Source organism: Ornithodoros turicata, chromosome 3, assembly GCF_037126465.1.
Source record: "Ornithodoros turicata isolate Travis chromosome 3, ASM3712646v1, whole genome shotgun sequence".
Lineage (NCBI taxonomy): Eukaryota > Metazoa > Arthropoda > Arachnida > Ixodida > Argasidae > Ornithodoros > Ornithodoros turicata.
The window spans coordinates 90,730,276-90,791,742 of record NC_088203.1 but is presented as its reverse complement, the minus strand read 5'-3'; the positions used below and the strand labels follow the sequence as shown (position 1 = coordinate 90,791,742).

Below are 61,467 nucleotides of genomic sequence, written 5' to 3'. Positions count from 1 at the left end.
CCCATTCAGCTCTGTGGCTCACACGCTGCTCTACGACACCCAATGTGTATACACACGACACACGCAATTTGACTTACGGGATGTTGTATAGCTTGCGACATACTTGTCTGGAATCGACAGCTTGCGGTTTATCCGTCCTGGAACCTCCTGGCTTTGCAAGATTGTCTGTTTGGACTAATAAACACGTACCGCCGGACGTGTCTATCAGTCGGAAGAAACATTCTTGCGACACCTATAGATCTGAGACAGGATAAACCGCAAGCTGCCGATTCAGGGCAAGTATGTCGCAAGCTGTACATTTCCCGAGATTTAAAAGAAAATCTGCGGAAATGCGTCTGCGTTTTGCATAGTGTCCTGCTGCAATTCTGAATTCATTGACCCCGCATGGACGCAACGACACCTCCATCCGGGGCAGCAAAGGCGGACACTATGAAAGCGGTACTGCATTGCAGTTCGAATGAGTCGAATGAAGGGGCTGTTCGCATTCGTAATCGTCCATGTTCTGTACTGAATGGCGTCGACAGAGACGAGCTAGCGATGGATAAATCAAACACAAAGATCCCCTGTTGCGCTTCCCATTCTGTCGTTTCTGGTATTTATAGGATATACATTACAAGAAACAGTCCTGAGAGAGAGAGAGAGAGAACAAGAGACCACCCATATCGTTGGAGAGCAGTCATATAGTCAACTTGATACAGGCAACAATGCTTGTTTCCGTTATGGGTAATGGAGGAAGGTAGTCGGCGTTTCCGTTTCCGCCGGTACAGTTTCGTGATGGAAGCAGCTCATTCTCCTCAACGACTCCTCTTTGCTGCCCCCCCCCCCCCCCCGATGTGACATGACACAGTCCAAACACACATTTTTTTTCTTTCTTTCTTGATTTGTTGTGTTCGCGTTCAACTTCCAGGACGATTTTTGGCACCCCATGTCTCAAGCCCTAAATATCACGTTCCGGTGGACAGATGGTTGATTTATCAATTCTTTAACAATTATTTAATCCTCATAAATCGCCTGAGCCGCGCTGAAACTGAAGAATGAACATACTTGTCGGGGGCCTTGATGTCGAACGACGGCTCTTGTTGCCACTCGTCATTTCTGCATGTGTGAACCACAACGCAAAACATCAGTATCTATAGAGTTCGGAAGCAATAAATCAAATGTACGTCGATGGGGGATTTCACTAGGATATACAACTGTGATCATGACCGACAATTCAATATGATATGAATCTCTTTCATGGCCGTGACGTCACTACCCCCCCCCCCCCTAGCTTTTAGTCATTGCTCCCCGAATAACAGAAGGGGCCGATGCAGACAGAGACAGTTCTCGACCGTCTCTATCTTGGTAGCACAACTCTGTGACATCCGCATGCGTGCGTGACTCCAAGACCGATACCTGTTGTGCAAATGGAACGGGTTTTTCTCGTTGTCTTAAAAACTGGCACTGTTGAGTGCATTTTTCTGTATGGCATCTCTACACAACTCGGAGTAGATTTAACGACCATTCCACCGATCTCCCTTTGAACAAACCACTTCTGAACATGAGCACATCCATAAGCGTTATCCAAACGGCGGTTTGGTATTGCCGTTTTCAGACTTCGCTTCCTTCCGCTGCACACGCAGCATTTGAATTCCGAGGTCGCCTTTTTAGGCTGGAATCTTCTTCATTGTGTACCACAGCATGCTCCTAATTGTCAGATTTTGTTGCTTTTGTTTACGTACGTTTACATACGTACGTGCGTCTGTGCTTGAAGTTAGCAACTCTCTTTCTTCATGTTTTTTCAACTCACCCCAACATCTCCGCTTTGGCATACCTCATAAACACCCCTTTATGTCCCTGTGGTTCAAAGAACAGCGCATAACGCTCTAGAACATTATGATGGCGGAATGAAAATTACAAGAAAAATATGTACCATTCATAGCGACGCAGTGTTCTTCGAATTCTTGACCGCCCCATTAACTTTCTCTTTGGGATTTTTCCCCTCCCCCCGTTTTTCTTTTCAACTTTGTGTTTCTTCCTCTTTCCTTTTCTTTCAGGTTTTGATTCGCTCTTCGTACTTACTTTTCAGGGCACTGCGTGTACCGAATGAGCCGGCAACGAATGCAAAGGAGACCAACGTCTCAATCTCCGTTCTTATCTAACCATATCTAACAAGATTTCGGCCCGAAATATTGCGGGATCGGGATGCCCGATATATTTCCCGAAATATATTGGGGGTATATGTTTATTAAGATAAAAAAAAGAAAGGAAAAGTTAGCCAGGCAAAGAGCCAGCTTGCTATTCCAAAAAAAAAAAGGAAAAAGGAAGAAAAACATACATAACGTTTGTCCCCTGTTCCGCTATCTCGCTTTTGCCCAAGATTCCCTAATTAAATCCCTAATTAAATTTCCTAACTAATTAGTAGCCATCTTGTAGTCACACACTTTCTTCCAGAAGGTGTCCGAGAGACCGCATAACTCAATTGCAAAAACGACATCTGTGCTGCTCTCATACGTTATTAATAAAAATTCTGTAAAGGTTAAAAACAATTACACCCTGTATATATGAAAATATATAGAGAGTATAGTTTAGGCCAAGCGCTGACAAGAATAGAAAGAACCACAAGTTCCGAAATAAACTGAGGTAACTGAGTGAGCAGAGAAGAGCAGTCAAAAGTGTTTTTCTTTTTCTTTTGTTCTTGCTGTCACCTTTGTAGGGAGGGGTACGGATTCTCTCAAGCTGCATTGTGTAGCTTTATCTTCCGTACTTCCTTTTTCTTCGGGGAAAAAATACAAAATAAAAATGAAATAAACTGCTCGCAGAATGGAAGGCAAGAATTTGTCTACGAAATAAATTTTGTACTATGTTCGGACAAAAACGTAGAACGTGAACATTTCGGATATTCTCGTATTGTTCGAAGAGAAATGTCGACAACAGATCGGTGAAATATATACACGAAGCACGGTTATTACCATTTTAGGGGGTTGGTTTGGAGGGGTTCCGTTGGACTCCGAGGTCTACCAGGTTTTGGGCGTATAGAACAAGCGAAGCGCGGGAAACCAGCCTTGAGAAGTTGAATACTACATGAGATAATTTTTTTTGGGGGGGGGGGGGGCGTTCGCGGGTATGCTGTTGATGGCGACGCTGCTACAAACGAGACCCATCCCAGCTACGAGGAGACCCATCCAGAATCAGTAGCAAACGCGGTATTCACCAGTACCTCCAGGAAATGCTTCGTTTTTTTTTAGAATGTAATACTATTAGCATGTTACTCAACATTACACTGAACACTGCATTTTTTTTATTTCGCGTTAGAGCCGCGAAACAACTGTGGCTATGATCGGCGTACAGACGCGTGGACAGACGGAGGGAGGACAGCAGAAACATTTGTCAAATCTTAGAATATTTATAAGATGACTCTAGTGAGAAATCTAAATGGAAACGCGCATTTTCGAATTAATATTGATGAGGCCTGGAGCAGCTTATTTCGCGGAAGGCTGAACGAAATCGATGGTTCATGTATCTTTATGCCTGTGACACTTGAAGGCTAAACGGAGACTGATGTCATCTAATCCCGTTTCTATAAGGACACTGTTGCGAAAACTTCCGTTACGCTCTGGTGTCCCGCATCACAGAGAGGATTTATCTTTCGCACGCGTTTCTGAATTTCGCCTACTGTGCCAAAACCCAACACCCATTTAGGAGCCAACAACCCATTTTATGCGTAATATACTACGCTACATTCCCGCGCTCCTTCCTTCTAAGCGGCATTACAGCGAAGCTCCTCGAGCAGAAGCCGGCTGAAAATGCACGGGAGCCATTAGGGATCATTTTGAAGGGAGGATTAGGAGGCGTCCCTGAGACGCTGCCGAGGAAATTATTTTGAGCAACGCGAGCGCTTAATCGCGAGCGCTGGTTGTCGCATTCTCACGGTGGATTATACTCGCCTCGAGAGTCGGGGAGAACAAAGGGAAAAGCAACCTGCTCGTATTTTTCGTTTTCGCGTTTCGACGAAAGCAAAAAAAAAACGAGAACCTTACAAGCGTTAGATCTTAATTAACGAAAAGTGCTGAAGGAAAGGGTGCCATGCGGGAGTCCAAAGTGTTTTTGTCATGGTTATGACGAGTTCATCTCGCAATGACTTTTTGCATGGTGTCGTCAACGTCGACTCGTGGAGAATACCCGGCAAAACCCACTCATGCTCAGTGCGGCGAATAAGAATGAGTGAGCAAAAGGGGAGGTGGGGGAGTGAGTGATACTTTTGTGTGTGCATGGGCGAGCAACTTTTGCTGCATGTTCACTATTCTCCTGATTGAGCACATAAAGTATTATAGTAACTCGAGGTATATACGCGGACAAAGGCTTCTGCATCAACCGTGAACTGGAAGGCAATTGTGGGGTGATGTCTGATGTTCAGCTGCGCCAGCGCTGGTGCAGACAGAAAATGTTCTACGTCACGTGCTCTCTCAAACTAGCGTTCATCAGCTGTGCATTCCGGGTATTGGGGATTGCTAAAAAAGAGGTGCCGTAGGAGGTATGTCTGTTGTAAGGAATAACGAATCAAAAAGGATGTTTATATACACGAGCGGGTTTGCTATTCCCTTAAAAAAACATTAAAGTAGCCTATGCGTAATCATAATTGTCACTGTTCTTTCACTGGTCGCTGTTGATGGAACCGTCATAGCTTGCTAAGAAATTCAGTTTGTCTTAGAAACCCGAGTACGGAACCCTGTGCTTTACAGCCTTCCAGTCTTGCAAATGGTTTCTACAACACACTCTAAATCGTTTCACACCTTTAAAGGTGTAAAATAGGTGTATTAACAAAGATCACACCCCTTTCACACCCTACAACTTTGTTTTGGAAGTTCCTGAGGATGTAACAATGGTGTACTACGCCCTCAGGTGAACTATGGTGATAAGTGTGTCGCCTGGGTGTAGAAAGGGAGCATGTTTATTTTCGTTCACATGAACAAAAGTAAATACATATATACAACAACAGGGAACTGGAAGTTACATTACAAAAGTGCATGGCCCGGATTTACAACACGTCTACCATCTGGTAATGCATGCAGATTTAGAATATCTGTTGAGATAGTCCTTAAATTTCTAAAACACCTTGCTCCTCATTGCAAGACAGAACAAATACATGATAGTGCTCATCATACTCAACAGTAGGTAATGTTTGTATGAGAACAATGGTATCAGAGTTAATAACGTGTATGCCTGCAATCTCAACGAACACGGGTAGGTCCTCCTCGGAAGATTCTTTGGCAACAACACAGCCAACAGCACATGTGTTATCATGATCAACTGCACTTTTCACATAGACTATAGATTCTGCGTGAATATCACGGTCATGAATGTAACTCTGAATTGTTTCTGGGGCATGTTGAAGTATTATCTCCTTGGAACCATCAGTAGATGTGGCATTTCTGATGAAGGGCTGCAACCACACATACATTTGATAAAATTTATGTCTTCTTGCTAATGAAAGGTTTATGTTCTTAAAATGTCGAGTTTTTCTAGCAACATCTTTAAAATGCTAGTGTTTCCCTTCGAAACGCGTACTACCATACAGATAGGAGAGGACCAAACATCCTGATGAGTCGCGGATAATGAACAACGTAATGCATTTTACAGGGGTTAGATATTTGTGGGTACAACACTGCAAAGCCTTTAAGAAAAGAATAAATGCAACGTTCTAAGTAATGAACATGCATGTGGGGGAGGTGCCTGCTCATGAGAAGGTCTACAATTTCACGAAAAGCTATATACAGCTGCCATGCTTCATTGCCATGCACAGCTGCCATGCTATACATGATTGTCTGTATGTCAGCTGTGCATGTTTACACACATAATTAATCACCTTGATGTGCATACATATACGGACCTCAATGTGATTATACGCAATATGCTGGTAATTGTGAATACACTGTTACCAGCATATTGCCACAAACCCAGCAGTATTATTCGGCGTTACACCCTTTACACCCCAATTGCCATGAGGGTGTTAAAATACAACTTAAAAGGTGTGCGCCATGAACATTTTTATTTACACCCTTTAAGGTGTAAAACGATTTAGAGTGCATCGTTAAATACCCTTCAGACCCTGCTCGCCCGAAGACTTCGTCGCTGCATTGGAGTTCCAAGAATGGCTGAAACACGGCAAGTCCTAGCTGAAGCTGGTGAACTATACCGGTGGAGGTCCTCCGTGAGCGGGAAACGGCTCGACACTTCCTCCGCACGTTCCCCGTCACCCACTCCTCAGGAAAATTCGATACCGCCCTGAAAGTGATTTCCATCGCCGCATCGTTGTTGTTGTTCGAGTAACGCTGCAGCATAGGTGGGGAAATTACTTTTATTTTGTAGTGCACTACCGTTACTCCATACTTTTCCATAAAGTAACGCGTTACGTTATCCGTTACTATTGCGGTAGTAGGTAACGCGCTACTAACGCTGTTACTTCTGACAGTAAGTAATGCCGTTATTTTTGCATTACTTCACCAGTTGTCCTTCTAATATGCACAATTTTTGGTTGAGTCACATAAGTGGATTCCGCAAATCAATACAAGCAATGTTGGGGACAAAGAAGGGGCACGCATGAACACAGCTTACATGTACGATTTATTGCAACGCAGAAGTAGTTGATGTTCAAAATTTTCATCTGTGAGCTTCGCCCGTTGGGCTGAGATAACGCCTAATTACCAGTGTGCTACTTGTCAAGGTTGATAGAGACGGTGACCTTTTATCTCACACAGTACAAATCCAAACAGCCAATCCCTTGGTACTTTGTTACTAGTTCAGAGGGTAGAGGCTATTTTTTGTTCGCATTTGCCCCATTCGTCCGAAAAATACCAGAGGGAGTAAAAAACAGAGGTGGTAAACACAGGTGACATCTCAACCAGGGTAGGTCAATAACCCTTCTTTTGCGTTCTTCGTGGGTGTCGATGTGACCTTCTTGTCATTGTTGAAGACGAATAGAAAAAATCGGGGATTTTCCCGTATCCTGTAGGTACGGTCCCTGCTCAATCTTTCAAGTTTCAGTCCACACGCAGTAACGCATAACGCCGTTACGCCTTAGTTATTAAAAATGTAATGACGTTACGTAACCCATTACTTTTCTCCCAAATGTAATGCGTTACCATATTTCACTACTCGAATGCATAGGTGAGGAAGTTACTTTTATTTTGTAGTGCACTACCGTTACTCACTACTTTTTCAAAAAGTAACGCATTACGTTATTCGTTACTGTTGCGGTAGTAGGGAACGCGTTACTAACGTCGTTACTTCTCATAAGTAATGCGCGTTACTTTTGCATTATTTCACCAGTTGTCCTTATAGTATGTACCATTTTTCGTTGAGTCACATAAGTGCATTCCGAAGATCAATACACGCAATATTGTGCCCAAACAAGGGTCACGCATGAACACGATTTACATGTATGATTTATTGCAACGCAGAGGTTTAGTTGACGTTCAACATGTTCATCTGTGTAGCTGAGAGGACGCCTAATGACAAGTGTGTGCTGCTTGGCAAGGTTGATAGAGACAGTGACCATTTATCTCACACAGTACAAATCCAAACAGCGAATCCCTTGGTACTTTGTTACTTCTTCAGAGGGTAGAGGTAATTTTTCTCTCGCGTTTACCCCATTTGTCCGAAAAATACCAGAGGGAGTGAAAAATAGAGGTGGTAAACAACGGTGATATCTCAACTAGGGTAGGTCAATAGTCTTTCTTTTGCGTTCTTCGCGGGTGCCGATGTGGCCTTCTTGTCATTGTTGAAGATGAATAGAAAAAATCGGCGTTTTTCCCGGATTCTACAGGCACGGTCATCGCACAAGCTTTCAAGTTTAGACGATGAAGCAATGTTCCTGAACACGCAGTAACGCATAACGTCGTTACGAGTTAGTAGGCAAAAATGTAATGACGTTACGTTACTCATTACTTTTCCCTCAAATGTAATGCGCTACCATATTTCTCACTCGAATGTAACGCTTTACCGGTAGCGCACTACTTTGTGAGCGCTACTTCCCACCTATGCTCGAATGTAACGCGTTACCGGTAACGCACAACTTTGTAACGCGTTACTCCCCACCTATGCTCGAATGTAACGCCCAGTCAACATCGAACGTTGGTGGAGTGTTGAATCTACGTTATTGAAGGTTGAACAACGTTGAGCGTAGAAAGCTAACGTTGAATTTGCGTTGTTTCAACTATGCGTTGCCAACCGTTGTTGGGCAACGTTGAAACAGTGTTAAATGAACGTAAGTGCTTCAACTGTAGAAACACTGACAACATACTAGTGTTTATTCTACATTCTTCCGTCAGCACACTTTCTACGTTGAACAATATGTTTAAATTACCACGGAGAAATCAAGCAGAATTTAACGCAAACATAAGGGGACATTCGCGTATATTTAAGCATGCATTTCAAGGCTCGTGGTTGCAGAAGTAAGGCGGCGAAAGAAATACATTCATGCTAGGTCATGATTTCCAGGAAAATCCACTATAGAGTATCGTTCTTTCTCCAAAATTTTATTTGTACATGCTGTTCTCAAAAACAAGTGGAAGGTACTGATACAATGCAATAGACACTCGTACAAACATTTATAGCCCGGCCTCTATTTGTAACAACAAGCTGGGTTGCCACATGTACAGCAAAGGAAGAAAGATTGTAGATTGATTATAATGCTCTGTGTGATACAAGTGTATGGTAAGCTGCTAAAAAAAGGTATATAGCTGCTAATTACACAACCTACAATGTTATACACGAGACAAGAGTATATAAGTATGTTTAAAATCTTACTGAAAGCAGAAACCCGGGCTTCATAAATATTGCAAGCGACCCTTTGGGAAAGCCTGAGCACACAGACGGACTCAATCTTTGAAGGCGTGCAAAGCTTAATTTGAAGTGAAAGACACACTTCTCTAATATTATACATCTCCCTATTGCACATCATGCATACGTCATCCATATGATGTACACACATGTACATCATACATCTTCCTATTGTAGATAATATTGTACATTTTCCTCTTATCCTGGATACCTGTACTTTTCTCAGCAACTTCCACCTCTAATGATACAACAACAGTGAAATATTCGGCACATGACAGTTTGTGGTGCTTGTTCTTTCATGTATGTTCCAGCTTCAGAACACCGATTTTAACAATGAACTCGTCATCCAATAAGTACAGTATGTTGCGAACAAATTCGATCCAATGCCAACACACTCACGCTCGCAGTACGTTTGTTCACTGATCACTGAGTCTCTATAGCTCTACATACTAATTAACTTCAAAAGACTCTCTGATACGACAAATACGACAAAACATGTTGGATTCCAGAGGTCTTATACTCGAAGTACTGCGATATAAACCTAACCCTTCTGCGAGACACACTACACTTTCATGCAGGTGTAGCCGATCTGGCAGTATATGCTCTTTTCGATGCTCATTAGAACATTTAGCAAAATGTGTTTAGTTAAAAATCCGTACTGTTATAAGAAGTACCATCATTATTGTGCAAAAGAGGGATTGCTAAGAAATTACTTCCGACAGGAAAGCGAACCATTTTACACTTCAATTCTTCAATACCCCAGCACAAATAGCTAGACTGCAACTCACTAACAAGGTATACGCCTAGCCTCGATGACGGCACCGGAACAGTGTAAAAATTTTCGAGACGACGGAATGATTGAACTATGACTGAAACTTTTCCTCTTGACCTCACTATGTTTTTGACAACCGCAATACTTCCATTAGTGAGCTGTACTGTAGAATCGGAGTCGGAACCAGCAATCAGACAGAATCCCCGAAATTGAATTCTCTTGTATTGTTCCGCATCAGATTCCCCACTTTGTACAGGTCCACTGTGATGTCTGTACTTTAAACTGAAAGGTGGCAAGTTAGGCTTGTTCATTAAGAGTGCATGTGCTTCGAACAATCTGTTGGACAGCTGGGACAGCGGCTTGTGAGGGGACCGAAGTAGCTGCTTCAGCTTTTGTAAGCAATTTTCAAACGGGAAGCAGGAGAAACTATCAAGCATGCCAAATTGGCGTACATCATCCGTTATATGTATTAGAGAGTGGAAGTTGAGAACATAGATTCCTTTGCCATAGACTTTGGTACCATGGGAAACAAAGCGATATAACAATGATTCAGCAAGGTCTAGCATTTCGGTGGTTGCATCTGGCCTATTCAGCAATGAAACTGCAATGTTCAAGGTGAGAAAATGTTCATATATGTTTTTTTCAACTATTTTTTTAAGCACTACAGGACCTGTATACAAAAGAAACTGCCTCCATTCCGTGGCCTTCCACATGCAGCACTCCACTAGTGCCCTCGGCTTTCTGTTAAATTCACGGGGAATATGTGTTTTCATGTTTAGAAGCCTTTCAGAGATCATGCGCCTCGCGCTGTGGGATAACTTTGTTTTCGTTACACTTGTTGCAAGCCAAAAGCTAGTAACGATTTTCTTAACAACACCGAGGTACACTAAATGCATGCTATCTAGTGGTACCTGAGAAACCAAGTCAATTCCCAGGTTCAAAAGTGGCGATTTTCCATTATGGTGTGCAGAATCTGTTTGAAGATTAAAGCTGTGTCTGGTTCGTTTAATAGCAGTTTGATCTCTGTAAATAACCTTCTTGCCTTCTGGATAATATTCCCCTTTAACTGCACATCTTTCACAGGCGCTGTAGCCTGTGTGACCCTTGATGCATTTCACAAAAGCGCGTGCAGGTGTGTCGCACACAAGTGAGTGAAAAGCTACCGTATACGACTTCCCACGGTACGTGAAACCCTCACTGGTAAGGGTCTTCATTTCCAAAACAAATCTGGCAAGGAATGTACCAACACACTCAGGCTTTGCAAGTCCACAATAGACTGCGGCTGGGAAGGGCCTCAGAGGAAGACATTCCCTTACAGCGATAAGTATGGGCCAAAGGCTTACGTTTCTGCTTCGATATAACGGCAGTCCATCAATGTTTACCTGGAGGCTAAGCAAGTTGGATCTGACAAGCCCGGCTTCTAATAGCTTTTGGATTCCACGCAAAATTCCGAAGTAGACGAACTCCCCACCGCACATCTGCTCCAAGGGTACAGATTTTGGTGTTGACAGCAGGGTTCGTCCATCAAGTGGCAGATCAGGGTGGTAGTTGTGAAGGATTTTTAACAAGCTTGACAGGTGTTGCAATGGAATTCCAACTTGGATAGCCCACACTGCAAGCTGCACAGAAAGTGTTGCCTGCATGGTCGCTGACTCAGCACCCCTATTCTCCGTGTTCCTATAAAACAAGCATAATTTTCTGTCAAAACATAACCATCTTCATGGAACTGTCTACTAATCCCGTTGCATGTGAATGAGCATGTTGCATCTCTCCCGTTAACTATACAGCTAATCTCAGCATAAATAAATGGTAGAATGTGGTACAACAAATACCGCGTGCACGTATAGCATGTGTATGAAAATGAGAATACAAGTTATACCAAAGAGACCTTATTTAATGGTAGCAAAAGGATAAAATAAAATAAAGAAAGAAAGCGAACTGAGGACACAGCTTGTTATGACGAAGTCCCATTCTTTTCCGGTATGATGAAGTACAATTGACGTCAGATAGTTAGAAAACCCATACATATAGAAACATCCTGTTTTCAACCTCCATGTATACTACATCTTATCTGTCCTCAAAGGTATGAAAAATGCTGCCATGAGGAACATAAAGCAAGTGATACTTACAACTCATCTGGGTATGTTGGAGAATCCACATCAGACCCACTCAATGCTGCGTCCAAGTCCCTGTAGGCATATTAACTGCATGTCAGATTCGAAACAAGGGCAATGACATGAAATAGAGAATAAACACTGGTAAAAGGTATAGGCAGCTTCTACTTACGATGCTTCTGACCACTCCGTTGGTGTGGGACTGCTATAACTGCAAGGCAATAATAATGTAAACCTTTAGAATAGGGTGGGGGTTACAAATGTAGTTGTGCAATATGTATTATTATTTAGCTGGAAAAGAAGCCATTCTATGTACATGACGCGGTTGTGAATACTGTTTTTGTGGAAAAAACGTGTCCTTACTCTCAGAGAAATATGCTATAGAACAAGAGATGGACATGAGAACTGCAACATAATCCATATGCAGGCAATGAAAATGGCTCACTCACATTTAAGTGTGTACTTACAGATCATTAGCAGAATCCTCCCATGGACGTGCAATAGCCTCATTGACACTGAAAATAAAATGTAGGAGAAGACTGACACATGCAACACAGCTGCTGTTAAACATGGTACAATATGGAACTGAATTTGTTGACCAGGTGCATGCACGTATCTGGTCAGGAGCAGACAGAGATTGCAGTAGAATGCACAGAAGTGACAAGTTTCTTGTCAACACGTATACTCACACATCCTCACCAGAAACCTCAGAAGAATGGTCGTTATCAGGCTCGACAACACTGAAGACAAAAAGAAAAACAGAATGCGCCTATTAGGAACCGACTTTACTGTTACTTATCATGAGCATATGATGCGCACTGCATTTTCGATTCGTGAGTACTCACCCACTTGCATAACATTCCTGCACAGACGGTGTCGCTAGTTGTGCTGCGAAGCGAACTTGAACGCTCCTGTAACAGTATAAGCTTCAGGTGAGACGCATGATAGGTCTTTTTTTTTCCTATTATGGCATGAACAGCGAGTCCTCGTCAATGTGACCGACTGCACCTCATTGTAACGAACATGTCGCTGTGTCCATATGTGTCATAATACCTTTTATAATTATTGGGCATATGAATTGTTTGGGTTATACCCCGTTACGCGCGGTAAATACCTGATAACCGCGGCATAACCTAAGTGAGCAACAGGTACAAATCGGATTTAATCCGATTATCCGACGCAAACCATTTTACCGCGTGGCTGTGGTTGGATTGATGCCTTAACGACTGCTTCACTTCAGGCTTAGAAGCATGAGGTGAAGCCCACTTGCAATTTGCCGGCACCAACATTTTAAGCGCCTAAATGGAGGAGACATATCCTAAAATTCATAACTTATCAGCTTACTACGCAGGCTTAACACGCAATACGATGTTGCATGCAATTGAAATTAAAGGACTGGTAAAATTTGGAAAGGTTAGTTTCGAAACGGATTTCGGAAGACGAGGCTAGCTGTCACATCCGTACAAACCTAACCTAACCTATCACTAAACTACCCCAACATATCATAAACTGGTTGGTATAGTTTTAGGTTAGTTTAGTGCGGCTGTGGCAGCTAGCCTTGCCTTCGGAAATAGTTTAGATAATGAGGTGAAGCCAACTTTCGAATGGTGACGCCTGCTAAAGGAATGCCTCGGTATTATATACTGGATACGGCTTTCACGGTCATGGACCAATATCCGTAGAAAAGACTCCGCTGATCTGTCAAGTTCTCCAACAAGCATTTCTGAAGCAAGCGCAGAAGCGTATACTGTGACAACCGAATTTGAGTGGGAGCGCTGGGACAAACGCATTTTTACCCGATTACGCCCCGGATTTTCACAGAAGTATCACCGGACTTGTCCCCCACGAATTTTCTACAACAAATAAATAAAAGCCAAAATACTCAGGTCTTTATAACAGGAGACACCACATTGCTATGACAAACTTTATTTACAGAGACATACTACCCAAAACTGATTTGCTCATTACGTACAATGCACTTCAGTAAGCCTATGAGAGATTTTCAGTTCACTTTTCACAAAAAGCGCGCGATATGTATTTATAAAATCGCTGCGGGCACGTTCGTCTCGAGTTCTTCTCTGGAATGACACTATTTTTAACACACAAGAACGCTCTGGTGACTGCATATGATTTGTTGATGTGTTAAACTTTGATCACGTGACGGCGGGGCTCTGACTGCGCGACATTCAAATATCAGATTAACAAAATTGTCTTGTAGGAGTACAAAGAAAGGGGGTCATAGAAGACCTGTCAGTTTCAAGAACGGGTGTATACTCACCGGCCTCCCAATACGTCGTCTTCATCAGATGTGGCGGTGCCGTACACTTCCCGAATGTGACCATCAACACGTTTCTTCCGTTTTCGTTGGAGCTGGCGAGATGAGGTTCCCTTTTCCTGAGCGTCGCACATGCTGTCTCAGCAAGTACGTTCCAAGAACGTATGTCAATAAGAACGGCCGAACGTTTTCCGCCGATAGGAAAGCTCACACGTACAATGATTCTGTGACGACGGGTAAGACGTTTTTGACGCCGCTCATGGGACATCATCGTGATGCCACGTGACAGCGTGAAGTGCGATAAAGTCCTCCCCACTACCCAAACACTCTGGGCGCCCCGGCTGTGATCGTTTGTTGTTCTGTTGTCACTCTCACTCAGGGGGCGGGAGTGCCGTAGGGTGTTCGAACCCCTGCCGAAGTCGTGCCTCCAAGTGCATTCGGGAAAGAAAAACTAGAAAAACAATCTCTCTTCCATGTAAGGTTCGGCAGCCCCTCCAAATTATTTTTCTCGACCGGATACCGCATTCATAGTTATAGTATTGCCGGCTTTTTGGCTATCGCCTGCAACCGAGACATGCTGTGTGCCAGTTTGTGAAGTATGCCACGCGGCTGTTTTTTTCCCCCCTTTATATATGCTATCTATCTGGTGTTCAACTTTTTGTAGTCTATATATCTCAGACAACAACTAGCCAGACCTGGGAACAGAAAAAGTGTCCGCTGCGCAAAAATACCGCGCTATTTTCTATTCACACAATTTAACATGAAACTTGAAAGCATTGCCCTCGTTCCTTCCCATTTTTCATAGTTACTCATTCAGCAAGCCTTCCTACAATGTATGGAAGCTTACATGCCTCGCCCTCCGATGCTCGTATTGTTTACCAAACGTATGACACATCTGGTCAGCTAAAGAGGTACACTATGTTTTGCTGTTTTTATTACTTTTCAGCTTTCCTATTTCGACGCATCATATGCGTAACATAATACGCGATTACACATTGCATTGACATATATAATTATCACCTCATGCACACGCAAATAACAAGCGCCGATTAGTAACTTTAATGTTCATGTATTCGAATGCTCTGCTCAGGGTCATGAGGTGATTATTTTCTAGTGTTTAGGCTACACCTTCAATAAGCACCAAAAAGCGCAAGTGTGTCGGCACATTCTAACTTCCCGCCGTACAAAATGATTCAATGTCTCATTTTAGCGTGATCAAAATCAAGATCCGCTTTTTTATGACGAATGATACCGTATGGTATCTCCAATTGTGAGTTATTGCGTGCCAATAGTCAGTACCTGCATTAAATTGACCCACAGGTTTTGCGTGCCACTAATGCACTCGTTTTAGTTTTGATGTCTATTGCATTTAAAGCAGCACTGCGGTCACTGATCAGTGGAATGGACGTGTCAATTCCCCTTCATGTAATCTAGGTGAATTCTATTTCAAGCAGTTAACTGTATCTCACATTTGTATCAGGGGAGGGGGGAGTATACTTTTCTTTATTTATATCAGAATCGAAGTATCAATAATTTTGTGTATTTCGAGTGACCAAGATTCGGTTTTATTGACCTCGTAAGCAGTACTGGTACTTTTGAAGCGGCCAGCACACTCGCGCCATACGTACTGCAGGCATGTGTGCGGATCCAAAAACGTATCGTGGTGGAGACGCTCCCAAAAGAGAATCCCGCCGCAGGGTCCCGCGTCTTGGCGGCAACAGGTTGGGGATCAGCAGTGGGCGACCCGGCCGATGAAAGAATAACCCACTCAGAAAGCCTTCCGGCAAGGACGACGGATATAGATGTGGAGATGTATGGATTTGCGGACTTAACGCGAAAGAAAGTTGAACGAGTGACTCATTAACCAACTCTAAGAAGACACACAGCATTTATCAACAAGTCAATGTGGCCATACGTGGGAAACCACACATCGGATGGTCGCAATGTTGGTGGATTTTGAAGAGAATGCGGGAAATATCGTGTCTTGGAGGAGAACTTCTCTGTTTTCAATACAGAGTGAACATGTTTGTGTAGCCAGCTAAATGTTTCACCAGTGCGGAGTGGGCTGAAGAATTCGATTTGTTTAATTCACGTTCTCACAGTCGTAGAATAATCCGCCCACCAATTTGTCCAAAGTCGGTGGCACCAAACAGACAAGAGAATTAAGTAAAAAAGGAAGAAAGAAAACAACAAACAAACGAACAAATAACAACTCCAACGTGAACCTTGTCAGCAAACAACGCGATCGGTGATATCGGTGACAATATTTACGAATGAGCACCACTATTTCTTCTTAGTCGTATATTTTACACGCACAGCTTGATACCATGTTGTCGGAGTTTATTTTAGATTTTGCCCTATCTTGAACGGCTATTATTTCATTGTCTCTGTTTCATTCTTTTTTATTATTATTATTATTTCTGTGCGACACGCCGTGATAACACAAGTGTTTCAGCTGCTTCATAACAGCGGGAACGACGCGCGCAGCATAAGCATTTGTTGCCGGTCAAAAAATGATTTCTCACTTCGCTCCGCAGCTGATGGCTCAGGCTCCGTATTTACGGGATTTGCGGAATATGCCGAAAAACACCCACCGAATGAAATGCTAAATCAGGTGCTACGTGTCGAAAATGCCGGTTCCCAAACGGACTCCTGTTTTCCTACGGAGTGCCAATTTGCTTTTATCCATAGCTTGCTTCTCACGTGGATTGTACTGCGCTGTATCCACTAACCTCTACGTCAGGGTAAAATCTTCACCTGAAACACTTCAATCGGTGTGTGATATAGAAAGATTAAGTAAGCGTGAACGCTCAAACAACGGAGAAGAACTCGATTGCGTTGTGATTCGCCTCCGTGAGCTTCGACTCTTCCACAAGTGGTCCACCTTATGCGTATCATTGGCACCAGCGGCCTTGGCCGAGTGGGCTAAGGCGCTCGCACGTTCCACAGACTGGGAGGTAGTGAGATCGAATCCTACGGTCGGCTGTGCTGCATGGGGTTTTTCCTGGGTCTTCCCCATCTGATTAAAGGCGTTCGTCGGCACAGTTCCATGTGAAGTCTGCACAGGACGCAAATTTCCCCCTCCCACCTTAGTGAGGCCGACTACGGCAAGCGGTATTGCAACACCTCCCCGTGTCATTGGGGAAATATGAGAGAGAAACGTACACTGCCTTGCCGTACACCTGCCGTACACTGCCAATTGATAAACCACAACCCTAAACAAGGCAGATTCTGCTGCAGCGCCTGTGAAAATGTACATTGGAAATCGTGGCAGTCCCAGCGCCAAGCATAACTTAGTGTATAACATAGCGCGCGTTCTACAAGATCTATACTGTCAACCAAAAGAAGGAGCAGCTACTCATGTTTGTAGCGTTAAACGAAGTGCGCGAATGTGCTGTAAATTGTAGTTTGTAATAAACAGTCCTTTCTTTCAAAATTAACTTAGTGTGAGTAGCTGCCGACTTTCGGCGTCTCTCAAATAATGAAAAGATTTCACACACATACACACACACACACACACACAAAACAAAAACAAAAAGATTAGTGCGGAAAACTGCAGAATGTGTGCAAAAGTGCCAGACGACCTGAACAGAATTGCTTCGGTTTTTCACCAGCAGCATGGCCATGTGTTGTAAATATCATAGCCCATATTAAAATGCCTGAAAAGAAAAGAACGAAAAAGAAGATTGGGGGGGGGGGGGGGGGAGAGGTAGTGGCATTGACTACTGGGCTAAGCGCTTGTTACTCGCGCCAGGGACGATGGGTGAGACGGGTTTGGATCTTACATCCAGCAGTTCTGAGTGCCTGGTTTTCCCCAGACGATAAGAAGCGTGCCGGCACAATTCCCTACGAAATCTGCTCGCGTCACACGTCCAACTCAGAGCAACGTGCCGCGTGGCACATCGTGAGGCAGGGCGCTCGTAAGGAACGTACGATATACCAGCATCACGATTCAATTTGTACTGTTCCAGTCCGCTGGATTTGCGTTCATAGTTCTTCATTCCTCCACAATAGAAAGGTAGCATCCTACTCCTGTAGAATAAAGAACGTCCCTATCACGTGATCAGGTATAATTGCTGTTGCTGTTCTTCCTTCCCTTTGGTTTCTTGCACATAATCGCAACGAAGTATCTAATATAAAGCTTTTGTGCTGGCTCGACATACGTCTCTTCTCTCGTTTTTTTTTTCAACATATTTTCGCTTTTTTTCGCTGAAGTTGGTCGGAGAAGTGATTCCCGGGAACTTGAATTTCGCGACTGCCGACAATTGCCTGTAGATCCACCATATATAAACGAACATATACTGGAGAACTTGCAGGGGGAAACGCCAGAACATATTTCCACGCGAAAAAAAAAAAAAAACTTCTACATTATTCATTCGAAATTTCTGGTTCCGTATGTTGATCGCTTTCACAGATCATTTTCCAGCTCATCGTGGCATCGAAGAGTGTTGCTACGGGTGGGGGGGGGGGGGGGGGGGGGGAATATATATTTATTGAAAGGAAAGGTCTGCCAGACCAAGGGCTGCTACGGGTGTTCTTAAGAGTGTTCTCTCGTTTTGCTCACGGGCTTGACAGCTCGAGCTTCCGCCTGTCATTTGTTTTTCGTCATTGAAACATATCAGGTGAGTGGCAGCTATTTCCCGTGCTACCATCCATTTTCGTTCCTTTTGTTGTTCACTCCCGTTTGGAGATATAAGAACACCTGCTTGACCAATCTCATGCGATTAGTGCTACCGGAGCATAACTGATGGGTCAATTGAAAGTGAAACAGGACTTTGTGCGAGAAAGGTCTGCCATGAACGAACAGTGATGGCAGCTTTAGTACAAACTTTTCTTTCTTACAAAGTATCCATTCCTGAACACGATCCAGTTTCGACATATATTTTACAATTCTTTCAATGGTTTGTTCACCGTATTTCCCCATGAAATCATGGTTTCCAATTGCGTCATTATGCGAAGGGTGGGACCTGCCATGTGCTGACCTTTCACACTCTCCGAGGGCCACAACGAATATATGCACTTTTCAAAACACATACGAAATGCTTCAGTTTTCACTACTTGCGTGTAGGCATACACAACAATCACGCAGGTGGGTGAAACACACGAGGCAGGATAACACAAAGAAATAACTGAAAATTCTACAGTGCATTCTACGTTCCTATAACTGGCTCCGCTCGAATGTCACTTCGCCTTCGGATGCTTCGAAACTTAGCCTTCGAATGTCCCTGAAGTGTTCGTACAATGAAAGAACGAAGTCACCGACATGGCTAGATTTCCTTCTTTCGTTATTCGTAAGCACTTGGGGCTTTGTGTGTTCTGCTTTCATCTGTGTTTCTGCCTCATAACATCAATTCCCATCGCCCGTTCGTACAATTCACCGCCCCTCTCATCCCATATGCTACTTGCCGCTTTACTGACCCTTGATGTTGCCGCTGGGCGGTCGGAACGACCGTGTAGGGTCGGCTGCCAAGCTGCCGCCAAAAACTTCAAGGACACAAGGATACGTGACAGGAGCTTTCGGGAACGACGGGATCAGAACATCGTCAACGTTCAACGTGCCGTGTTCACAGTTCTGTGCTCAGATTTGCCATAGTGTTTCGGAGGACCAAATATCACGTAAGTTACTTGTTACAGATCATGTTGTTCTCGCTTACAACAAGGAGAGGGTTTGCTTTATTTGGCCACTTAGATTTGTATAGAAGGAGGGAAGGTAGTGTGGATTATGCTCCCTAGTGTGGATGATCTGAACAAGGCCTGAGCTTGGCCACACAAATGTGACCTGCACAAAGTTTGTATTTCCATCCCTTGTTCACATCTGCCCCCTCTTTCCTCATGCGTTCCTTTGCGGCTTTTTCACGGAGGGTTTATTTTTTACCTTCTCAACTGCGCACGGCCCCGTGTACTTAAAAAGAATCGTGTTGATAGAATATCTGTAAAGTAATATTGTAAGAGTAAACAACTGAAGCAGAGGAGCTGCCTCAATACACCCACGGACTGCAATGGCTGCCCGCGTTCTGCTCTCACCAAAAAGAAGAGGATATCTGTAGGATTAGAAATCCACGTTTTGTTTTATCTTTTCTGTGAAGAATCTGGGGTAGTCAAGTGCCATGCACTGTAGAAGTGTGAATTTCGCGGTGTAAATAATTAGCGAATCCGCCTGGTGAATTATTTGGGAAGTATTCTGCGGGACCTGAATTCCGCGGCATGTGTATGATGAGATATTATACAATGGGGTCGACTGTGGTTAGAATGCTTTAAGCCTGATGCTGTACCGTAGCATCTGAGACGTTTTCGTGGAACTGGACTCCTCGTTTACGAAATAAAAGCATAGTCAATAAGATACCCCAAGGTGTAAATGTCACTAAGCTACAGTAAATAGGTGCTAATTATACTTCGATTTGATTTGGTTTGATTAACATAAAAGCAGACGCGCTAGAAAAACGAGTGCCGCAGTACCCGCGTACAGCTCTTCCCTTAAATTTTGTGAAATCAGTATATTTCAAATACCACGTGCCTTCCTCTCGTCGGCATATTAATGTAAAAATAATTTGTGCGATTTCAAATTTGCAAAAACATTAGACCGCGATATTCGCGAAATTACCACTTAGACAAGTGTCTGAGTGGTAACTTCGCGGAATCTTTTACGTCTGAGATACAATAATTAAATAATTAAAGCAGGACTAGCTGCTACGTAGTTTCCACCTCACTCCCGTAACCCAAGTTCACAATATAATTGTTGTGGCGACTGTCTGTATTAGGGTGTACTGGAGCACTTTCTCTCGCCGCATGTGTAATAGTACAACTGTCCTAAGACGAGAAACCACAGAGCACGCGATGATTTCACGTGAGGTCAGGTAGGTTATTCCCCCCCCCCCCCCAGGTCGGCTCCTTCAATTTTCGTTTTCTTAGAAAGGAAGCGCAGAGTTTGGAAGTCATAGAAAATGTTTGTGCTTTTCCTGTAGTTTCTCTAATTTTATACTTCGAATCATTGAAACCATAATACCTAAGCGACTCAAATTGATTGCACGTAGCGTCTGTTTTTATGTAGAATTACGGAGAATTACGTGCAGACATTTTGGGGTTGCAGTCCCCATAAGCTGGCCTAACGTGATAATTTTGCAATGAAATTTGCATAACCATGTTCGTCTCGAAGCGCTCTTTCTTCTGGTAGAGAAATATTCGATCTTGCAGACGGCATGAAGCGCATTGACGGTTGTCTGTAGCCCCGTGGGCGTTTTCATTTCAAGGCTACATTTTGTGCTTTCGTTAAATTGCTCAGCAGGTGAATGATTAGCATCTTGTATTGAACGTCTTTTGTTTTCTCCTCTTTACTCCCCTTTATTTTTTGCAGGGAAATGGATGACTTTGCTGTTGTGCACTTTCGCACTGAAAATTCCATCGAAGTGACTCCTCTCTCATGGGTTGCCGACGACAGGTTGTCGGTCTTTTGGCCTCCGTACAGTAAGATGAGGATTAAGCGTGCTATTGAGAGTTCTGAGATTCCAGAGAAGACGACATGGAGGGAGATAACGAGCGTAAAAATCGTTTTTGTTGGAGGTAAAGTACCTGCTGAGTGCGGTGGGAACTTGGTGAATCACTTAATTAAAATTTTTATACAGACTATGAAAGCGCAATGCGGGAGGCTGAACATGCAGAGTACCAGACTGATTTATCCGCTCGGACGGATGACGAATCTTCTCAAGGTGATACAAATGAATTCCTTCTCAACCAAGTCACCAGCAGTCCCTTTTCTACACTATCCGTCCTCGAGAGATAGTAACTAGGCCGTGCTATGGAAAATCAGATTCTGATTGGGATTCATGATATACAGGGTGTTTATTTTTAGCCTTTAGAGAATTTTTACAAACAAGCTATGACAGCAGGACAGATGTCGTTTTTGTAATTGAGTTATACGGCAAGGCGGACATCCTCTCGACGAAAGCATGCAACTACAATAAGACTAATTAACTAAAATAAATTGATAAACTTTTTTCCATTAGGGGATTTTGGGCAAAAGCGAGATAGCAGAATCACAGACTGTCCTCGTTGAAAGCCATTCCACGTCTAACAAACCCTGGAACACGCATGTGCGTTAAAATATCCATCCCCGAATTTTGATGGGCAAATGAGCCGAAACCGGAACTACGGCGACCGCGAACGCGGAGAGCACAGCGCTCGCTCACGCCAGAGGGCCACGCGATTTGGAGCGGTGGAGATGATTGGAGTAGGTGCCGGTCAGCTGGCCAGATCATATACGGCTCTGGGCCAGATAAGCCTCCGTCGGCGTGGATGATGCGCTCTTGAAGCGCGCTTTTTCAGTTTCGGCTCATTTGCATACCAAAATTCACCGATGGATATAATCACAGCACGCGCTCTTTTCTGGATTTATAAAAGATAGAATGGCTTTCAACGAGGATTGTCACCCATTCTGCTATCTCACTTTTCCCCAGAATTACCTAATGCTAATTAATGAATCTTAGGTAATTAGTCATCCTGTAGTTACACACTTTTTTCCAGAAGGTGTCCGCCTGGCCGCGCATAACTCAATTGTAAAAACGACATCTGTGCAGCTCACACCTTTTTAATAAAAATTCTGTACATGATCAAAATAAACACCCTGTATACTCTTAAAGGAATGCTGCTAAGAAGTCCATGACATGTATGAGATATGGATAGACGGTGAGAAGGCCGCAGGAAGGATGTAGTTACAGAGGGTTACTGTGGCATTTTGGGTAGACTTCAAGGGGAACTGTGTCGACTTACACCTGCATAGAGCGAAGGAGGCCAGGCAAAAAAAACAAAAAAAAATATGCCGGACAGAACAACGAATGGAAAGATTCCTACTCATGAAATCCCTGTCAATAGCCAGGTCCTTTGGCAACCACCTGAGAGTGAACAGTTTTGTCTTTGTCGTACAGTTGCGAACACATAGCTTATAATGCTGCTGTTTGTCGTTGTATAGCATCTGCGGACGAGCACTTCGTCCCATCGCCCAAGGTAGCACGGAGCTCGACACAAATACAGAAACCGAGGAAGGCATACAATGCTGCTCTCACCTTCCACTCTCAACCTGCATTGAGTAAGGACAATTATCCTTATTAAGGTTATTGCCCTGCATGAATAGGGTGAAAGCATATGTTTACATAAACTGTCATACAGGTAGGAGAAATGGCGTTCCCCATCACCAACGCAAAATGACGCCAGGGGGGAAGGGTAAGAAGAGAAGCGAATAACTTTGTTTGCATTTTGGGTTCTCACTTTTACATAGTGATTCTCTAATCCACTTTATTTCCTCATATTGCAGACACCACAGTACGTCGTTCAAGTCCAGTACGAAGTCCGAGTACGTCGTATGTCCTGGACGGTATGACTATTGCCTGATTCTGTGGTGGCAAAACACAGGGGATGTGGAATTATTGCCCGTACCCCGACATTAATTTCTGGAAGGGCACCGTTTTAGCTCGAGAAATGGACACCTGTATCCCTTAAAGCGATCCTCTGGTGGTGCTTTTGATGAAAGTCTGAAAGTATTTTCCATCCTATGAAATTCAAAATTATTGTGGAATCTATGACAAAAACCGGAAGTGGGCACTCCCCACTCCCTCGTTCCACTGTCCTTGCCTGTATCTGATAGAACATCATAAACTACACAGCGTGAAAAACGTGATATTGATTACAGTGTGGCTCCTACAACTTCGATAACGGTTCTTAGATGTCTCATAGCTTGATTCACTTCCAGGCTCTGACAACCCGGATGATGTGCAGCCACATCCAGGACAATTTTGCAGCTCCCCCTTTCAAAGTGAGTCTTATTTTATGCTATATCGCACATACCAATGTTGTGTGGAAAATTCACATAATATAAAGGCAGATACACAATTGCTGAAACTGATTTTGGGCTTTGTTTGACACAGCCCCCAAGACGAGTACAGAAAGTGGAGAGGGTGCGAGGATCAACCACCGTAAGTATTGTGTTGCTAATGGTGTGATAAATTAGTTTTTCAAGTCTTAAGAACAGGGCTGCGATGTATCGTTAACTCACGGGGTTTGAAAGCATTGTATTTGGGCTTGAGGGTTGCTCTGCTCGTAGTAACACATTCTATGATTCCCTGCAACGACATGAAAGTCATAAACAACTATTAAGGTAATTTTCAAATTACACAAAAGTGTGTACCCGGGGCTGTGGTTGGTAGGTGTTTGACAGGATCGTATGGTAGCCCCTGAAACCACCGAAGAGAGAGGGAGAACATACACACTTTTGCTGCACTCTTGACTGGAATGGCTTCACCTACACGGAAAACAACTATTTAAATGTCCCACGTAACTGCGTGAAACTGCACCAGTCCATAGCATTGCTGATTCATCCTGATGAAGTATAGACTTCTTGAATTAGAACGCTGAATATGAGTGTTGGCTTTACCTGCAATCATATTGTGCTTGAATGTACAGCAGAACATCCACAATTACGGCAATGGATGGCCAGATATCCTGCCCTGGTGTTTATGGAAGTCACACGCTTGTGAAAGCTTGTATTAACACACCACCCTGTATCATTCAACAGCTAACAGAAATGCAGTACACACATACATATGTTGATTGCAGCATCAGGGTTGTGTACTGCTTTACTGTTAGCTGTGGAATGATTACGTTTGACTAAACTGGGTGGTGTGCTAGTATAAGCTTTCGTGATCACGCGACTTCTCCGGCAGTACATTTGACCACTGCCACAATTGTGGATGTTCTCCTACATCCAAGGATACCTACAGTTACAGGAAAAGCTAACACCAAGATTCAAACAGAAATGCAAGAAGTCTATGTCATCAGGATGAATAAGCAATGCTGCTTAAATGAGCCTTCAATTAGATTGCTACTGTCGACGATAGAAGTGCTGGCATTACGTTCCACTGCTTTAACTTGTGTGGCGTCCAATCGGATGACCGAACATTTAGAGTTTTTTCGTGTGTAATATTTTAAACGCAAGAGCAGCAAAAGCGTATGCATCGTTAGTCCCAGTTACATATTTCACAGCCTTTAAGTCGGTGTTTTGTATTCATACAGCAGTGGTCATTGAGGCTTCCTTTCTCAGGAAATAATTGATCCTTAGATTTTGCAAAACACCTTTCTGTACGTTGTTTTTCAAACGGCATATTTCCTCAATTTTGACACCGTTGAGAACAGGACTCTCTCAGTTGGAAACATCTATCCCATTTATCTCCTGGTCTACTGTACTTGTAGGACAGTGTTCTGTGTGGTGTGTTATATGCTTCACTTGGGAGTGATATTGTTAGTTCAAAGAGGCCTGGTACAGAGCATTTATGAGATGTTTTATATGACGTTTTCATATATCTCTCATTTCAGGCATGTTCAGAAAGATCATGCATCAACTCGAGGGCATTGTGGACGATATGAAAGTTGTTAAGAAAGACATAAATCAAATCAAGGGAATTGTGCAGCAACTGCAGAAGCAGCAGGAGGAGCTAAACACAGTTCCACCACCTCCTGCTGCTCTGAAAATCCTCCCAGTGACAGGAGATGATGATCTGGAGGCGGTAGAAACATGCCTGATGACTCCAGAAAACTTTGACGCATTTGTATGTTGCTTCTTCTTCAACACAATGACGCTAAGTTCATTCACATTTGGTAAGAAACTTGGACACATACGTGACACATCTCTTTTCTAACAGGTCAGTCACTTGTGGACAACTGGCGGGTCATCTGTGGCAGAGTGCACCCGAAACGTCCTGCGAAAAATGATGACGTTGGACGTAGCGAGTGTAATCTGCTACTCAGGAAAAAATGCGGACAAGCGGACTTTCAAGTCATTGAAAATGTCCGATCTGTTGCATGGTGAGAGCACTGACTTTTCCTAAAGAAATAAGCACCACGTATGTTTCAGAATTGTAGCCAGTCATCAAATGTGGCAGTTGCTATCAGGACGCGCATCTATCAAAACACTGAACCGACGGGAACATCGTAATTTATTGCATGAGTTTCATTATTCTTTTCATTTTCTTCTTGCAGATTATGCCGTCAGTTCATGGACTTAATTTAGTATGTAGGGGCAGTAGTATTCAGTGGTACAAGTAACTCTTTAGATTACATACAGCAATGTTCCGTCTGCATTTCACTTTGCTGTTCTAAGAATATCTATTGGAAACATACTTCAGTGACAGTGATGCTTTTACACCAAAATAAGTGATGTTTAGGTCCAGTTGTTCTACATAACTCCATGTTATTGGATCAAAGCACTTGTCACACGCACATTGCTTCCCACAACAGCACTCAGGGTCGTACGTGGCTATGAATGCATCGCCTGCGCAAAAATTTGTATTAGATATGCAAAGAACGAAGAAGTTGGAGGCCCTCTTGTGGTTTGTTTCGTGCCCGGACTCAGGCATTCTCAGCATTAATAAAAAACAATTGAAAAGAGTTAAAATGCTAATATCATTAGTTTCATTACTGGGCAGCGGCTTGCTATTAGGGGCGGAGCTCCTGGGGTCCTGACACCTTCAAAATTCCCAACTTTAACATAGGGTCTAACGGGCAGATACTCAATACACACTGCATGTGCTGCCTCATAAGGGGCCCTCCTCTCAGAAAAATCCTGCGTTGCTTCCGATATGAGCTTCGAGCTCTGCTTTCCGAGTGCGTACTTGTCACAAGCAGGAAATTATTCTCGTACTTTGAAGTCATATTCAGTGTCACGGAATATGAGAGCCATTATATGATTTTTCGCTACAATAGGTATCTCACTTTTCAGCTTGTGTCCGCAAGCTATTTCCGTCAGCCGGGGACACAGAAATCGCAACTGCAGCACGGAACTTCTTCAGGTTTGCACCAGCGGTGGTAAAAAAGAGGCAGCGGTAAGTCATTATAAGGGGCTTCCTGTGCTGCCTTGTCTGGTTCATCTTGGGTGTTGACATAAGAGCTTACATGTAGTGTTGTGCTATTCAATGCCTATAAATGTCCTTTAGCTTTCTATAGCTTTTTAGCATTTTATGTGCAGTTGTTAAGTTAGTCACCTTGTGGTTTTTACAAGTTCACACTGAGTGAGTTCACTGAGTTTATCTTCTTGCATCATGTTTCAGTGAGGCGGTAACTTTGTAGTCATCCATTCTACAGATGAATTGGCGCATTACGGCCAGAGTACATGCTGCGCAATTAAAATCCCAATCATTATCATCGTCATCATGATATATGTGGTAGTTGCTTGAGCTGTATATATGAAACAGATAATTATATATTCCAGGGGTGAGAATGCTGATGTGGCTGACTTTCGAGATGTATGAGAAGAAGGCAGCCGAGGATTCACATGAACTCCCTTGACACAAAATATTCTGAATCTTGTACATAAATAAACACGCATAAAAACATCATTGATTTTCTTCGTGAATGTCCAATTACACATTATAGATGGTGTGTCAAGAACATAACATGTAATTAACTTTACAGAAACATTCTAATGAAGAAATGTAGAACAAGAACTATACATGAATTACAATGGGATTAGGTGATTCACCGCAACAATTGCAGTACCCTACCTCAGTGCATGTGAAGAAATGTAGAGAGTTCTATTGAACCATGTAAAGAAAATGTATAAACATGTGCTGAAGGGCAACGTCGAACAAACGTAGAAAGGTGTACTGAATGGCACCATAGAAAAAATGTAGAAAGGTGTACAGGGAAACAACGTAGAAAAGAGACATATCTCGAATGCTGAATCAATGTGAAAACAACGTTGGTATACGTAGAAATTTTGTAGCAAATTCACTGTTGATTCTACTATTTTACAACGCGACATTTTCTACGCCTAATCTACGTTGTTTGCTGACATAGATTCTACAGTGCTACTGTAGAACATTCAACGTTTTGTTAACGTAGATTCTACATATCGATGTTGACTGGCGGTAACGCACTACTTTGTAACGCGTTACTCCCCACCTATACGCTGCAGTCACGTCACTGGAGGCATTCCGGTTCAAAGTGGCACCACAGTCCCGTGCCGCTGTCAGTTTTGGAGGCGTTACTATATGGCAGATTTACCGAGCAGGTTACGAATAAGGTTTTTAAATATAGATATACCGGGTGTTTGACGAAGGTGCCCCGGCTGAATAATTCGTAAAAATTCGTAAACAGGTGGTGTTATCGAAAAGATTTCTTCTTAATGATCATCTCTGGGACATCGGCCAAGAGCTGAGCAGTGAGCTGCTAATTTGCGTACGTTCATTAATTCAATAAAACTACGAACTTTTGAATTTTACTTCGGACGATAGTTTCTTCGGACTTTGAAATTTACTTCGGAGATAATGCGGAGAATCGATGTCATGGCACACGCCTGGAAACAGGATGGCGCATGGGCGCGCGTCATCGGAAACGCTCACTGTGTGATCGAATGAAATGAATAACAACTTATTTCTTTCGGAAAATTTACTGTGCTCAGAATAGAAGATGCGAAGAGGATTGAAATAATTAACGGTGGTAATCGCGAAACCATTGTAATGAGTTTTTAAATAATAACAAAACAATGCTTTCATGGTGTAGCATATCGCGTTTCTCGGGAGTTTCTCCGAAGAACAGCCAATTAGTACACACACAAATTTTTTTGTGTGCATGCTGGCACACAGTGCAGGGAGTCACCTTGAAGGCTTTCTATTACTGGTGTAGTAAATGATGATCAGAGCTAGACAAATTCACCATGACCCTTGTCCTCACTTCAGTTTTCGTCAGTAGAGGTTCGCCCCTACCTCGACTGCACGTTCCCGAAATTTGCCTCTCCCACCTTTCGTAAATCGCATTTTGATTTTTTTTTGCCCCACATCAATCGTTTTTCTGAAAATTTTTCTCATCTGGATTGCTTCACCTTAATTTAATTTTGGAAGTTTAGGAGAGGTGAGAGACGACCGGTTCGCACGTGCTAACCTGCCACGCGCCATCGGGATATCATCGATTCTTCGCAATCCCTCAGACACGGTCGCCCAAAACAAACGCGCGCAGCGTTGATAACGCCAGCCTGATTGCGCACTCTTCGGCACGCCACAGCGAACACCCCTCCGACTAGAATGGAAATGTCAAAACCTCCTCGCTCTTTATTTCCACTAGATGCCGCCAGGGTGGCTCCTCCCTTGCTCCGCTGGTCGACGCGGCGTTCCAGTTAACTCTGCTTCGAGCTGTACATGTGTCAATACAGTCTAATAAATTGGTTCCCGCTGCGTCTGTTCTCAACCCTTCTTCACTGCTTCTATTATGTGCCCCAAGCTCGTTCTTCGCAAGTGCAATATTTGCAGTGAGATAGGGCTATTGTCAGCCTCGTCAGCGAACACACCCTTGATATCCAGATAGGATATGGTTCCACTTCTTGTAATTTACAGGTTTGAGATATTATAAATATGGATGAATAGGTTATACCGTTACCTATAGTTGACAATTGCATGAACTTACTTATGTGCATGGACTCACATTGTTTCTCCTCATTTATGTTATAGATATAGATTTTATATCGCTACGTATAATTTACATTTGTATAAATATCGTATTTCTGTGTACATCCTCATTCAGAGACCTGCAGATAGGAGGATATAGATAGTAGTATAGGACAGCAGTGTGGAAATGAAAGTAGACGCACTCAGCGTCCTGCAGTTTGTGTGTTCTTAATCGCATAACACAGTTCACAACAAAAACTGAGCTCACGGAGTAACACCGTATACATTCATCATAAAATGACACAGGAGCCGATGGTAGGTGCCGACTGTGAGGATCCGGAACCACATATCACGAGGAATGACAAAGGGTGGAAGGTCGCAGCCGTAGTGCTTGACATTTCGAATTAATTGGACTCCGTGAAGGCGGTTGTGGCGAGGACGTAACTATAATGCAACCCAACCGAAGAAATGGTAGAGGTTATCCAACATCTACCATTAGGGTGCGAGGCTCGCGCTTGATATTCAGTACTGTAATCATGCTCTACATATCAATGAACAGTTCGCGTGTTGAGACGCCAGCTCGAAACATTTCGTGGTTTAACTATTATTGATAAAATTCGAAAGAAAAAAAAATGCTGAGGTTTGTTGTGCATGGGCGTGCATCTCCTTCCTGAAGGCGGTAACACGTGTTCTCTATGACGGGAAAAGTCGCTGCATATTTTTCTTATGCTTGGGTTAGGACGTTTATCCTCCTGTGTGTTTTAAGTCTCTTTGAACTTGTGGCGGTCAGATGGAAACCCTGGAACATCGCGGCGGTGCAAGGGCTCGCCGTTGTTGGCCACATGGATGTGGGCAACGTCCTAACGCCCTGGGGAATATGCGTCCTGGGCCGACTTCCAAGAGAACTGTGCTGATATATGTCTGAATGCGTCTGAGGAAAACCTAGGAAAAAGCCCAGACATCACAGCCGGCACCGGGATTCGAACCCGGGAACCTCCCAGTCTCCCATCAATGTAGCGGCGAAATGACATCGCTGGACAAACAACCATTCACATTTTCTCGTGCGTCTTGTACGTGTATTCAGAACATTTGATTTCGAATTCTGCATTGCAAATTGGAGAAGATCGATAAGGAACAGGAACTTTTTAACTCAATTAGACAGGTGAACGGCGGGATGAGGAAAGCGTACTACCTAGTAGATCGGAAGCACTATGTGAAAACGGCAAAGGAGGCTGTCAAATGAGAGATCAATAACTTGATGTCAGCCACCTCAAAGGAACCAAGCGATTTGCTTATTTTGTTTTCGAAACCCTTATTGCGAACACCCTCGATCCACTAAAACTCCCTGATAAGGGGAGGTGTCAAACGAAAGATCAACAACGTGATGTCAGTCACTTCAAAGGAACCAAGCAAGTGGCTGTTGCAACCGAAGGTCCAAATGGTAGCGTGCAGGCAGGGAACCAGGCAGAAGAACGTCTCGGGTAACAAAACAACGTTTAATCACATGTTGAGGCAATGATGACAGCAGAATGTTTCGGGTCCTCTGGATCCCGCGCTTAAATATATTACAATCCGGAAGCTGATGTCACAGTAGCTGATTGTATACAAGTCGAGACGTCAGCTCCGGTCCAAATAGTGCCTGGGAAAGGGGCCAAACTTTCGTTGTTTCATGTCGTCGTGTTCTGAAGTCTGTAGGTCACGATGCCACTCCGTTATTGTCCGAGCCTCCAAGTTCCGGTTAGGTCCGGCTGGTCGACGGGATGAATAGGTCGGTTATCTGATGGTGACCCGTTTTCCCTAATTGTTGTGCTGCTAAGTGTGGAAACGGTTCCACGTGGCATGGCGAATAGAGACGAGTCGCAACAGCATCTCCGCCGCCGGGCTGGTCATCGCTAGAGGTGCAGTTCCTGTCGCTGCTCCGCTCAGTCGATGAGTAAAGTTCTCTGGAGCATTGTGTTTCCTGTAGTGGCTTGTCCAGCAGCTCGCACAAGCTTGCAATCTCCGATGAGTTATCTCTGCTGCGGCTGCCTTTCACTGTCTTTCAGACAAACACGAAGCAAACAAAAGGAAGTACAACGACAGGACAAACATTCATCAAAACATAACCCTAGCACAGACGAGTGCCGGTTCTCCCTGTCGTATACCAGACTTCATTATTACGTGGCAGTACTCGCCCTATGAAATCCCGCAAATCCCAGAATCGTTAATGAGTCCCTTCAGTGGGATGTGCAGCCAAACTACAAAATGAAGCAGGTTTCTCACACAGTTATTCATGCCATTCTGTCATATGCGAAAATTCATACGATTATATACATATTCATATTTACAAACTTTGGAAGCATAACAAGGACTCATCTGTGAAACTAAAAACAGCGACTGAGCCTGTCTGCGTTTCCGTTTTCTCTTAGCTTTCCTATTTACTGGCAAGTGCTACATGACCTGACGAATAGGTCAACGTCTTCCAAACATCCTGGCCAGTAATATCCTTGTGTCAGACGTAGCTTTGTCCTACGTACCCCAAAATGCCCTGCGTTAGGGTCACAGTGAGCTAAATGTAGCTGCTCAGCTCTATACTTTTGCGGGACAACCAGCTGGTCAATTGTCTTCCCCTTTCTGCCTTGAAAGCGCCTGTAGAGCAGGCCAGATTTCACGTAAAACGGAATGTTTTTCGCGGCTAACCCGTCGCTAGCGCCATTGCGCCAATCTTTGAGGGAGGGGTCACTCATCTGCTCTGATATCAACGATTCTCTATCTACACTGTGGAGACTAGAGACAACACCTTGATAAGTTGAGGAAGGTACAGTGTTCGCGCTCCGCCTTGCGTGTGTTGCGTCATTTCTTCTTTCACGAAATAACGTCTGTTCAGTTTTTACCATATCAGCCGTGCTGCCGCTCTCGTCGTTCACGACACCCAACCCTTCTATATTTTGCGATGTCGCCAAGTCGCATGAATTACGTTGATCATTGTGATATTTTGATATCGTCCTCCGTCGCCTCGGTTTCGAATGTTGTAGCGCCTCGCTCACCTCCCTCGAAAAACACTGCCCTCGTTTCCTTAATATTTGGTCTGACTTGTTCGAAAAGAGGTATCTGTAATGTTGCGGAAGGTTGACTGACACGACCGCTTCAGTGACTAGCTCGCCAAACGGGCCTTCTATCTTTACCCTTGCAAGAGGGAGTCGTACGCTGCGCTTTTGTGCCACTTGCTTTATGTTAGCGCTTCGGCCTGTGTAGTCCGCTGCCTTCACATAATCCGGATGGACCATGTCTACAGTCGCTGCAGAATCACGGAGGATCTCGCATGGCCGGCCGTTCACAATCATTCTTCGCACGTACGGTTCTAACAATTTCCCATCTTGGGCGCTACCACTGACATACGCAAACGCGACTTCGTTTGGACAATTGGCTGCATAATGACCCGGTTCGTTGCAGTTGTAGCACACCCTGGGTTTCCTAGCTTCAAATATCCTGTCACTTTCCGGCTTTGGTTTGTCCACATTTTCCCCTTTTTGGGTCGCTACGTCGAGGATGCTTTCCTCTTTGTTTAGCGTCCCCCGTGTCTCGTCTTTAAGCCGTTCCACTTTCTTGAAGTGTTCCCCTTTGTACTCCCTACCGTTTTTGGGTCGACTGCTTTGGTCCTCTCTCAAACCCCTTCTCGTCGTGTACTCTTCTGCCAGCTCTGCGGCTTTTTGAATATCAAGTTCCTCTAACCTATCCTGAATCCAGAACTTCGCTGGTTCAGAAAGACAACGAAAAAACTGCTCTAGCGCGACGCATTCTATGACCTTTCCGTGGTCCCCATAAGCCTCGGCGCTTTTCAGCCATTCCACTAGATTAGCTTTCATATTGTAAGCAAACTCAGGGAAGGATTCGTTTACCTTTTTAGACGCGTTACGGAATCGTTGTCTGAAGGCCTCCGTTGACAACCGGTACTTTTTGAGGAGCGCGGCTTTCACTTCTCATAGTCTTCCGCGTCCCGTTTGCTTAGTCGAGCAATAACATCGGCTGCCTCACACGGGAGGAGCGTTAACAACTTTTGCGACCAAGACTCGCGTGAAAATCCGACTTTTTCACATGTCCTCTCGAAATTTACGAGGAATAGACCTATATCCTCTCTTAACTTGAAAGGCTGCATGAGGTCTTTCATCTTGAATTTTTCTGCCCCTGTCTCACTAGACGGGGTGTGAACACGACTGGCACTCTCAGCTTCGAGTCTCTTCATTTCTAGCTCAAGCCTCTTTACTTCTAGTTCATGTGCCCTTTGTTTGTCTTCTGCCCTTTGTCTCTCTTCCCGTTCGTTTTTTTCTGCCCTTAGTCTCTCTTCCCGTTCGTTCTGTTCTGCCTCCCGTTCCCGCCTTTCCACAATCAACTCCCAACATTCTAGAAGCTCACTGTCCTCTGCATCTGTCTCACGGATGAGTTCTATAATATGGGGTTTTCTTTTTGCCTTTCCTACGCTTATGCCCATTTCCTCGCACACAGCTAACAGATCTGGCACTCGCAACTTGTTTAGATCCATAACGTTCACTGAGTCGGCTGCACTCTGCACTGTATTGTTTTCCTCAAGTAACACTAAGCTTCAAAGGAATCAACAATCTCCAACCGCAGCTAAAATTTCACACAGTCCTATATAGCTAACAGTCTGGCAGACGAATGGAAAGAACCAAACACTCACCCAAACCAGAAGTCATGATCCGACGAAGTCGATCCGACCGCTGCCAACCAGTTGTTGCAACCGAAGGTCCAAATGGTAGCGTGCAGGCAGGGAACCAGGCAGAAGAACGTCTCGGGTAACAAAACAACGTTTAATCACATGTTGAGGCAATGACGACAGCAGAATGTTTCGGGTCCTCTGGATCCCGCGCTTAAATATATTACAATCCGGAAGCTGATGTCACAGTAGCTGATTGTATACAAGTCGAGACGTCAGCTCCGGTCCAAATAGTGCCTGGGAAAGGGGCCAAACTTTCGTTGTTTCATGTCGTCGTGTTCTGAAGTCTGTAGGTCACGATGCCACTCCGTTATTGTCCGAGCCTCCAAGTTCCGGTTAGGTCCGGCTGGTCGACGGGATGAATAGGTCGGTTATCTGATGGTGACCCGTTTTCCCTAATTGTTGTGCTGCTAAGTGTGGAAACGGTTCCACGTGGCATGGCGAATAGAGACGAGTCGCAACATGGCTTATCTTGTTTTCAGCTTTTTCGTCAGCAGTTTCGTCAAGCTGAAACACAATCGAGGTACGCGAGAAAGACACGGACTTGACGGACACATATGCGGCGTTCAACTGAAGCTGTCGTTTATTACAAAACACGCCCCAGCAAGAGGCTATTCCCCATTACCAAAATATCCAGTGAGGAAAGTGGCCTCGGTTTAAGAAAGATTGAGATATTTATGGCTGACATTGTTTGTCCCTTTCAGCACCTATATCTTGGGTCATCTGCGGCGACTCTAGACCAGGATTAAGGACCTTGCAAGCAGGGGTGGGTTCCGCAGGCCCCGTTTCTCTGATACATGGCGCTATTATAATTTACCACTAACGTGCTGCGAAGAAAAATGACAATGGCCCGTGGTTTCACCAACGCTGGTAAACGCCGAACTTAGATCGAGGGTCGCTAAAACTTGATGTTAACACTCAATTCTCTTTGTACAAATGTTCGTTGGTGACGCGATGAAGGTTTAAACCCCTATAGTTAAGCATAGTTAAACAGAAGGTAAGGAAGTGTTGATCTCGGTTCAAATGTTAATCGGCGTTGGTGAAAGCGGGCCAATATCGTGCAATGTATTCCTCGACAGATATGCAAACGTGCACAGACGGGTTCGCGTATGAATGCGTGAGTGGGTGCACAAACATGTAATGCTTGATTCACACATGCGTTTTTTGAACGCGTTTCGCGTTCCCGGCTCCGCGAAACGCGAGGCGCGGTGCGTTTCCAGCCGCTTTTCGAGAACCGCTCCGTGCTGCAGCTTCGGAGGGTAGAAACGCGAACGCTTTTCATCCAGCCAATCGGAGCACTCGGAGGGGTGGAGGTGGCTTCCTTTTGGCGCCGACGGGCAATGGCGGGCCTCCCGATACCGCGCTGGGATCTTTTGTCATTTGTGCGTGTGTATGTGTTTGGTGCTTCCGCGTGAGTAAATTCCTTGTCACCAATAGTTGTTTGGTGTCTGAGCTGTCAATGATGAGCTGGGAATTTGCGCAAACCACGGAATCGATGAAAATAAATACGACTTGTGTGTAACCGTGTGTTGGTCGTCGGTAGTTAAACATGTGTCTCGTTTCTTCTGCCGTTCTTTCTCTGCTATTGTGTCGCGTTTGTCGTTCCAACGATTGATGATTCCAGCAGACATGCTTCACGATAATTTTAAAATGGAGAACATGCTTCACAATGTAAATTTTGAGCAAGAGAGCTGGAAGTGTCGGTACGATCTTGACGTAGCAACAACAACGAAGCGCGTTTTTAGTATGGCGGCTCGGCTATGTGTGACAGGCCCCTCTCGGCGGCGCCGCGAATGCTGAGGCGGCGCCGCTTTTTGAACCGCATGTGTGAATGAGCCTTAAGAGTGTAGCCTGCCCGTATCAATTATTGAGGCTCCCCAATTCACGAGAGGGTCGCCGTTCCAATGTGGTGCAAAGGTAACATCCCTGACCGGTAATCAAGAGGGTCCAGGTTCAACCCCTGGCGCTGGCACTCATTAGCTTTTTCGTGAATTACTTGTTGAATGTATTCCTGGACATACCGGCATACCCACAACGAAGCAGCGGATGCAGCATCGTCCCGACCGCATACCGGTGCCGCACGGGACGTCCGGTGTACTTCACTTGCTCAGACTCTCGGGTAAAGCTCTCAACGCTGAGCAGGAGCATTTGGCGCAGGTTCATTTTGTCTTCGTGGAACAGCAAGCGGAACGACACTGACTGGGGTAGATGCAAGTCTGGCACATGCTGCACCTGCATCGCACTATCCCACTAATTCCGGCTCAACGTCTCCTACAGAGGACAACAACAGCAACAATAAATGAAGGAGAAGTGATGATGACATTGGATGTCGTGATGATGACGCTTGTTCCCTAAGAGTGGGAAAACAGTCCCCCTCAACTGTCCTGCGTGTGGTATTGTTGAGAATATGGTTCATAATAGAGAGTTTTAGCAGACCGTTGATAACGTGGCTAGCGTCGAACCGTATCAACCGGAACAAATCAGTGGACAAGATTCTGAGTCACGCACCACTGGGATTGGTTCCGATAGGCACGATAACCTTATTAACGGTATACTAAAACTCACTATTGTCATGCAAACGCTATAGCACAGTCCGCCGCCTTTTGTAGCTGGATTTGGACAGCCAACTGTATAGTGTTCCTAAAGCACTCGGGCCCTGGCTTGCTCAATTCAGACATCGGGTGTTCGGCACTGTTATAAAATACTTCCGCGACGTCGAAGTGGACAAAAAGTTATGACGTGCAAGACAGTGGATAGTATAGCGGCGACCCATCTTGCACACCCTACTTGTACAGTGCTGAACAGAAGTTTACGGAACATGCTCCGGCACATTCCTTCCTCAGGGTGACACTCTAGCAGCGAATGGTAAAGTAAGTACTTACAAACAGGTGATTGGGTTACCTAGACACACGTCTGTAAGTCCGTACCGTCCCATTCGCTGCTAGGGTGTCACCCTGAGAAAGGGATGCACCGGAGCGTGTTCCGTACAGGGTGTCGAACCGAAACGTTCTTCGTTCCGGTTCTATCATAAATGGTCCGGTACCGGTTCTGCTCCGGAACAAAAACATAACGGATGATACCGGTTTTAACCTGTTCCGCTTCTGGTGGGCATATTCATTCCCAGAAAAAAATCAACGTTGCAAAATGTAAACCCGTTTATTCCGCATACACGGTATTTAATATTAATAAGCAGCTGTGAAATTGGTAGATCCTGGTTCCTGCAGGTGACTGTCTGTTCAAATAGGCTTTCTAATTTCTTGAAGCGCATGACACAGACGGACTTGTTTGTCGTGATGTCATACGTAAAGTACTTTCTTGCTGGATTGGTGCGATCGTATCCCATCGGAATGTCTGTTGCTGCTTCCTAGCCAGTAAGCACCACCGCACGAGTACGACGCAAATTATGGTGAGCTAGAAGCTTCTTCTACACACCAGTGCCACCTGTCGGCGGGCCCGTCGGCACGACCCGTTTGCAACCGCCGTTCAACACACCAGTCCTTCTAGCTCACCATACGCAAATCGAAGAACACCTTCACTCAGAAACGCGCTCGACGGCTCCGTTTCATTTTCTTCGTGTCCTGTCCACAAAAGAGGCGCCACTTCGCACGCGCTTGCTCTTGCGGATACGTAAATGTATTCAACTTGGCTGCTCTCAAACAAGGGACGCGTTGCGTGGCATTACCGATAGAGTAGCCGTTACGTAGCCCCCTTGGATCGCTGTTTAGTTGAGGAGAGTTTTGCCGGATGAAATTAAAACGAACACTACGGCACATTGGTAGAGAGTCACAACCGGTCACATTTACCTCTAAGTCAATGTGCGCGAACGATAAAACGTAACAAAGGGAGCCTATGGGTCATGGTATACCGACATACATTCCACCGTAACCGTAACCCTCGTAAATTATGCATGACATGACTTCAGAACACACGACGTCAGTTTCATTTGCCTATTCGTAGTCCAAACCAAAGTTTTTTTTCTTGGATCGAGAACCGTGAAATAAATTTTTCGGTTTCCCTCCTGAGCGAAAAAAACGTATATGGTTTCGATTTCGTTCCGGTTCGCACCAAAGTAGCGTTTTTTTGTTTTTTTTTTCGGTTCGCTCCGACACCCTGGTTCCGTAAACTTTTGTCCAGCACTGTACTTTACCCATCTCATAATCATTTTTGACTGGTACGTTCCATACGCTGCCATAACATCGACATCCTCTCCAACCCTTTGTGGGCTTGTGGTTAGCTGGAGTAGCCGGGAGCCACAACCTTCATATTATTTTCTCCCCGAAAATCCAATCCAATCTAATCCACATTGTCTTTTCAATGAAGGACATCTCATGACCTCCTTTCCAGTGCGGGTGCAGTGACGGCCGATGACTTTCGTTTACTGAAAGAGGAGATCAATTGTTGCAGGAGAGACAATGGTGTTTTCAAGGCAGTTAAGTTGATTAGCATGTTTTATCATCATTAGTTATTTAAATTATTAACGTTGATTCAATAATGGTGACAAGGGTAACGTCTCGTCTCCCGGCATAACAGTGTGAGAATAATTCTTGCACAAGACAATTTATATTCAAGTTTGTAATGCACCCTCAGCGTTTGTAGTGAGCAGCGAGGCGTAAAATATGGCTGGCTCGCCTTTTAGCCACTTCACGCCCGCGCGCACAATGCTCTCCTTATGACTTTTAGCAATGCCGAGTGTTGTTCATGGATGCGCAAACGCTGTAGGCGTTTCAAACTACGACAAGTTACGAAAATTATGACTGAAACTTAGCACACCCTACACAAACCCTATACTGGATTTCACGTTACTTTTACCTCGAAAGAATGGCGCCAAAAATGTGATAAAAGAGTTACGTCTATGCTCTAGACCTGAATCTTTATCGAGTCACGTGCCCGGGGACCGCGTTATCTCACGGCGTTCCCTCGTTGTGCGATATGCTATTTTCACGAGTGGATGATTTTTAAAGGCGCTTGCCTATAGGGTGGGATACTCGATGAAATGGTATACTTTTTTTCATGGAGTATCACACTCTATAGGTAAGGAAGATAGCAATGCGGGAAGACGTGCGGCTTGTAGAATCAATGATATAATACAATCCCTAACTCCGTGCACCAGTAACTAAAAAAAAAAACACCACTTTGTATCTTGCAGACGAAATGTTGTTTACAAAATTCCCTTGTTTCATGGGTGCTGTTATACACGACCAACCAGAAGATGCGTGGTATCGTCTAAGAGAGCATTCTCGAGCCATGAAAAACAAATATCCAATATTGGAATTGGCGAAGTATGTGGGAAGCTCATTAGGCCGTGTACCGATCTTTGATAATACTCTTTGCATGCGGTATCTTAAAGACACGAGGCACAGGTTAATCCTTGAAACCCCTATGACACCTCGATGCATCAGCTATGCCTTCGAGATGAACTCCCCCTTCAACTTTTACACCTTCTATCCCTATGCATTCTCAGTCCATTAAACAGTATTTGCTGCTTTGAGTTCTGGGTGTGTTGTTCGTTTTCTTTTCTTCCCCAAACTCAGGGACATGTTTCTGCATACACCGAAACGAGAGCCAAATAGACGACGCGTGCCTTGCAACTGGTCCGGAAACGTCCGCCATCTAATCATAACCTACTCCTACCGCGGGGTAGTTCCTTCCCCCTGCATCAGTCAACCGCATGCATAAGGTATCTTCGATTTGGCTGCACTTGCTGAAGTAGTTCAGGCGGTGCAGCACTACTGTATTCGTTTTGTCAGTGCCGCTCGTGCCCTCTGCACTCTCGTATTCGTTTTGTAACGGTGCAGTACGGGTTCCTCACGAGTTCACGGGAGGGCTGCACTTGCTGGATAGAAAGGGCAGTACGAGTGCACACGGAGCACAGACGACACGTCTGTAACGCTGACGGTTCCTTGATATGTGTGCGATGCAATACCAGTTGCATTGTCCCGATAAACACGTGGGTAGCGATAATGCGGTCATATCTGAGACCTACCGAACGGATAATTCGAATTTTTGCCTGCACGAGAGGCGTATTACACTTGTCTTTGCTGTATTGGAAAAAGGCGCGATCTTTGGAGCGGTCGACAATCGTTTCTTTTTCTTTTTTTAAATAAAAACATACAGAGATGAAGAACCGAGTTGGAAAAACAAGACTCCTATGCGTAGTATCTTCCCACAATGTTCCCCTGACAGCCGGGAACACGAATAGGATCTTCTAAGAAGGCAAGTCTTCCCAGCTGATATTGTTGCCGACCTTGCACAGCCTTCGGAAAGAAAGACGACGCCTTGAAACGAGAGGCTAAGGGGTCAAACGTTTCTCGAGACAGCCGGAAGAGTCTCTTAAATTCGTGCTCTTGGTACCTGGCCACCACACTTTCGCAATAGCTGGGAATATACGAATTCCACCTTCTCTTACCAAGGCACAAGGAAATGAAATGTACACTTCGTTGAACTCCTCTTCGCTGTCTGAATCGAGTAGCTGCAGTGCTGCCTGGGCATGATACACGCGTATACGCACTACTTCGGTCAGGAAAACCACAAACAAATGAAGAATGGTGCATGCACGTGCACGCAGGAAGCCGAGGAGCAGACGTTCTAGGCCTGCACTTGCACTCAATCATTCGTTTTGAAAGCCAAGACAGGGCATCACTGCTTGCACTGCACGAACTGGCTTAGCACGCGCACTGCACCCTCGCCGCACTCCCCAGAACTAGTACAGCTAGTGCAGACCAAATCGAAGATACCTATAACCTATTCCTACCGGAGCGTACTTCGTTCCGCATGCATCAGTCAGCCGCATGCAATAACGATCTAGCGATAGCCTATTCCTACCACAGGGTAGTTCGCTCCGCCTGCATCAGTCAGCCGCATGCAATAACGATCTTAGCCATAACCTATTCCTACCGCAGGCTATTCTCCCCGCCTGCATCAGTCAGCCGCATGCAATAACGATCTAACCCTAACCTACGTACGTTTCCTTACTGACACAAGGCTCGCGCTAGGCCTGTGACTGCGCCTCTTTTCTTTCGCCCTTCTCGTTTTCTTTCTTTTCTTCCTTTTATTTTACCTTTTTGTAAGCGGGAATAGCAAGTCGGCTTCTGGAGCCTGGCTAACCTTCCCCTCTTCCTTTGTTTTTTCTTTTCGCAATAAACCTATATTCCCCCCCCCCCCAACCTATTCCTACCGCAGCGTACCTTCCGCTTGCATCAGTCAGCCGTATAATGAACAATAACATGATTGTCACGTTTGGTTGCACTACATTTCATGTGACTGTTTACCAGACAGATAGTTCTCCTTAAATGTGCATCTCAGACTGTGCACTCTGACTGTTTCAATCATTTTGTGCGAGGACATTTCATGATCGCCTTACAGTCAACTTCAACAGCTTCCCTGAGACAGAAACGACTGCTAGCCAACAAGTGAAAAGATAAGTTCAATGCTGACACAGCAAAGGTGTGTTCACGGCACTTCAAAGAGACTGGTTTTGTTCCAAACGTGCCAAATGGAAGACGGGGCCTCTATGAATTTGCTGTTCCATCAGTCTTCTCATTCAAGGAGAAGTCAGAGGAAAAACTACCAAGGGAGCCCGTGATGCAAAACTATCGATGAATCATCGATAGTGTCCAGAAACATCGATGGTATTAGGATAATTGACCATAGATACTTGCCGCAATCGTACTAAGCTTTTATTTTGTCCCAAATGTAAATGTTTATGCATATAAGGTGCACTACATAGTTCTTAAATGGACTGAACTGTTTAAGTATGTCATATGATGGCATTAAAGAGCAGCTTTGCACTAGGTTAACGTAATTCTGTCCCCCACAATCGATATGACCGCGCTCTGCAACAAGTAATCCAGAATTACTCTTACCTTGCTTGCATCCCCTCTTGAACCCCTCGTCTCACCATATGAATAACATAGTGAAACAGCACATGTGTGAGGCAAGACATGCGATAGAACAGCTGGATGTGAGTAGTGTGTATGACTCGGGTCGGGGAGAGAGTAGCGTACCTCCACCCGCCTGCATCAGTCAGCCTCATGCAATAATTATCTAGCCATAACCTATTCCTACCGCAGCATACCTCCTGGCGCATGCATCAGTCAGGCACATGCAATAACGATCTAGTCATAACCTATTCCTACCGCAGCGTGCATCGTTCCGCATACATCACTCAGCCGCATGCAATAACCATCCAGCATTGACCTATTCTTATCGCAAAGTAGTTCCTTCCGTCTGCATCAGTCAGCCGCATGCAATAACGATCTAGTCATAACCTATTCCTACCGCAGCGTACTTCTTCCCGCCTGCATCAGTCAGCCGCATGCAATAACGATCTAGCCATAACCTATTCCTACCGCGGCGTACTTCCTCCCGCATGCATCAGTCAGGCGCATGCAATAACGATATAACCATAACCTAATCGTACCGCAGCATACATCATTCCGCAAGCATCACTCAGCCGCATGCAATAACGATCTATCCATGACCTATTCTTATCGCAGGGTAGTTCCTTCCGCCTGCATCAATCAGCCGCATGCAATAACGATCTAGTCATAACCTATTCCTACCGCAGCGTACTTCTTCCGGCCTCACTCAGCCGCATGCAATAACGATCTAACCATAACCTAATCCTACCGCAGCGTACTTCGTACCGCATGCATCAGTCAGCCGTTAGCAATAACCATTTAGCCATGATCTATTCCTACCGCGGCGTACTTCCTCCCGCATGCATCAGTGAGGCGCATGCAATAACGATATAACCATAACATAATCGTACCGCAGCGTACATCATTCCGCATGCATCACTCAGCCGCATGCAATAACGATCTATCCATGACCTGTTCTTATCGCAGGGTAGTTCCTTCCGCCTGCATCAATCAGCCGCGTGCAATAACGATCTAACCATAACCTAATCCTACCGCAGCGTACTTCGTACCGCATGCATCAGTCAGTCGTTAGGAATAACCATCTAGCCATGACCTATTCTTATCGCAGAGTAGTTCCTTCCGCCTGCATCAGTCAGCCGCATGCAATAACGATCTAGCCATAACCTATTCCTACCGCGGCGTACTTCCTCCCGCATGCATCAGTGAGGCGCATGCAATAACGATATAACCATAACCTAATCGTACCGCAGCGTACATCATTCCGCATGCATCACTCAGCCGCATGCAATAACGATCTATCCATGACCTATTCTTATCGCAGGGTAGTTCCTTCCGCCTGCATCAATCAGCCGCATGCAATAACGATCTAGTCATAACCTATTCCTACCGCACCGTACTTCTTCCGGCCTCACTCAGCCGCGTGCAATAACGATCTAACCATAACCTAATCCTACCGCAGCGTACTTCGTACCGCATGCATCAGTCAGTCGTTAGGAATAACCATCTAGCCATGACCTATTCTTATCGCAGAGTAGTTCCTTCCGCCTGCATCAGTCAGCCGCATGCAATAACGATCTAGCCATAACCTATTCCTACCGCGGCGTACTTCCTCCCGCATGCATCAGTGAGGCGCATGCAATAACGATATAACCATAACCTAATCGTACCGCAGCGTACATCATTCCGCATGCATCACTCAGCCGCATGCAATAACGATCTATCCATGACCTATTCTTATCGCAGGGTAGTTCCTTCCGCCTGCATCAATCAGCCGCATGCAATAACGATCTAGTCATAAGCTATTCCTACCGCACCGTACTTCTTCCGGCCTCACTCAGCCGCATGCAATAACGATCTAACCATAACCTAATCGTACCGCAGCGTACATCATTCCGCATGAATCACTCAGCCGCATGCAATAACGATCTATTCATGACCTATTCTTATCGCAGGGTAGTTCCTTCCGCCTGCATCAATCAGCCACATGCAATAACGATCTAGTCATAACCTATTCCTACCGCGGCGTACTTCCTCCCGCATGCATCAGTCAGGCGCATGCAATAACGATATGACTATAACCTAATCCTACCGCAGCGTACTTCGTACCGCATGCATCAGTCAGCCGTTAGCAATAACGATCTAGCCATAACCTATTCCTACCGTGGCGTACTTCCTCCCGCATGCATCAGTCAGGCGCATGCAATAACGATATAACCATAACCTAATCGTACCGCAGCGTACATCATTCCGCATGCATCACTCAGCCGCATGCAATAACGATCTATCCATGACCTATTCTTATCGCAGGGTAGTTCCTTCCGCCTGCATCAATCAGCCGCATGCAATAACGATCTAGTCATAACCTATTCCTACCGCACCGTACTTCTTCCGGCCTCACTCAGCCGCATGCAATAACGATCTAACCATAACCTAATCCTACCGCAGCGTACTTCGTACCGCATGCATCAGTCAGCCGTCAGCAATAACCATCTAGCCATGACCTATTCTTATCGCAGAGTAGTTCCTTCCGCCTGCATCAGTCAGCCGCATGCAATAACGATCTAGCCATAACCTATTCCTACCGCGGCGTACTTCCTCCCGCATGCATCAGTCATGCGCATGCAATAACGATATAACCATAACCTAATCGTACCGCAGCGTACATCATTCCGCATGCATCACTCAGCCGCATGCAATAACGATCTAGTCATAACCTAATCCTACCGCACCGTACTTCCTCCCGCATGCATCAGTCAGGCGCATGCAATAACGATATAACCATAACCTAATCCTACCGCAGCGTACTTCGTACCGCATGCATCAGTCAGCCGTCAGCAATAACCATCTAGCCATGACCTATTCTTATCGCAGAGTAGTTCCTTCCGCCTGCATCAGTCAGCCGCATGCAATAACGATCTAGCCATAACCTATTCCTACCGTGGCGTACTTCCTCCCGCATGCATCAGTCAGGCGCATGCAATAACGATATAACCATAACCTAATCGTACCGCAGCGTACATCATTCCGCATGCATCACTCAGCCGCATGCAATAACGATCTATCCATGACCTATTCTTATCGCAGGGTTGTTCCTTCCGCCTGCATCAATCAGCCGCATGCAATAACGATCTAGTCATAACCTATTCCTACCGCACCGTACTTCTTCCGGCCTCACTCAGCCGCATGCAATAACGATCTAACCATAACCTAATCCTACCGCAGCGTACTTCGTACCGCATGCATCAGTCAGTCGTTAGGAATAACCATCTAGCCATGACCTATTCTTATCGCAGAGTAGTTCCTTCCGCCTGCATCAGTCAGCCGCATGCAATAACGATCTAGCCATAACCTATTCCTACCGCGGCGTACTTCCTCCCGCATGCATCAGTCAGCCGCATGCAATAATAACATAGCCATAACCTGTTGCTACCGCAGGGTAGTTCCTTCCACGTGCACCAGTCAGCCGCCATGCAATAACGATATTATAAATATAATTATATCATATATATTAGTAAATATAATATACAGGGTGGCAGCTCCACATTTATGCACATAGCGCGTCCCCTGCATACCGTACGAACTTCCGGTGGCGCACGGCGACACATTTTTGGGATGAAAAGCTATAAAAAATCGTGGTAACCAAACTTTGCGCAAAAAAACCCGTCCCAGACCGTCCACGTGAACTTTTCTCCGTGTATTTCCAATGAGACAGTGGGACATGGGACAATGCAGTGCAGCGCAGTTGTGTCACCCTACCGCTGGAGGTGCAACCTATGCACAAACAAAACAAAGTCTGACACGCCTAGCGGTAGCGAGATGCAACTGTGCCGTGATCGCCATATTGACTTCTGCATTGGCAATTCGGGATGCACGGAGAGCAACAACTGCTCGGGTAGCGTTTTTGTTACCTGGAGTTTGGGAACACCGATGTTTTTGTTGGTTTTCATTGCATAAATACGTCGTCGTGCGCCACTGAAAAGTTCATGCGGTAAGCAGGGAACGCCTTACGTGCATAAATGTGGGGCTACTTTAACTGCACCCACCCTGCATATGATGAGTGATATTTTACCTGCAGCACAAAGAGCAGAACCTGACTCAGAAATTACGCGTCTTTACGACTTCTCTTTGTTATCCCAGAAAAGTCGCTTTCCAGGAATATCCTGTGCCACTATGGAGAACCATGGTGGCGGAGCACATGCACAGTAAACTCAGTGCCATATGGAAAATCACAGCGGCGAAGACCATGCACTATAAAGTCCGTGCCAGCTCAAGTTCAAGCACAATAATGTGTGCTACGGACGCGGAACCGTCTCGAGAAGAAAGAAAGAACGAAAGAAGAAGAAAAAAAAAGAACAACAAACAGAAACATTGATATAAAAACTCAAATGGTAAAGGTAACATCTGCAAGCGTTTTTTTTTTTTTTTTTTTTTTCTACGAGGGCTGTTCAAGTCAAACCGGGACTTTTCATTTTTCGCAAAAGTAAAATGAACTTACAGGCGAGAAATTAGTTTTTTTTTTCAACGTAATCCCCAGCTGCACTAATGCACTTGTCCCAGCTTTTCACGAGGGCTTGGATGCCAGCAGCGTAGAAATCCTTACCGGCGCGTAGCAGCCATGATCGGACCGCATTCTTGACCTCGTCGTCGCAGCTAAAGTGGCGCCTGAAGGAACGCCTTCAGTGGCCCGAAGAGATGAAAATCGCTGGGGGAGAGGTCTGGACTGTAAGGGGGATGTGGCAGCAACTCCCAGCCAAGTTCCTGTAAGGTGCTTGTCGTGAGATACGCGGTATGCGGGTGTGCATTGTCCTGTATAGGAGGAGGACTTCTTTGGTGATGAGGCCCGGCCGCTTTTGCTTCAGCGCCTTATGCACATCCCTGAGAACCTAGCAGTAATATGCACTATTGGTGGTGGTACCACTGGGCAGAAAATCAACATGAACAACGCCAGCCTCGTCCCAGAAAACCGTTGATGTTCTCAGGAACTCTGACACTGGGCTCTGAGCCGCTCCGGACGGGATCGTCCTGCAATGGTGTACGGCCGTCTTGGAACCGTTTGCACCACTCCAACGCTTTCCTGCGGCTAAGTGTATCGTGGCCATACTGAGCCTGAAGTCTTCTGTGAATTTCAGATGACTCTACGCCTTCATTCACGAGAAACTTCATGACAATTCGCTGTTCGATGCGCGCGCTCACCTCGTTGTCGGCCATCTTGTCCAGCACGTGTCTTCTGTTTTGCACAAACTTTGGATCACCACGTGGTGAACGCGGAGGCCTGTCGCGTGTGAAAATGATGAATAAGAAGTAGCGCGAGCTATTTGTACACTCAGGAGACAGAAAGTCCCGGTTTGACTTGAACACCCCTCGTATATTATTCCATTTTTCTCTCATATTTGTTCAATTATCGTTTATATCGCTTTTTTTCAAATTTTGGATCACTGCTTGTTGAGAGACTTTCTCCTGCTCGCCCTTGCAAATGGGTTATTTCACCATAATTAGTTGAGTAGTCTACTATTTTGAACTGGTTGGTACCGGCGGCAAATCTGTACTATTTCGTAAACAGGGGAGGCACGAAGGACGCGTACTTTCAACAGTCAGCTTCTCCGCTGCACATACCGAGCCAGTAGTAAGTAAGAAAAAGCCATTAACCGTCATATTCTCTCTCCCTAGAGCCTAGTGCTCTTCAAAGGGCGATTTCAACAGCCTCGGCGTTGAGCAAGCTTTCGCTGCAAGTGCAGGAAGGCGTAGTGAATTGGCCTTTCAACCTGTCTGACATATTATTTTGTTCTGCATGGTTTGGAGCACACACGTAATGTAAAAAACAAGAGAATTGGTTTGCTGTGCAAAGGCTGTATTTCCATGTCATACTATAAGGACAACACACACAAACCCTGGGAACTGGATTTTCAAAGCTCATTTTTCTTTGCGGTTATCGTGATTCGGTTACATCAATAACGCCTCCAGCCTGAGCAGGATCTCTCCCTTCTCAGATGATCATAAAGGTGACTCCCACTAATCTTAGAATGGTTACCATATCAAAGCCGATATTCTTTATCAGTTACAGATTCTACTCCATCTACATACCAGAGGATGAACAGCACATGTCATTACCACAGAGACCCGAGGCAACTGGTTGCGGTAAAATAAATACGAAGTAGAACATACGAAGCAATATCGAAGCATGGGGAATATGGTGCTGTATTCTCCTTAGGGGGCTTGATGTTCAGACTGAATACATTTCTGTGAGCCTGAGGTAAATTCGATGGAGACGCAATGCAACACACATGTACATGTATGATCCGATTGTACTCTCAAGCTGAGTGGAATGTCCCTATGCGTGGTACTAGGTTAGTGTCGCAACTAATTTCATAATGGTAGTGACTTGTATCCTGGTCTTGATAATATCATGCTCCAGATTATGAAAACATCCTTGCTTGGCTCAAGTATGAAGTGTGGTAAAACCGTTCTATTTGTGTGTACATTGTTGAAAGGCAATTGAAGGACACCGTGAACGACATTATCTGACATACCAGGGTACTACGTTGTAATAACTTCCTCGAATGTGGAAGAGCTCCAGAGTTTCACCCTTATTGAAGCCGGAGAAATTCCACAGAGATATGGCATCCTTCAGGCCAACGGGCCTCTCAAGCCACGTGTGCAAAGTAATCAAAAAAGAAAAAAGTAAAAGAGAAAAAAGAAAGAAAAATAAGAAAAAGGATACGAAGTGGAGCTGAGTGAATCCTACACAGACACTAAAGCTGTTTCCAAAATGTATGTCAGGTTTTCCTAAGCGCACGTGCTCTAGGGATGATGTATTAACCCTGCTGACCTCCGTGGAACGCGAACGTGCCCAAACAACAACAACAAATAAGTTAATGATAATGAGTGGGGAAATTCGCAACGTGCCCAAGATCGCATCACAGGGGCAGCTTTTTTAGACATCAAAGAGTGCTGACGATACGGTTAGTTAAGGCCAGATCGTACGTGATCTGCACAGCCGAGGGATCAAAGGTTGGCCTGTACATTGGACTGCAGACTATATCCGAGGAAGGTTTGCGTATATGCGGGCAAAAGGCGGATATAGTGACAGCCATGGACTCTCAAGCGGCCTGTCACGGGGAAGCGCGCGGCTTTTCAAACTGCTCTTGGCAAACCCTGCGCATGGGTTGTCCGAGGACATACCACTGATCTCTATGTATAAAGGCTGGATCGCGCATGGGAGAGGGGCTCGTGGGGGAGAGGCGTGCCTTCGGGCCGCCATGTTGGGGTGCCCTAAAGTGCTGTGTATGCCCATAGAAAACAATGGGAGGCAACAGAGATTGTGAGTATTTATTGCGCTGCTAGCATTGATCGTTGTTTGTCATCACACAATTTTGTAAGGTACCAGTATACTGATGTATCCTAACAGTGTTTCACAGGTGTCCTGCCGTTCGATTCGTAATTACGTTATGTTTTGCATTCCGAAACTAGACCGTCACTGCAACAACAACCATGTTTATAATATCCCGTACTGCGTTCTGGACAAAAATTGTTCCATAAAGAACGGTCCGGGAAAAGATATACTCGCATGGCAGAAAGATCGTTCTGTAGAATCACAGCCGTTGTTTTAGCCGTGTATGCGTTTAGTATGATTTATATCAAGCATCGCTTTAGAAAGAGTCCTTTAGTAAACGACAGCGGTGCTTTGCCTCTCAAATATGGACACACCGAAGCAGCCCAAATAATTACTTCACGCAATTAGATCACACTCGTTAGGACAGTTAATCAGGTAGTGATGTAAGCTTAATCAATTAAGTTACTTAGAAAGTGGTAACACCTCCTTGAGACACAGGACTTATCTCTTTTTGAAGTACAGCCCTTCTATGTTTGTTTGCTTCTTCCTTTATTTGTTCTGATTATTTGCAGGCGCGGTTGTGCCAAACTGAATGTCCTTCTCCAGCACTCACATGCTTTTGTTGAATACAACTGCAGCGTGAGAAAAGCTGCTTGGGGACGGGGTCCTGCTATCCAGTGCTGAATTTGTCATGCTTGTTATGTGGAGCATGTTCGAAACAATGCAGCTCCACGTATGGTCTTCAAATTGCAACAGGACTATTTGGAGGTTGAAACAGTTGTGATTTTGTCATTTTGGCCCTCCTGTACCCAGTCTGTGAAACGCAAACAACAAAGTCTAACACGATATGCTTTTGTAATGAAGATCACTGATGATGAGTAAAGAGAATATACGAGTTCAAGTTTATTCAATATTTTATATCATTCATTATATTATTCAACATTTTATGTCAAGTTTATACAACATCAAGTTTATTCAAGTTCAAGATTTATTTCTTGCACTTATGCGTTTCAGGATACAATGAACGTGCAGGGAGGTCGCAAAAGGCTACATTTATTGTTTTGTGACCTTGCTACAATGGCAATATAGATTTTAGGAATGACAATGGTCAGGTACGCTCTCTAAATTTGTAGCACTCAATTTTAGCTTGGAATGAGCAATGAATAGCAACTTCCCCACTGATATTTTCTCATATATGCTAAATTTTAAATTTAATGTGATCGAATATGTGATAATATAATAATAATATATAAGAATATAATATGTGATAAATGAATGTGATCAACAGTAGATGTAATCAACATGAGTAGCCAGAGAAGTGCATTCTCAATAAATAATTGTCTCCTTATAGCGTATATGTGCATGCCTATTAACTGAAACAATTATCACAGTTCCCTGACAAGTTTTAATTTCTGAGAGTGTACTGTAGAAGCTGCTTAGATCTACAACAGTTCATACAAGGTATTATACTATACTGTGAATGCCTTTAAAAATCCCATGTGACACATATCCCTTTACTTTCTGGAGGTGCTGTGGTAGTCAAAGTTTGCGGACATTACGCAGGTTCTGCACCCATTTCTTGAGTATGTCGAGGCAGCTGTGAAGTAACCTGCATTGATGATGATTATTCAAACTTTTATGGTGCATCGACAACAAAGGAAATAATACATCAGAACATTGGTTTGGGTGCAACCACTTAAAAATGAATATGTTGTTTAATAAATGCATCGGACAAATGTTAAAACATGAGTTTAAAACATGGTTTACAATCCCTGTATCTTCTAATAATTAAAAAGATTAAAAACTATTCTAAAAAGAATATGGGGAACTCTTCTAAAAAGAATTATAATCCCTAATTATTATATTGCTGGGTGAAGGAGCCTAAAGTGTAAGGTGTGTTTCTGATGTGAACATGTAAGAAAATATGCAAAACTGAGAGAGGCTAACCACAGTGCGTGCACTGAGGTTGTTCCTTCCTGTAAAGTAGAAACCAGTGGATGAGGAACGTGATACTTACCTGTACACCCAGCCGTATCACACTGCACAGATTATTCACTGGGCAGCCCTCATGACGAAACCTGTATTGAGAGACCACTTTTGCCTTAAAACTGCTACAAATAGCACGACACGCTACAAATTATTACTATCGTAACAAGCTGACGATACAGCTCAGACACAAAGGCGTTATTCAAGTCGCGCCACACCACCGTTACGTAGGATTCTTTGTCACAAATCAAACCAAGGCACAAAACAATACCAATACATGAAAAAATGTGACAATCGTGGTCTTATTATGACGTAATACCGAACTTGTGCGCTAAGGTAATTCAAAGAAATGAATGTGGCACTTGCTTCCGCAGAGAACACCGTGTACCATGCTAGCAATGCATGCAAAAAAGCGCTCGAGTGCTCGCACATATATTGATGACAACACTACCTGTGTAGTGTAACATGTTCTTTCAAGCATATTATGCACTCAAACTGTATTTGCCGCCGGGTAAAATGCAAGTGTGCTCGATTGAACGTCGGAAGAGCGATCAAGCAACCTGCATCCAGTGCTCGTTTTGGGCAAAAAAACACTTCATAATGGTCAAATAAATGTACAGAATGGACGCCTATTTATTCCTTGATGAAGAGTGACTCACCTGTATAAGTTTAGGCCCTGTAACCTTGCCAGTACCGTTGGTACGACCGTAATTGCAAGAAGTTGCCATGATCGCTGCGGCGGCTGTTGTGGGCACCGTAAGATGGCGGCCGGTTTCTTCACGCTCGCGCTCCCTATCCGCGATCCAGCCTTTTACAATTGAGATCAGTGGGACATACACGTTATTATGTACCCGGACGGCATGCGTCTATAATGCTATAGAGCGCATACAGTTTCCTACATTGTGGCAACATCTTCAGAATGCATTAGGATGTCCGGCCGCACTCTTTGCGCTTGACGCACGAAATGTCGGAGAATAGTCCACTACAATTATTGGGTTCGAAGGTCAGCAGGAATGACCGCCACCTCTGTTGGGCTTACAGCCCTAGGTCCAAAACACCAATCCTTCCCTTCAGGTCTCCACGCTCCAAAATTGTGAAGAGACCGATTATTCATGTGCTGCTGGCCTCTACGCTAGAAAGTTCATGGGAATACCGGGTCGAAACCATGCAGCTTCGCGGCCCAAGTAACAAGATTGAAAGATGGTGGATATCCGTTATTGAAGAACGTGGCTGTAGGTTTACGCTCCAGGATGGATGGTCACCAGAAGGAACGGGGTGAGAGAAGCCAGGAAATATCTGTGGTCCTTCGATATATCCACCAATTAATAACACCCGGGTCCCGGTCACGGCTTCCTGCAAACTGTCACTCCTCTGCCGCAGAAGCAACCATCCCAGAACTCAGAAGATGTCCTGTTAAACATAAACACGGATACGTGAACGAGTTGATTAATACATGTAATATGTGAAAGAGGCAAAATTTACACGAAAGCAATGCATATACAGTGTTGTTACTTCGTTTAATGTAACAGACTATTGATTTTTATAAAAAAATGACGATGGCGAACGTAGCAGCCGTGGACTTGTTCTCATATGAGTCGAGACATGCATGTGATTGAAAAATCTTTGCTGTAAAAGATGAGTGAATGCTTTGTAGTACACATTACTAACGTCCACAGCACTAATATCCACACGAGGCATATGCTTGTCACTTTTTCCACATACAATATAAGCTTAATACGTACTTGATAGATGTCAAATGTGAAACACGATCGTTGGTGCGCACATACAGAGTCGTTACTTTTCTGTACATAACTGCTTATATTAATTTCGGAACCAAATTTGCTTATGAGCACATGGTGAACATTAGTCGCTTGAACTTGCTCAGTCATTGTTCTCTAGTATAGCCCCTCAGGAGAACTTTGGCCACAGGAATCGCGTGGACTGGGCTCTCGGCAGAATGTCCCTCTTGTGGACTTGCAAGGTATTGTCTGTCTGCAGAGACGCACTGGTGACAAGTGGCTGCAATGCAACACGTGCTTTCTGCCTTAACGCACGCTCACAGAAGGAGGTTTACACAAATAAAGAGGACAGGCTCTACTGAGACCGTCTTTCATGGAAAGAAGTATGTTGTTGCCACTGTAGTCAACCATCACATGAATATACACTCAGAACAGGCTATTTGTTTTACTGCAGAGGTGACGAGTTGCTCACGAAAGCTGCTTTGGGATTCCATCACCGCAGTACGTCAGAACTGAGATGTTTGAGTAATCACGATCAAAGAAACAAACAGCTTCATCAAGTAACAATGATCTGCAAAACTTTCATCGCTGTCTTCTGTATTTTGCTGTGCCTGCCTCCGTGGTCTTTTGTGGCTTTGCACCAGGGTTATCCAACGGAAGTCTGGCCGAAGATTTCGTGATCTTGGGACGTATGCATCTATGGCATGTATCAGTAGGGCTCCGTACGCATAGCGGAATTGTATAGTGCGGAGAGGTTATTGTTCTATCCACCCTCTGGCTAATGCATAAAACAATTATAAGTAATCTTGGCTAAGCAGAAATTTACATATGTGTCTGCACATTACTTTTAGGGAATTTTTTTTTTCCAGGAGCAGCACTGCAAACTGCACTGCCCCGCGACCTTCGGGCTGTACTTCGAGGCGCGAGTCCACCAAGACAGACTGAAGAAGAGGAGGTTCCCTTTTACAGGGGCAGCTGTTAACGGGAAGGTTTCAGGAGATCGCGCCGTGTCTGTGGAACTACAATCCCCTCGCCTCTCCGCGCCGTAGAGTGGGGGAAAGCAGAGATTGACAGGTGTGCGCGCAAGGGATGAAAAGGAAAACGGCGCGAGAGGGATGCAGCTGCGTGTGGGGCAGGGGAATCAAAAGGAAGCACACATATGGGAAGTTTTAGCACATGGGGGGCGTTCCAGGGAAACAAACCAAAAACGAAAAGGGAAGCTTTCAAGTCCAAGATCAGCAACGTGGCGCCAGCACTTCAAAGGAATGAGGTTCTTGGCGTATCATGTTTTCGGAACTGTTATCGCCCCGCCAATCTGCTCCATCTCTTCTAATCCTTCCAATAATACTAGACCTCCCTACTGAACTGGTGCCGCGAGAGGTAAACAAACGAGGGTCAGCAGTGTAACGCCACGGGGACACGGACGCCCCAAAAGTGCGTTTCTCACATCACGTTAATTCTCTAAGGCTTGTACCATTATGATAATTAAAAGTTGAACGTGATGAGCTGCAGAACTGTCGAAATGACAGTAAATCGTCCCAGTCGGCTGGGACCATACCTTCCCTCTCCCAATTTGAGAAACTGTCACTTTTTCTACTATCACTCTGTGGGCTATACCTCTGGACTATGCCTCTGCTGCCACGCGCTACGGCGCTGGCACGGCAGTTCTACCGCCACCGTCCTAGCGTGAGGCCACGACCACCTGCCCGCTGGGACATTCCATCACGTCCGGGCAGGGGCCGCCAGCTTTCGTTCGCCCACGTCGTCTCGCATCGGAAAAACTGAAGATAGCCCGTGACGAGTTCAGCCACATGCTGGACGTGGGTATCATACGGCCTTCGTCTAGCAGTTGGGCTTCCGCTCTTCATATGGTGCCCAAGAAAACAGGCGACCGGCGCCCCTGCGGCGATTATCGTGCCCTGAATCGTGTCACAATCCCAGACCGTTACCCTATCCCGCATGTGCACGATTTTACGGCTTTTCTGCACGGAACCACCATCTACTCGAAGCTTGACTTGGTACGAGCCTACCATCAGATTCCAGTTGCCAAAGAGGACATTCCGAAGACAGCCATTGCTATACCTTTTGGCTTATTCGAGTTTCTTCGTATGCCCTTCGGCCTCCGCAACGCCGCCCAGTCGTTTCAAAGCTTTATTGACGCCGTCACACGTGGCCTCTCATTTACATTCGCGTATATCGACGACATTCTTGTTGCGAGTTCCTCCTACGAAGAACACCTCGACCATCTCCGGCAGCTTTTCGCCCGCCTTGCCTTCCCAAAAGGCTTCGATACAGAGTGCTGGCAACCCATCCAATGGCGCTCAAGAGGCACCGGGACCAACGTTCCACCGGGGACCCGCACGGAGGCCACCGAGTTCTACTCCCGGTCTCCCCGTGCTTCGCGATGGTCCTCCCCGGCACTCTCCTTGGCGACAGTACGAGCTCACCGCTCATGAACCGGTCACGGTTCTGTCGCCCCATCCTGCATTACATCCTGCCTACCTGCCTACTCTGCTCTCCACTTCGGCCCGCCCCTGGAACCCTCCCGGCCAGCTCTTGTCCACACCGTTCATTCCGCCACTTCCGCCCACTCAGCACAAGACGCAAGACCAGCCGTTTCTGTTCCACGTGTCGCCAGTCTTCCTCCTCTTCATGTATCGGCGCGGACCCCAACCGCTAGCTCTACACCGCTCCGCGTCTGAGGGGGGGGGAGTGATGTGGCGGCCGTGCGTGATGACGAAGACCCTCTGCTGCCTCTGCTGCGAATGCCTCTGCTGCCACGCGCTACGGCGCTGGCACGGCAGTTCTACCTAGAGTCACTAAATAAGGTACGCTTCAGAGTACCGACACCGAGGCAAAAGGGTGAGCTGGAGCCGCCATGTTGTTTCCGTTTGACATCCAGCGCCATCCACGGAGCGCTCTTCGAAGTGTTTGTCTTCTTCCACTGCCGAACTTCACTTCACCTATTTCTATAGCCGAAGTAGAGGTGGGACTGGGGGTCAAACGGAAACAACATGGCGGCTCCAACTCTCCCCTTTGGCTCAGTGTCGATACTCTGAAGCGTACCTTATTTAGTGACTCTAGTTCTACCGGCACCGTCCTAGCGTGAGGCCACGACCACCTGCCCGCTGGGACATTCCACCATCGCCGGTCAGGACTCGTGTAGAGGAACACCACCTCCTCTACATTGCATTGAGGGCGAATGGCATGTGTGTATTAGTGTAACAGAGCATGAGACGTACTTACCAGCTTCAGAATTGCACTCGCGCGTCTTAATTCACTCGGAAGTTGTGTACATTCATATGGTGCTGCTCTAGACTGGGCTGAGAGAGTGCAGCTTAGAAAAAGTGGACTTGCACTTGTTGCATATCTGTACTAACAGAGCAGCCCATGGAACATTTTTGTACCGACGCCCTCATCTTTTCAACCGAGCATGGAACTCGCAGGCGTTACCGAAACGTTCCCTCACCTGGTGAACATCGACGGGTGTCTAGTGAGGAACTTGAACGTAATATTCAGCAAATTTACTTCACCACTACCACAAATCGCATCATCGAGCAAACCGCTGTCTCCTAGCGCATGCGCACGCGAAGCGAGCAGACGGCAAGGCGGCGACAGCAAAGAAAGACACGTGATGTCACTACTGGCGCATGCGCGGCGCAACTCATTTTCCTCTCCCGAAGGCCAAGTTAAAAAAGCGTGTGCAGGCCCCGGGGGATGCGCATGCGCAGACCGACCGACTTTCCTAATCTCCTTGCGCCTCTCTCCTCGAGTTTGTTGTCTGCTCTCGCTCCGCCTACCTCGCGCGTTTTCTTTGTGCTTTCGTTGTTTTATTGTTGCTTTCATTAAAATTAGAGATGAGACGAATCCGGGTCCGAATCCACAAATCTTACGAATCCTTTCTTTAAAAAGAGTTTAGAAAGTCAGAAAAAAACTCCAACTGAAACGTGTTTTGAAGCAGATTCTGATACATTTGTTTAATGAAAAACAAATTAAATAATAGTGCAGTTTCAGGAGAAAATATACCTGTATAATTTTTCTTGAACGTAATTTACGTAACATGTTGTTCAACGACTACAAGAAATGCATAAGTTCTCGAGTCTGAATTATTTCTATTAAACTAAGCAATTAACTATCAGAAACAAAACCATGTTAGTTTTAAACTTGTAATGTAATTGTTCCTGCCTGAACTCTTGCAGTCTAGAGCAACGTGAAAAAACAAACAAGAAAACACCCGTCGGTCAATGAGGCTTTCGGCGGAGTCCTGAGGCGCCAATTTGAAAAAGAAACAAACAAACGTGGTTGGTGGATTCGAAGGATTCGATTCCACGATTCGATTCGAAGGATTCGATTTTGGGCACTGGGATTCGGATTCCCGAATCTCGAATACCTACCTAGGATTTGCGGATTCAATTGCCACCACCCCTAATTAAAATTTTCCACACCCACGGTTCCCGTGGCACCATCTGTCGCACGAGCTGAGTTTTTGGCGCAGACCACAGGAATTTCGGGGGAGCAAGGGCAACAATGCTATCGCATTAGCACGACAAAGAACAAAAGATTGTTCCACTACAGTTTGAAATTGCAGCGGCTCCCAATCCGAGATTTCTATCTTCAATTCGCTTATTCGTTTCAAATCCTTGACCTGCCTTTATTTGTTTCGACACTGCGGCAACCGTAAGCACCGTATGCTTCTTTTCAATGACATTCAGCTGTTTTAGACCGTCACATCTATATCAATTTTGCGACATCAGTCTCTACCTGTACGAAATACACAAATGAAATATTGATCCACATTGCGGGACACACGTACCGTAGCCTGTTTCCTCCAGAGGAAGCAATTCGGGCTTCATGAATGAAGCCTTCTCGAGATCCCCAAAACTTCGCGAGAATGGCTTTCCGAAAATGAATGCTTGCAGGAATGAACGAATGTTGATAAAAGTGGTTGTCAGACGAATATTCGAGAAACTCTAGGTGGCACGCAACAATATGAACGAGTGCTTCTTCGCTTCATCATCAACTTATAAGTGCTCCAAGGGACAATGCGTCTCTCTTCTAGCTCCCGGGGGCCGTTTTGCTGCTGCGTGCATCGAAGCCTTATTCAAGAGAGAACTTGCGCCGCAGTCTTAGAACAGAGCCTCGATGCATAACACCCCCGCAGCCAGCCAGCCCTCCCCAGTGACACCGTTCTCTGAATACGGGGAAAGGTGCAAACTTCTGAAAACGCTCCTGGAAAACGTGAGGCGTGGGCCATTTTGTGACACTTATGCTGTTACGTTGATTGTCACAAAAAGGTGTACGCCCCACGCTTGCCGCATATCAGGAATGATAATGGTACCATTCTATATGCAGTGTGTGTTATGCGGTTATCTCATTTCGCCTGTGTCGTTCTTTGCCGAGTTTCCATGCAGAAATAGTGCAGCCTCTGCCAGGATCCGGCTGGTAGATCGCTCGTGCTCGAATCCTGGCACCGGCTGCCTGCCTGTCTGTTTTTTCTGCGTTTTCCTCACACAACTTCCCTAACAGAAAACGATGTTGGCCCAACATTGGCTGGGTATTACCGTTACTGGTTCAATATTGAATCTGAATTGCCAATGTCCGGCCTATATTGGACTACGACGCTGTGCTAGTTGAAACAAGTCTTGACACAGTTGCCCCTCAACTCGGGCCAGGGCGCACGAACCTCCCAGTAGCATGTCATGCCGCCGCGTGGGGGTCATATCAACTGGTAAACACATTTCCAGAGCGAGGCGTCCGATAATCGTATAAATACCAACTCCTGCTGTTTTCATCGTGAATATGTGGACGACTAGAAGCCTCCAACAAATAAAACAAATGGAACCTAGATCAAACCTCTTTCGTGAGTCACCGAAAATATTTTTTTACGCATCACACGCGTCGCATGCTCCTCCATGCAGGCGGTCGCAAGCTCCGACGGCGGAAATTTGCATCGTGGATCCCAAGTAGGTGTCCTGTGTTAAAATGTGCAATGTAACGACAGTCATGAATGAATCAGATGTCGGACTCGCCGTTCTTCCTTCAAGTACTTAGTCGGTTTCCCGCAATAATATAGGTGACTTGTCGACGTATAGGTGTAAACCTGGAAAGCGCGATCCTTTCAGACCATCTCGTTGCTTGCATGAGGCTCGCGCAGCCGCAGTGCCTGCACCGCCGTTCCTAGCGTCATGCTAAAGCTCTTGGACGTGTCCCAGCGTCGTCCGCTCAGAGATATTCTGAACACGCGCGCACACTTTCGACCAGTTAGGAACGTGTGTGCACACTCAAATATTTAAGATTCGGCCGTGCTTACTGACACAACCAGGTGATATTACATTAGGCCAACGTGACGTCAGTGCGACTATAGCGCTTACCTATACCAGGGTGCGATATTACGTCCTTTTTTATTGTTTCTTTACACGGGCACCCTTCCAGAAGCAACTTTACTTTTTTGAGGTTAGCGGTATGTAGATAAGCTGTCACTTTCATAGAAAGAAAAACAAAAGAAGAAATAAATTCGTTGAGCCTCGTTTTTGAAAGGTGTTGTCAACTTTGTGTGTGTGTGTGTGTGTTGTTAAAAAGCATGGGTACTAAAGAATAGTGCAGCGATACACTATGGGCATTGTTGCGAAGTTGGCCATGTACCTCGTAGCAGGAAATTTTTCAGTACGTCATAGAAGTATGTCAAATGAAACAGCCTTAACCCCGCAAAATAGAAATTCACAACCAGAAGTTCAAGGCCCTAGCCAACCGGCGTTTCATTCTGCCTCCCGGTTTGTTGAAAATGGGAAGTGTACGCTTTTTTGTGCCTTGTTTTGCATCTCTCTTAATGGTCGAAGAATATCTTACGGCAAGGTCCCTCCTCAAGTCAGGAGGGAAAACAGTGTCATTCTGCACAGTGAACGACAGTAAGCCTGTCGTGTGGTGAAGTTCTGCCTTTAGACTCTACGATTGTGTGTGTGTGTTAGTGGAAAGGAGAGTGTAATTTGGGCAGTTACTTGTGTAATTCAATAAATAACATGTTAATAAAATATTCTGAACGACTGTACCTTTAGACTGCACCCTTCATGATCAGCAAGGCTTCTACCTAAATAAGTGATTTATTAAAACTGACTAGGAAGTTTCACGAGAACGTTTGCGAAAACACGATAAGCCAATTGCCTGATTCCTTTGGAACGGGTGACATCACATTGCTCATATCTGATTGACTGACAGCGATACGGAATTGGAGGGCGCTTACGATTTCCTAAGACTCCCTATTAGCGTGTTTCAGTAGATCGAAATACGTTCACGATAACGACTCGGAAAAACCGATAAGCTGCTCAGCCTGTTTCTTTGAAGCTAACATCACACTGCTAAGCTTTGATTTGTTAACTTCCTTTATCGTACAGTCCTTCACATCTGCTAAAACTCGCTACTGATAGTACTCGGCGTCTTTAACATACAGGTATCCATGGCGACGACCTTCAACTTTTTTAAAAATTTATTGACACCCAAAAATCCATGTAGAGGACGTAACATGGGTGGAGTGGGTCCATGTCACGGTGCAAGTCTGCGAGCAAATGAGATTTGCAATCCAAAACGACGTCACTCATCCGACGACGCACAACGGCGAATGCATAAATTTGGTGATGACCAGACTAAACATGGTCTCGGTTCATCACATCAACATCATCAGCAATCATTTCTCAGACCATAAAGCCATCATGACTACAAGTGTAAACAGAGTGGTGTCAGTACAGCGCACACCTCTCGTAGACATTTCGGAAGTTTGTCCTCCCTTCTTACTATAAGGATCGTACCCACTGCCGCGCAAGAAATAAAGAAACGTGGCAAAGACTGTGTCCAGTGTCTTTAATAACATTTCCGCGAACATATCGCAAACATTTTGCAAACACATTTGCAGAGCGTAGCGGAAAGTGTTGCGATATTTAGCGGCAATGTCAAACGTTTCGTCAGAGTCAGCAAAAGTCACGAACAGCTGCCGCTGAGAATCGCAACACTTTCCACGATCATCTGGAAATTCTTTTAGCTGGGCTGGAGAGCCGCCCTTGGTGTCTCAGTCGGTAGCGTGTAAGCCTACTGGTCGCGGGATCGAGCCCGGTCGAGGACGGTGGAAGCTTTGTGAAAAGGTTAGGGTTGAATAAAAAAAAAAAAATCGGATATTTTTAAGAAGATCCTCTCCAGCGGGCTTTTTTTGGGTAAACTCCGGATATTCATGGATATTTTTGGATAATATAGACCAACCTAGCAATGCGACACAGAGTAAAAACAAATTAGTTTTGCTGTTCGGGTGACCTCTCATAGTTTCGGTTTATGAAACTGCCTGTCCCAGTAACATTGAATGAGTGTCCATTGTTTTCCGAAAGTCCCATGCACGCGTGGGTTAATGATGTAGACGCTACACGCCTGGATCAGCTGTCG

General features: G+C 45.1%; 1 protein-coding gene and 1 long non-coding RNA gene across 2 annotated transcripts; both read left to right on the top strand.

Annotated features, from left to right (window-relative positions):
- Positions 1 to 19,547: 19,547 nt before the first annotated feature.
- LOC135389739 (uncharacterized) lies at positions 19,548 to 23,362 on the top strand. The gene is made up of 6 exons (XM_064619770.1): positions 19,548 to 19,597; positions 21,333 to 21,538; positions 21,601 to 21,684; positions 22,944 to 23,060; positions 23,141 to 23,194; positions 23,286 to 23,362. The coding sequence occupies exons 2-6, from the start codon at positions 21,337 to 21,339 to the stop codon at positions 23,360 to 23,362; spliced, it is 534 nt and encodes a 177-aa protein (XP_064475840.1). The 5' UTR covers positions 19,548 to 19,597; positions 21,333 to 21,336.
- Positions 23,363 to 23,761: 399 nt separating this feature from the next.
- Positions 23,762 to 25,427, top strand: LOC135387461 (uncharacterized). The gene is made up of 3 exons (XR_010421130.1): positions 23,762 to 23,783; positions 23,896 to 23,943; positions 25,340 to 25,427. It is a non-coding gene; the product is annotated as an uncharacterized LOC135387461 (long non-coding RNA).
- Positions 25,428 to 61,467: the final 36,040 nt, after the last annotated feature.

Bases quoted from the DNA above. Each gene is read 5' to 3' on its own strand.
- LOC135389739 (XM_064619770.1), top strand. From the start codon at position 21,337: ATGGATGACTTTGCTGTTGTGCACTTTCGCACTGAAAATTCCATCGAA. The intron at 21,685-22,943 runs GTGATACAAATG...GTCGTTGTATAG, and splicing joins GGATGACGAATCTTCTCAAG to CATCTGCGGACGAGCACTTC. The intron at 23,061-23,140 runs GTAAGGACAATT...ACTGTCATACAG, and splicing joins CCACTCTCAACCTGCATTGA to GTAGGAGAAATGGCGTTCCC.